This window comes from Rhipicephalus microplus, chromosome 6 (genome assembly GCF_043290135.1).
Source record: "Rhipicephalus microplus isolate Deutch F79 chromosome 6, USDA_Rmic, whole genome shotgun sequence".
Lineage (NCBI taxonomy): Eukaryota > Metazoa > Arthropoda > Arachnida > Ixodida > Ixodidae > Rhipicephalus > Rhipicephalus microplus.
This window is the reverse complement of record NC_134705.1, coordinates 117,597,202-117,669,290: the sequence shown is the minus strand read 5'-3', so window position 1 is coordinate 117,669,290 and position 72,089 is coordinate 117,597,202. Positions and strand designations below refer to the sequence as shown.

General features: G+C 43.7%; 1 protein-coding gene across 1 annotated transcript; it reads left to right on the top strand.

Annotated features, from left to right (window-relative positions):
• The first annotated feature begins 47,349 nt into the window (after positions 1–47,349).
• On the top strand, positions 47,350–63,956 carry LOC142765998 (uncharacterized). Its single transcript, XM_075867808.1, has 7 exons — positions 47,350–47,429; positions 50,772–50,922; positions 54,849–54,964; positions 56,272–56,383; positions 59,560–59,727; positions 60,712–60,828; positions 62,889–63,956. The coding sequence occupies exons 1-7, from the start codon at positions 47,350–47,352 to the stop codon at positions 63,057–63,059; spliced, it is 915 nt and encodes a 304-aa protein (XP_075723923.1). The 3' UTR covers positions 63,060–63,956.
• Positions 63,957–72,089: the final 8,133 nt, after the last annotated feature.

The window sequence follows — 72,089 nt, the reverse complement described above, 5'->3', positions numbered from 1 at the left end:
AACTAAAGTGCGTTGGAAGCCGACAAGCACTAATACCAGGCAAATCTATGTAATATTCATCATTTTATGTGGTGGCTGAACGATCGCAGCACCTGAGTCTCCTCCAGTTTATTTTAGAAAACTATATGGCTGTGACACGTACATGATGCACGCCAAAGCTACACGAAGTCGGTGAGGCGGCTCGAAAAAAGAATGTGCACAGGATTCTTGGACTAAACGCGGTGGCGTGTCGTCAGCTTTAAAACTGAATTCGCACCACGTTTAGTGTTTATATTCCTGTGGTGCAATCTTGTACGTGTTTTAAATATGGATGGAGGCGTCTGGCTAAATCCTCTCACCACAGTCTTTCTTACTACAGGAATGCATAATACGACATCACAGAATTGGAGCAGCCAGCTTAGAAAATTTGGTTACCGGAAATCTGAATATATGTTGGTAATACACTATTTGTGCCAAATAGCTACGAAGAAATTGTGTATTCATTGGGCCGTGCTGTAACTGTGCTCAATGCTGAGATTTACCATTTCGACTTATAAGCAATCGTATCAGTGCGCACGCAGTACGCAGACATACTCACTACACTGATGCCAGTTTCTTCAACGCTTGATGCGCCTCCTTACAGGAAGAGTTAAACGACACGATTACTTTTCTTCGACCCACACAGAAATCATGCAATTTATTTTAGTCAGGCGTCAGTGTAACAAAAATTGAAAAAAGGTTCATTCGTTTTTGAAATTTCGCGCACTTGGTGTAATGGTTGCCTTGGTACACAAGAAGATGTCTCTTTTTTGCGTGTTCAATCCACTGCCATTACTAGACGGCTGTAGCGTTCAACCTACCATGGTCGTTATTTGCATTTTAGCTTTTTCTTTGTATTAACATAGGAGGTCCCGCCTGTGGTTTACTACCAAGGGACCTCCTCCTGCATAATTACTCGCAATGTACATTCCTGACGCTAATAGACAAACATTGGTTGATAAAAAAAACTAGCCATGTAATATTGAAGGAAATACAGAGAACAGATGTTTTCTTATACACATTTAAGCAGAGATCTTACATGTAATTAAAGTACTGTTGTGATTGTCACGCTAATGTGCCGGGCTAACTATACATACACTAGCTGACAAACATTTTGTTCTATTGTGCAAGAATATTCCTGAAATAATTCAATATGCCAGGGAGACTACAAAGAATACACAGTCTAGGAACCGAATCATCAATGCAATAGATAAGAAAAAAATAGATTGTAATAACTTGAACTCCATTCTACCTCGCACGATGTCAATTTATTTATAGTACTTAATGTAAGAATTGCTGGCCGTATTGCATTTAACTTGCAAGTATTTTCATGTATGTGAAATGGTTCTAATCCGGTGCGCATTTCGTTTTTATCGGTAAGAAACAGCTCTGCTGGCGTATTTGTCTCATATTTCTCCCATTTCTACAGCATTTCCCGATTAGTCGTTGGTTGTATGCGTATTATCGTAGTGTTTATGTGTTAACGTGCTGCATCCTCCTGAGGTGCCTCATGAAGAGTGGGCGAAGTCCATAGAGAGACTATCTCCTCTTGCCCACAACCCTTTGTGGGCATTTTACGAAAGGCCCAAATAAATGAAATGAAAATATCAACATGCTGGTAATCAGCATAATAGTAAGCGCAATGCTTGGTGTGGAGAGAGTTTTCCGAAATCTGGCCGCATCATTTTACATAGCAATGCTCACGGAAGTCAAATGCATTATGAAGCAACTTTTACCATTCACCGCTGATAACTTTGCAACTAGGATTGATGAATAAGAGGTGACTTACGGGAGTTGAGCGATTTAGAAGTGGCTCGGGCACAATGAGTTCACCACCGCCATTTCCCCCACCGCCTCCGCCACCTCCACTGCCGCCTCCGCCGCCACCGCCCCCTCCACTGGAAGCGTCGAAGCCGCCATACTTGTTTTCATCCAGATTCACTGAAACAAAAGAGAATAAAAGAAATAGACAGATAGATAGATAGGTAGATAGATAAATAGATAGATGTAGATGGGGTGGACATTTCTTTGGTCAGACGGTAGTAAAAAACAATTTCGTGAAAAGTGCATAACGGATCTCTATAGATATCGACCTCCTTGGAAGCCTGGTTAACGGCGACAGCGAGGTACGTGAAATAGCGCACTGTCTGGTGATCCTGCTTGTTATATAGGGTTACGTTCGAGTGGGTTAACTGAGCCATGGAGATAGGCTGGCCACAGGGGTGGCGCCAAGTCTTCTAACTGAAGAGGCACCCACAAGTTCGAGTAAGATCGAAATGTGGCCACTCGTGTAATCATGTCTGAAGTTTTTTTTTTCAAAATTGAACGCAAATATAGGAGCATTGCGTGAACGCGTTTGGGTTCTACCAATATTTGCGTGTAGCCAACTTTGAATGGTGCATACATACAGCTCTCCGTTATTATGCAGGCTCAGGTGACTCGCCCACAGCACGTGACCGAGTTTTCTAACGTGGCAAATCAGGGTACGAGCGGCCACTTTCTTTGTGCCTTTTCTCTGTATGCATGTCACATGCATACATGGGGCATGACGGAGAGAGCTAAAATCTACCTACAGTCTCTCGAAAATTGCTCTTGCATTGATATATATATATATATATATATATATATATATATATATATATATATATATATATATATCATTACCACCTCAGCTCTACAAACAGAGCTTCGAAAACAAAGCATAAAGAAAAAAACACATTCACGATCATCGCTCAGGACGAAGATTACCAGGCCTACCAGGACGATTCCCGTGGTCAAAAGGCAGCAGGTCATAGCGAACCACACCTTGACATTACTACAAAGGTGGGAAAGAATTTTGAATTGGTCTTGCGCGGTAAAAAAGGCCTACAGCGTAACCATGAGGTGTATATTGATTGGCTTGTTTGAATAAGAGTAAACAATAATATGATGCTTTCGCGAGAAGTATACGAGGGCTTTGAATTTCAATGACGTATGCAATGCGACGTAACATAAGAGAGTGTAGCGACGAGAGGAGAGAGACGTGAGATGACGTCGAAGGCGGCCGACGGGGCCGTGCCGATCTCGCCACTTTATTGCACGCCTGAAGAGGAGCCGCGGTGGCTGTCCACGTCCGACGCGCCAGGTGCGTGAGCTCGTTCTAATTCTCGCGCAGCTCGAGCTAGCGCCAGCTGCGCGAGAGACGCGGCGCGGTGATGGAAAAAATGATGATGGTGATGATGGCGCTACAGGGCTCCCCCCCTAGCGCTTTGCGCGATTTGAAGGCATGTGAAAAAAAAAGAGAGTGACAAATGCTATATACATGAACGGCAATCCATAAAGTGTTCTTTGGCCAGTCCAGGTTGTCAACGTTTATGGGCCATCAGTAGGCAGCGGTCTCTGGCGGGCGACACTGGGAGTTGCGCAGAGGACGCCGGAGGAAGTGCCGGGTCGCTGCGGTAGCCGACAAGCGGGTCTCACGGTGACCTGGTCGGACAGGCCGAGAGTGGACCGTGTGTCGCGAGGTCATGACAGGATGGTGGGTGACAATGTTGGCGCTGGGTGCAGAGGACACTATACTGACGCCTGTCGAGATTAGAGGTCCCGACAGGGCCCCATGATGGTGGTGGTGGTGGTGGTGATGGCGGGCATGCGCCAGTATCTGCGGCTGGGTGAACGTCGGTATCTGCACCAGGGATTGGTGATGGTCTGTCTGGAACGCACCCAGTGTGGGCTGGGCCAGCATGGTCTGCGTGGGCAGCATGGCCTGCAGCTGTTGCAGCGTCAGTGGCTGTCCCGGGACTATGGCAAACGAGGGGGGCGACATCATGCGTGGCGGTGCCAGAAATATGGTGGGCCTCGGCCCCAGGTTCTGTGGAATGACAAGCGTCGGGGTGCCAGGCGGTCCTGGATGTCCCCCATGGGGCCTGGGCCCCGTCTGATGTCCCAGGGTCAGGCCCGTGGTATGGGGTGGCCGCAGGGCCAGCTGGACCCCGTGTATCTGTCCCAGAGAGCTATTGGTCTGCCCCAGTGTGCCTTGTATCAGAATCGGGCTGTGGCCCAGGCCCGGAATGTACTGGTTCAGCAGGAAAGTGCCGTGCGCAGGTCCAGCCGGAAACATGCCCGGCTGCGCTGCCGCGGGGTTCCCGATGAGCAGCGGACTCCCCGTGTTGAGCCCCATCGCGGCTCCGCGCTGCACCGTGGTCGCAGGCTGCGGCGCCGGTACAGGCGCGGGCCGCGGTGTGGCCTTGTGCTGGGCCGCCCGGGGAGACTGGGACCGGGTGGTCGCCGCTGCCGAAGGCGTCGTCATGTTCGCGCTGCCGCTCGACAGCTTGGGCAGGATCTGTGGCTGTTTCGGCTGGATGAGCCGGGGGGCACCAGAGGTGCAAGGACTGGGGCTGGCCGAAACCACCTGTGCGACGCCGGGTCTCGACGCAGGTGCCTGCTGCGGCGCCACGGGCAGAGGGGCGACGGTGGCAGTTGCTTTGGTGGTTGCCGGTGTCGACGCCGACGATGAGAGCAGGCTCTGGCTCCGCGAAGACACGGCGCTGGGGCCCGTCGTAGACCACGAAACAGAGACAGGGACAGGGGCGGGGAGCGGGGACGCCGAGGGTGGTCGGCTGCTGGCCAGGGAGGTGCGAGTGGAATGTGGCGAGGCACCCGGCAGGCCATTGCTGGCACCAGTGGCAGGTGGCGGAGCGGCAGGGGGCACCGTCGAGGAGCTGACCAGCAGCTGCGGCGAGGAAGAGGCCGAGACGTCTGAGCTGGTGGTCGCGGAAACGGCGAGGGCCACGGTGTCGTGTGCCGTCGCTTGCTCTGCGTGCGCTTGCGTGCGTACCTTGTTCTGCGACGCCGTGGAAACCTGCCTGGTGCGGGTAAACGGAAGCGGACGGTATGTGTTGCCGCTGCGGGCGAGCACCGCAGTGCAGAGGGCATCGTAAGGCTGCGGGCTGGTGCTTGAAGTGGCAGCGAGATGGCGCAACTCTACCGGTAGGGCGTCGAGAAGAATGGCGTGCATCAAGAGCAATAACCTATGTCCCACACGAGCCTTACTGTTTTAGGTACCAAAAGTTAGTATAGAGAGGTGCTTGCATGGCTGTACAAGACCGACCGACCGACCGACCGACCGACCGACCGACCGACATAAGAGAGCAATAACATAAGAGAGCAATAACTTATGTCTCACACGAGCCTTACTGTTTTAGGTACCAAAAGTTAGTATAGAGAGGCTAGCAAAGTTTGGATTGTGCTTGCATGGCTGTACAAGACCGACCGACCGACCGACCGACCGACCGACCGACCGACCGACCGACCGATCTATCTATCTATCTATCTATCTATCTATCTATCTATCTATCTATCTATCTATCTATCTATCTATCTATCTATCTATCTATCTATCTGTCTATCTATCTATCTATCTATCTATCTATCTATCTATCTATCTATCTATCTATCTATCTATCTATCTATCTATCTATCTATCTATCTATCTATCTATCTATCTATCTATCTATCTATCTACTTTTGTAATTCACTGCGCAATGCTCCATCTTCACGTTTTCGTTCGTTCCTTCCTTCCTTTCTTCCTCCATCCCTCCCTCTCTCCCTATCTATCTATCTATCTATCTATCTATCTATCTATCTATCTATCTATCTATCTATCTATCTATCTATCTATCTATCTATCTATCTATCTACTTTTGTAATTCACTGTGCAGTGCTTCATCTTCACGTTTTCCTTCCTTCACGACGGAAAGTAGACCGTCATATGTTTGCTTAGCAGTACAACACTTCAGTTACTATATCAGCAGTGACGGCGTTCATATTACAGTAGCAATGAAGCATCCCATGGTAATTGACTAGTCAACTCGACAGAAGGGCAGATCTTCCTATCAGAAAAGCCTGACCATCGACAAGCCCACGATCGAAAAAAAGCACGAGTTACGCGAATTCAGCACATGCATGTAACGAGTGCGTTACCCCCCCCCCCCCCCCCTCTAAAACGGTCACCAATGCCGTGTTTGTTGTGTGCCGTGCCGAAACATCCGAGTTACGCAAGCTTCACTTAATAAAATATGGAACCGTAACACTGCTTTCACACGGCAGTTTGTTCAAATGGCATTGTACTGCAGGCGATTAAAGCATTTGTTACAATTCTTCTATAGAATTATCATTTTACAGATTTATTCAGCAAAAAAAGCATGAGAAAAAAACAGCCGTGTTGCTAATAAGAAGGTGCAACGAACAGGTTTATGATAGCAGCGAACAGTCCTTAGTTGCACAGACATACACATGGTTATTAAGGCAAAAGCTCTCGACGACAGATCGAGCGCCAGAAGACAGGGAGATGAGAGAGATGACATCACAGTGCGCTATGTCGACAAAACAATGCATCATCTCTCTCATGTTCCTGTCTCTTAGCGCTCAATATGTCGTCTAGTTCCGCTTACTAAAACGCCCAATAATAGCAAGGCAAAAGCCTCAATCTTTTCATTATGGGGAGAAGAAGCCGGCCTACAGCGACCTGCACTATACCATATTGGTCGAGTCCGAGAAAACGTAGGAACCGCAAACGTTTTAAAAGACAAAAATAAATAAAATGAAATGAAGACCACTTTCTAACAATGGGCCACGAGTACTCAGATTTCTGGGAATATACCTAGGAAGTAAACAGTTAGAGCAAGGTTAATAACACTCGATGGTGATTGCCGTCAAGAACATGCACTAACTTGACGCTGAACTGAGCAACAATGACTAGACATGTCCGACTAAGTAAGGTATGAGGACGAAATGAAAAGGGCAGTGCTAGGACGACATAAAAGACAAGATGACACGACACAGCGCATGCCAGTCGTCTTCCCGTCTGTTGTATTGGTCCCAGCACTACCCTTGTTCATTTCGTTATGAATCCAAACCTACTCGCCCTTGTGTGATTTTGCATTCTATGAGGAAGGCTTGGCGCCCCTCTTGGAGGATTTGAGAGGATGGCCGTTATCCCTGCCTCCCTTCCCATGTCTGCGCTTCCCGAGTGCCCCGCTGTGTTTAGTTGCTTGAACGTACGACTAACGTTACAAAGATGATATTCTACTTGCGTTTTGCCTGTAAAGTGCCACATCGCTGCGACACAGCGTAATTGTTTAAAAAACACTGAATCATTCGGTTTGAATCAATGTATGATTACAAACTAAGACGTTTATATAAATTCGGTTTATTGAAAAATATTGATATGATGGCTAGAATGGCTAGGTTGGAAAAAGATTTTCCTGCTTATAATGTACGTCATCCGGAAGTGACTGATTGATATGGGGTGTTCAACGTCCCAAAACCACTTTATGATTATGAGAGACGCTGTAGTGGAGTGCTCCGTAAATTTCGACCACTTGGGTTCTTTAAAGTGCACCCAAATCTGAGCACACGGGAGTACAGCATTTTCGCCTCGATCGAAAATGCAGCCGCCGCAGCCGGGATTTGAACCCGCGACCTGCGGGTTAGCAGCCGAGTACGTTAGCCACTGAACCACCACGGCGAACCATCCTGAAGGGTGGTACATGTAAAAATGTAGAACGAAATGCAGAAATCAAATGTCAAACTCTCAACTGCCTACACTTTTAAACTGCTTAATTAGGGAGCATAACATTGACATATATAGCATATCACTAAAAGAGTGGCGATTAGTGTTTACATATTGATGCAACCTAGTGACTACATTTTTATTTCTGTATTGTATTCTTACATTGTTTCTTTTTTAATGCACATTGCGAAACACTTTTATTTCGGTTGTCCTTAGCCACACGTCTTCTGTGCTACGTTGTATACCAGGGGGTCAGGGCTACTCAAGCTGTTCTCTTGGCTTTTACCTGCGCTCCTAGTAACATTTGTCTGTTGCGGAATAAACTTCAATTTGAATTTCAAATTGAGTACGTATCAAGGAAAATAATGGGAGCAACCTTGAGAGATAGGAAGATAGCAGAGTGGGTCCGGGAACATACAAGGATTAAAAATACCATAGTTGAAATCAGTAAGAAGAAATGTACAAGGCCCAGACACGTAGCTCGTAGGAAGGATAACCACTGGTGATTAAGGGTAACTGACTGGATTCCAACACAAACCAAGTGCGTGAGAGGGAGAGTGAAATGTACTTGGACAGATGAGATAAAGAAGTTCACCGGCACAACGTGACAGCAGAGAGCACAAGACCGGGTAGATTGGAGTAACATGGGAGATGCCTTTGCCCTGCAGTGGGCGTTGTCAGACTGATGATGATAACAATATGCATAATAGAAACGCAAATGTAAAACGGGGAGTTGCTACCCACTAAAGCATGACCTTTGTAATTGTCAGTTATTCTATCAGGAAAATGTGGACCGTGAGAAAAAGAATGGTTGTCCGAAAATGCAGCTTGAATGTCGAGGGTGACGCTGCACAGCAGGTCCTCACTTCCCTGTTGTAAACACATCATATTTCGCTAAAGTCAAATACCTAGAAACACAGATAACACGTACATTCCCCTTGGTTCAGGCCGTTCGATCCTCCTCACTACCGGCACTTCAGCGGCCACCAATGCATTCCTGCAGAACACGCAGAACCAGTTATAACAGTTATTGGGCAGCGCAATAAGCTTGTTTATGAAAGAAACAAACCTTACACTCTTGCCAGAATATGAGTTTTATGAACAAACACATCAAAGACGAGTTTTGATCAGCTATTATGAGAGTGATGTTTAGAATAATTGTAAATATATTGGAGAAGCATGCAGCTCCTAAAGAAACTAATGGCGTCACAAATAAAATCGGTACACCGAAGACTTGGTGTGCATTACTCCAACACATCGCATGAGCAAAATTCGTATAACTTTCTTGAAAGGTGAAAGCATAGAAACAGTGATCCCACGTACATCTCACTTTGCCATGTCTGCTCTAAATTCTTGTCTAGCGGCGTTTTGTTGGGCTCCCATGGACTCCTGCAAAAAATTGTTACGGATTATAACAGGTAATTTGACACTTGGATAAATTGGAACATGCATCCATAAATCGGATAAAAAAATTTATTAATAAATCAATGAAAGCGTTCGTTTGTGAACATAGAAGCATGCAATAGGCTTTTCTGATAAAAGAGAGAACACCAATCACTGGCATGTGGGATATTTATCATAAGCCCAAAGGAGATTGCGGTGGGCCGTGATAAGGCGAAGTCATAATTGTTAGATAATAGGCGGACTTCTCGAGGCCCTAGTTACCACGTATTGACGAGCATTGCTTACTGCAAAAAAAAAACATTGCACACGAGAAAGGCACACAATTGAAACAAGCGCTTGTCCCTTTCCCGTTGAAGTAACCTACTGCGACAAGCAGCCGCAGCATGAGCGACACGCAAGCTGGTGATGGAACAACGTTTATTGATAGCCCCACTGCAGCATATATAGTGCAGGGTGAATGAATTAGGGAAAGAGAAACATGACGATATCTCTGATATGAGCGTTGTTAACAAAATGGTGTGCACGAACGTGCGCGCGCTCGGCTGGCTTGGATGGTCGACAGCAACGAACACAAAGAAAATATAACACCCATGTACTGTGTTTTTTTTTTCTTTCGCTAAGGAACTCTCATCAAGTGTTACATCATACACAGACGACTATGGATCATCACATTGTACTTACATCAATTACATCAGGCGACTATGGATCATTGCAATCGAACTAACGTCCGGCCCCAACAAAATCATTCTCTACCCTAAAGGAAAATTGCTCAATACTTGGATACTTCGCTTCTGAAAACGTAACGTTCTTATTTAAAACAAACAAGTGATACTGATGTAACACAGACAACACATACACTGTGCCAGGTGTTGGGGTGGCACTGCTACCCGGCGATGGTCCTTTATACACCCAAGGCCTGCAAACATAAAAATATGAAAATTCGTGCACTGCGGATGTAGTAAAATCGCGTAGACCATTTAACACGTCTTGCGCTAAAGCCACTCAGACATGCTGAACTCCTGGTTTGGTGCAGAGACATAATTTCTCAATCTGCGTAATCTTCTAGTGCTCGCTCAAAAAAGTGAATACAGAAGAAAAAGCATTCAGACAACGCAAACAGTAGGGAGGACATCTGTTTTAATAAGGGTGTAACAATTAAGTTATAAAATAAAACGAATTGAATCCTTCAAAAAAAAAAAAGAAAACACTTTCCCTTGGTAGTAATCAAACCCACAGACACCGACCTTTGAAAGGAAGAAAATGACGTTCACTTGGCTATAAACAGCAAAATCTGTTCTTTCAGTTTCTTATTTGGCCATGTGATACTGCGAGTTCGTTTTAGGCTACCCTGTACTGTCATTTCGGCCTCTGCCGCCGTCATCGTCATCGTAGCATTGATTTTAAATAATAATAATAATAATAATAATAATAATAATAATAATAATAATAATAATAATAATAATAATAATAATAATAATAATAATAATAATAATAATAATAATAATAATAACAATAATAATAATAATAATAATAATAATAATATTAATAATAATAATAATAATAATAATAATAATAATATTCAAGAGCTCGACCAAGTTCGTCTGATCAGGTATTATGATGAGGATGTCGATGTGGTCAATGACCAATTTAAGGCAAGGTGATAAAACACAAGCGTTTCGGGATACCTACGGCTTCTTTGTACTCGCGACGAGGAAGCCGTACGAGTGCCGAAATGTCGCAGCGAGTTTCCTTTTTGACTTGGTCAGTGACCGCATCTACATCCTAAATAATAAAAACTGGCTGCGTACTTGCATGCTTCTGTGCAAATGTCGTCGAAAGACTCTTCTGCCGGCCCCGCATATATGTTTTGCCGGGCCTCAGACAGCACCTCCTCCATGTTGAACCGGCCTCATCTGATTCGCATTGATAGAATAAAGGAGGCACTGCGTGGGATATGAACGCAATCTGGCAGTGGCATCGGGTAACATGAGCTTGTACAGAACCCAGGGTCACTGCCAGGTGGCTGCATCATATCGTCGGCAGAGCGCTTTTTCGTGCGTAGCGTCGCATTTTGTGCGTAGCAAAAGAAACTCTAAGGTGAGAATTACATGTCTGTGTATTTTCTAGTAAAGTAACACACGATCTAATACCTAAATACGGATGTCGTGCATCAGATATGCCAAATATTTACGTTTTGCTTGAGAATGCTCACAAATATAAACGCCGCCCCCAGTCCAAGATGGCTGGGCACTGAGCAAGATTGGCCGAGTGGCTTACTAATTTACAGTGCCAGATAAATAAAAAGGTCAAAATTTCTTTGTACAAGTATCCTATGAAACATGATCGTCTCTAAAGTTGTAGTAGTAGTAGTAGTAGTAGTAGTAGTAGTAGTAGTAGTAGTAGTAGTAGTAGTAGTAGTAGTAGTAGTAGTAGTAGTAGTAGTAGTAGTAGTAGTAGTAGTAGTAGTAGTAGTAGTAGTAGTAGTAGTAGTAGTAGTAGTAGTAGTAGTAGTAGTAGTAGTAGTAGTAGTAGTAGTAGTAGTAGTAGTAGTAGTAGTAGTAGTAGTAGTAGTAGTAGTAGTAGTAGTAGTAGTAGTAGTAGTAGTAGTAGTAGTAGTAGTAGTAGTAGTAGTAGTAGTAGTAGTAGTAGTAGTAGTAGTAGTAGTAGTAGTAGTAGTAGTAGTAGTAGTAGTAGTAGTAGTAGTAGTAGTAGTAGTAGTAGTAGTAGTAGTAGTAGTAGTAGTAGTGGTAGTAGTAGTGGTAGTGGTAGTAGTAGTAGTAGTAGTAGTAGTAGTAGTAGTAGTAGTAGTAACCATGCAGGTCACGTGGCTGGAGGGAAAATTCATGAAGTGAGAAAAAAGTAATGATGGTGATGACCTTTTTACAATAAAAAAATAAATAACATATTCATCACTGATTCGCCATCTTTTTGAAAGCACTAAATAACTCAAATTGAAACAGAGCAGGCAATTCGCAAATAAACTGTCAAATACGTGCTCAACTCATTGCCTTTCCCCAACGATTGGAAATAAATTTATTACAGTAGCAAGAGCCTGAGAAATAATTCGTGAGATTTGAACCAATTCAACATGGCTTATTGGATTATACACTCCCTGAAACACCTTCGAATATGCGTCTTTGATGTAAACGAAGCGACACGTGCGAAGGAAGCGACCCTCCTGTACCTTTCGTTTCGGCAGTATGCAATCCCCGGAAAAGGTTTCAGGTGGTTTTTCTTAAGTTTACTTATTGTTACTGCAGCAGCTATCCCTGTCAGTGTCAGCAGCTATCCCTGTCAGTGTCAGCTTATTCACCCCTGTTGCATCGCACATCTCCCAGAGGGCCTCGCTATCACAGTCTCAAAAGCAATGAACATGAAGGTCGGAAATAATACCTTCAGGTTGTTCTACAACCATTCTCTCTGTTCTATGAAATGAAGTCAATAAACATCTGTGATGACGACTCGATACGTGAGATAACGCTAATCAATGAACGACATGCTCCCGCAAAAAAAACAAAAAAAAAAACAGCCGACATCAGTTCATTCTTCCCCTTGTTAGCTTCCTAGATAGGCGAAGAGCCTTCGATCATAGAATCGATACCTTAAGAATTACAACATGGTAAAAAATCAGGTAAATCACGAAAAACCAGCAAATATTTTCGTGAATACTTATTAGTAAGCTTGTCAGGTAAGAAAGCGAATGCTTTGCAGCATTAAATGCTAGACAATGAATGTTAAGAGTTCCGCACGCGAATATGCGTACAGGTTTAAAAGTATCATTTTTATAGCGTGGGCACCTCCATACTGGCGCATCGATCGTGTGATATTTCTAAGCTAGTACTTGCCAACATTGAGAAAGTTAGTACATATTTGTCTATGGGAACGTAGAGAACATCATAGCGTAAAGCAGAAAGGCCGCAAAAAAGATTGGTGGCTCACTTTGGGTATGACGGTTGAGCGACAGCCCCTTGAAGAAAACATAATTACAAATTAGTTTATACTGACTAACAAAGAATCTTAGATGTCGCTAATGTGCGTTTAAACTATTCAATTCAATGTATCTTCAAACTGACAACCAATTCAAATATACATCTCAACCAGCTCAACAATTAGTGTTACTGATACATCGTCTTCTTCACCTTTTACAGCTGAAGCATTCAGTTGTGTTACATATGTTTCTTTGTAGTGTTTAGGTATAAGTTGCGCTGTCATGAAAAGAGTTTCAAATAATATTATTTTTAGGTTTTCTGAGCCTGATAACCACCGCCTACTTATCGTTCGCACGAACTACAGTAACTTCAATACCAAACTTGAAATTCCATTCGTGACATTATTGAATTGTCAGCCTCATGTTCTTGGTTCATTGCCTCTCTCGTCACACGTAAGAGACGATGTGGCTGTACTCATCACGTAAGAGATTACACACGAAAAGTCTTATAGTGTAAATATTTTTAAAAACTTATGTATGTTATTCAAAACTCGGCTATAGGACTTAGCGCTATTTTTTTTTCACTTGCAGAGCGAAAACGTGTGGCCAAAATAGTTTCACATGGCAGAAACTTGTGATTGCAGCGTTTGCCTTACCAACCCCTGGCGGTGCTGTGTCATCTGCGGGAAAGAGTCGATAAAAACGGGCAATGCATTGTAAATGTTGATTGGTTGGTTCCGCAACAGCTTAGCGGAACCCACACAGGGGGTAGGTCATGAATCGGACGGCGTCTTACTTGTTAAACTAATTGAGTTATTGAAGAAAAGACTTGCAATCATTAGGTATTACAGGGAATAATTTAAACTTGTAGGATTTCAAAGAACTCTAAAATGAATGGCATAATTAACACACACACACACACACACGCACACACACACACACACGCACATGCACACGCACAGGCACACACACACACACACACACACACACACACACACACACACACACACACACACACACACACACACACACACACACTTAGCATTCCATTCTTTTAGGCTCTCGTAAAAACGTGTAACAGCGTTTCAAACGCTGGTTCGAGCACGAAAACGGGCCAGTAAGCGAAGGAGTAGGATGAGGCGTCCTAATTGCTGTTCTCGCTTACACGACATGTGCGAGTGCCAAGCGATCATTTCAGCCTCATTCATCGCTCGCCAGGACGGCGTTCCTGTAAAAAAAAAAGAACACAATTGTTAGCGTGCACGAACAATGTGAGGGTATTACTTATGACTTCAGTGGAACACAAGAACATGAGCACAAAGACAGTTAGGACGAGACGAAAATCTCGTACTGAGGCAGTTCTATAGAACCCAGAATCACATTATTGTCTCTGTCCTGTTATCCCCCCCCCCCCCCCCACTATGTATTTGTCGTTTAGAAACTCACACTAGAAGAACATGGCTCTTTTGCAAGGCGAAAGTTTTTTGCCTCATCCAAGTTGAAAAGTGACTGTCAGCAGCATTCTCAGACCCGAAAAGTGACTGTCAGCAGCGACTGTCAGACCCGAGTGATGATGAAAGGGGATGAATTCGGCCTTGTTTGTGAGACTTAGCGCAAAGTCATGCAAGGAAGAAAAAGGAGGACACAACGCGTGCAGTCACTTCCAACAAAAACATTAACACACCAATAAAAGTTAGCGCACGTGGTGGGTGTCCTCCCTTCTCGCCCTTGTTCGGTATTCGCACTAAATATTGCCTGATGCAAAAAGTCAGTGCGACGTTATGACGTAACTATGTAAAGCTAGCAGGACGTCACAGGTCGCTAACGTTTTATTTTCACATTATCGTAACGCCGTCATGATGTCACAGAATGACGCCATCACATGGTTCCGTCAACTACTCAAAGGTCATCCAATTCACACACACCGAGGCACCAAACATGTACAGGAAAAACAAATGGAAATGATTAATGTGCGTGTTCGGTGTCTGGCTGTGTTTGTGTGTACATGTGTGAATGTGCCGTGTATTTGGGTTCTAATTATATTTTTTATGAACAGACAAACAGCAACGTGCAGAAAACTTTCAGGCAAAGCGGAGAGGAGAGGCAGGGGGTGAGAGTGGTGATGTGCTGAAGGAGAAGATTATCAAGATGTATTTGACCTTCCAGTCATCTTAGGCAATTGTTTGTCTTGAGTATCTTCAAGAATGATTTGAACAAACCACTACCACCTCGTTGACCTTTTTATCTCGGTGAATGTAAGTTATATTGTGAAAGAGAACACATTCATGTAACTAGACAGAACCCTATAAAAACAATGTTACATAAACGACTCAGACTTGGACGTGGTCGGTATTTCATTCAGAATGTACTTGAAGTCGCCGGTTCGTGCGCTCTTGAAGTTAAAAATATGGGCACAAGAACACTGCTTCATGCATATTTAGGTGACCTCAATAATCACAGGTGGAGAACAATAACTAACGTGACTGCCTCTATGGCATTCTGCTTGTGCTATGGTGGGTTGTGAAAAGGTAAAGTAAAGAGGCGCGCTTTGTTTATTATTATTAATGCACTCCTAAACTTTTTTTTCACTAACAGAGTGCTTTAAGTAACCAGTGCACCAAGACTTGTACCAACATAAAAAATATGCACATCGATTGGTTCTACATACGATATAGTTCATCTCTTATTCAATTTGATTTCGATTGTTACCTTGAGCACTCATTCTTCCCGCTGTCGTACCTGCAAGAAAAAGCAAACAAAAAGAAGTGCAACATGACTTACCATTCCACGTACCATGATGAAAATTGCCCAAGCACAATAGCAGGAAAAATACTGCTCCCATGCTATCGTTCCGGAACAAGAATGTGGTAGTTTCCCACCAGGGTCATGGAATACAAAGACCCATTGCTTGATCTTCGTATTTCGCACTCCCGCAACAATGATCTGTATCCCAACAACTATCTAGCCAAAATGTGTAATCGCTTAGTGAGGGCTGAACCTTTAAGCAAGCCTGCACTAGAAGCTCTAGCTGTATTGCGAGTGTCTGTAGACATCTCGAAAATGACATTGTTTAATGTGCTTCTACAAACCGTTACCTCTAATGTGTCAACTGGACGATCATTTATAGGTATTGTTTCGATTTAAATGCAGAGAAGAGAGCTTACTGTGCTCAGTGCTTCAGAATACCGAAGAGCCACAGTCGAAGCGACAGCTGCAATTGCGAAGCTTTTCTTCTTCTTGACCAGTTCTGGTTTATGCCCACTACAGTGACGAGCGACTGCGATGACAATGATGGTGACTATTCCCGGAATAATGGGTCAACCCACCACGGGGAATCGGCGATGACATGTGCGGCAGTAGACTACTTCGCTGAAGGAAGAAAAATGACGTGGAAGTCAACTTTCATTAACACATCTTGCAAATCAGCAGCGCGAAATTTTCCTGCGTCTAGTTGTTTCAGTTGATACTTTTGGCCATGGCGGCCACTTACAAAATGTGTGAAAGGCAAGGTGTCACCCTGTTATGGTTGTCGAGGACGTCATCAAAAAAGATTTGGAGCTTCGCCTAGAGGGTCCCTTCTGAATATTTTACGTATAATAGCATCGCGCAATTTATTGTGCCCTAAAGGTAAATATATTTCATTGAATTCACGTGGTCAATGCCACCTTTTTGAGTTGGCGAATGTACCACATCTGCTCGGAGGTATAGAAACTGACTAAAGATGCTGTTGTGTTCTGGGTTTTCGGTTTCGGTTTGGGAATGACATGCGAGGATGCCAGGGGGCGCCGCTCTGGCATCCAGGATTTCAAGGCGACTGTAAAATAAAAGCAGTGTGCGTTGGGTAACCGTGGAGTGCGGTTGTTGTTCTTCTCTTCGGCGCTTCGCGCCAACCCGCGGGTTCGGGCTGGTCGGCCGTCTTCTTCTTCTGCTTCGTCGGGACCAGCCAGCCCCCAACACAGCAGATTCCTTCGACTATGTGTCGACTTACGAGAACCGAACAAGGCGATCGTCGTAGACGGGTTTCCACTTCCTCACATTGAAGAACTGCTTCATCAGCTCTTCGGAGTGGTATGTTTCTCCAAGATGGACCTTGCGTCCGCTTATCACCAAGTTGAACTTTCTGAGTGCAGTAGAGACTTAACCACATTTGTATCGCACGAAGGCTTGTTTCGGTTTCGCCGCGTGTGTTTCGGGCTTGCATCTGCCTCTGCAGTGTTTCAGAAAATGATGTCAATTATTCTTAAGGGTTGTAATGGCGCCCTTTGTTACTTGGATGACATTTTGGTGTGGGGACGTACTCGCGAAGAGCACGATGCTAACTTGCATACTGTTCTCAACCACATCAGTGAATGTGGTATGAAACTTAATAACAAGTGCATTTTTTCTGTGAATGAGTTACCATTTCTGGACATAATGTTAGTTCCCGCGGCTTGACACCTGTTGAATCTAAAGTTCAGGCCATTGTCAATGCCCCACGGCCTACTGATGCCAAAACCTTGCAATCTTTTTTTAGGTCTTGTTGGTTAGTATGCCAAGTTTGTTCCTCACTATGCTGATGTTGTTGAACCACTGCGTACTCTACTTCGACAAGCACAGCCTTTTAACTGGTCAGCTGAAGCTGAGCAGAGCTTCATTCGAGTTAAGTCAATACTGGCCTCGAAGCCAGCTGTTAGTATTTTCAATGAGAAGCTTCCCATCGTCATCACGACGGATGCGTCCAATGTTGGACTGGGAGCAGTATTTCAACAGCTCAGAGGTGATCAGCTGATCACTATCGCTTTTGCATCTCGTACATTGACCCCTGCTGAACGCAGATATTCAGTAGGAGAGCGTGAAGCTCTCGCGTGTCTTTTTGCCTGTGAGAAATGGCATGTTTACTTGTGGGGCCGGCACTTCACATTACGCACAGATCACGAAGCACTAGTTGCTCTTCTTTCTGGAGGATCCGAAGGCTGCCACCCCATTCGCATTTCCCGTTGGTGTACCAAACTCATGTATTATAATTTCAGTGTTTAATATTGTAAAGGTTCTAATAACGTGGTTGCTGATGCACTGTCGCGCCTTACTCTTCAGATACCAGTTACTAAAGAGCATGATGAGGAAGTTGTTTCATTAGTTACTTCCTGCATTACTAAAGCTGAGCTTCAGGCAGCTACAGCTGCAGATTCCACTTTGTCTCAAGTTCTCAAATATTTCAGTAAGGTATGGCCTTCCAAATGTGCTCTTTCTTCTAAATTCTTGCCTTACTTCGCAGTCCGACAGGAACTGTCTTGTGTCGAGGACTTGCTTTTCCGTGATGAACGCGTGATTCCCCCTGCTTCTTTCCGTAACAAGCTAATACAGCTTGCCCAGGAGGCCCATTCAGGCATTGTCCGCACCAAACAGAATCTCTGAGACAGGTACTGGTGGCCAGCCTTAGACAAGCAGGTCGAGCATGCAGTTTAGAACTGCCATATATGTCAGGCAGCTGACAAGTCTGCCAAACTTGCATTTTCTCCGTTGCAGCCAGTCCAGTGGCCTGATCGGCCTTGGCAGAAACTCGACATGGACATCATCGGTCCTTTGCATAATGTTCCGCAAAATGCCCAGTTCATTGTTTCTCTCATCGACTACCATACCAAATGGCCAGAGCTTTGTTTCACACATACGGTTACTTCTGAGGTCATCATTGAATTTCTGTCTTCAATCTTCAGCCGGGAAGGTTTTCTTGATGCCATAGTTACGGACAATGGTCCACAGTTCCAGTCCCAACATTTCGAAGCTTTTCTTTCACAACGAGGAATTCAGCACTTGAGGTCTTAAGTTTTCTATCCACAATCAAATGGGCAAATCGAGCGCTTTAATCGTGTTCTGAAGGAACATATCCAGATCGCCCAATTAGAGCACCGTCTCCTCAAGCAAGTCTTGACTGAATGTTTAGCTTCCTGCAGGTTCACACCACAAGGCACCACTGGAGTGTCTCCTGCTCAACTTCTCCACAGTAGGCAACCGCGAGTTGCTCTCGACATAGTCTCTTTGCCTCGTAACATAGCAGTGTCTTCTCCTGATCAAATCCGTACCAGGGTTTTTTCTCATCAACAAGGAATGAAAAAGTATGTCGACACCCGTCGAGGTGCAAAGCAGTCTAAAATTCGCACTGGCGATCTAGTCAAGGTTCGTGTGCCAGGAAAGCGCCCCAAGTATCGGAGTCCTTACAAAGTCTTGGGCCAGGTTAGCCCCACTTCTTTTCGCTTAAGTGATGGTAACATCTGGAATGCTTCGCGCCTTGTTATTTTTCATACGGATTCGCCTTCAACACCTAAAAGTCTTCCCCATCACGTTCCAACTACGCCTTTCAACTATGCATGAGACTGTTACATGTGGACTCCATGTACAGGTATTTCTTCAAGGTGGGAGGAGTTACCAGTCGGTGTCGCTGGTTCAAGTACACCAAGTCATACGGTTCACTTCGAACCTTCAAATACGGCTGAGACCGTTGAACCGGACTCCGGTCCGCAAAATTCTTCCGAAGCTCATGCTGCGAGCTCTGATGAGACCGCGAGTTTTAACGCTTGTTCAGAGCCTTCACAATCTTCTACTGCTCTTGATGTGTCACATCAGAGCACAAGTGACCAAGGTGCAGAGACACCTGATTCTACACCCAAATGGGCCCGCCCTAAGCGGAAGCTGCTGAAGCCGCGTCGGTTCGAAGACTACGTGATGTAGAACCCTTGTTCATTACTGTTGTGAACATTATTGTTCTGTGAAAAGGTCCAATGCATTCAAATCAATATTGTACTGAGTTGTGTACATTTGTTTTCAGTGCATTTTCAGGACTTCCATTGTACATTTTTTCAGTGCATTTTCAGGACTCGTAGTGTGTGAGTTCGGTGTGCCGTGCTCTGAATTTTCATGTGTTCTAACGTACATACCTTGTAAAAAATGTTGGTGTCGATCATGTATAAATATTGTTACGAGTAACTTGCTTAATGAGCTATTTACAGCGCAGAGAACTCGACGAGCAAGATGGCGTCAGACCAGAATCCAACTGAAAAACCCACTTCGTCCTCCTCTTTCTTGCAGCCGTGTTTAGCGGCTGTTTTGTATCATAACCCCCGGCGGTAGAAGCACCGTCCCGGTGCTAAATTTACGCAGATGATGTCGAAGGGGGGTAATAGGGCTTTAGCCGAGCCACGTGAACGGTGTCGCTCGGAGCTGACGATGACTTTGTTGGATCGGTTGGAACAATCTCGTACGTGACGTCTGTCACTTGGCGAACGATACGGAATGGTCCAGTGTAGGGCGACAACAGTTTTTCCGACAGTCCCACACGCCGAGTAGGTGACCAGAGGAGCACGAGAGAACCAGGAGAAAAGTGCACGTCCCTATGCTGAGAATTGTAGAGCGATTGTTGGCGCGCCTGTGAAGCCTGTAGACGGTTACGGGCGACTTGGCGTGCGTGGTCGGCGCGGGCAATGGCTTCACCAGCATATTCAGTGGCCGCAGGTAGTAACGTGTCCAAAGGTAGAGTTGGGTCCCGGCCATATAGTAGATAGAAGGGCGAATATCCGGCAGTGTTGTGACGAGATGAGTTGTAGGCAAACGTCACATACGGCAAATGAATGTACCAATCATGGTGGTCTGGCGCAACGTATTTGGCAAGCATATCGATTAGGGTCCTGTTAAGGCGCTCCGTGAGGCCATTTGACTGGGGATGGTACGAAGTAGTAAATTTGTGCTTGGTATGGCAAGACCTCAGGATTTCATGAACGACAGCTGATAAGAACGTGCGGCCACGGTCGGTGAGAAGTTGACGGGGAGCACCGTGCACTAATAGTATGTCGTACAGCAGAAAGTTCGCAACGTCGGTAGCGCAGCTGGTCGGGAGTGCTCGTGTGATTGCGTACCGCGTCGCGTAGTCCGTGGCAACAGCAATCCATTTATTTCCGGCTGTGGAGAGTGGAAAAGGGCCCAACAGGTCGATACCAACTCAAAAGAAAGGCTCGTTGGGAACGTCGATCGGCTGAAGGTAGCCGGCTGGGAGGGCAGACGGCGTTTTGCGACGCTGACAGGGCTCACAAGCGGCGACATAGCGTCGAACCGAGCGGACAAGTCCAGACCAAAAAAAACCGACGTCGTACCCGATCGTATGTGCGAGAAACGCCCAAATGGCCCGTCATGGGAGCGTCATGAAGTTGATGCAGTACAGTGGAACGCAGGTGCGCTGGGATGACAGGAAGTAAGTCTGATCCGAAGGAATCAAGGTTGCGGCGATATAGGATCCCGTCTTTCACCAAAAACATTCGTAGGGACGGGTCGCGAGGCGTTGACTCCAGTTTGTCAATGATTGCTCGTAAAGAAGCATCCCGACGTTGCTCTTCGCCAATGTTTACCAGCTGCGACACGGAAAAAACGTCCGTGATAGCACCAGTATCGGTTGCTTCGTCAACAGGGTAGCGGGATAAACAATCCGCATCCTGATGTAATCGCCCTGTTTTGTACGTTACAGAGAACGTGTACTCTTGAAGGCGTAGAGCCCAACGAGCGAGACGTCCCGTGGGGTCCTTCAGGGAGGCTAGCCAGCAGAGCGCGTGATGATCCGTGACAACACGGAATGACCGCCAGTACAGGTATGGGCGAAACTAGGCGACTGCCCATACAAGGGTGAGGCACTCGCGCTCCGTGATGGAACAGTTGCGCTCGGCGAGAGATAGCAGTCCACTTGCGTAGGCTATAACACGGTCGGGTCCGCGTTGTTGCTGCAATAGCACAGCTCCTACGCCGTGTCCACTGGCGTCCGTGTGAACCTCGGTTGGAGCTAATGGGTCAAAGTGAGCCAAGATTGGTGGCGTTGTAAGCAGTGTCGTAAGTTGCGAAAACGATGACGCTTGATCGTGGCCCCATGTAAACGAGGCGTCTTTCTTCAAGAGGTCTGTGAGTGGGCGTGCAATGGTCGCAAAGTCCTTAACAAAGCGTCTGAAATATGATCACAACCCCACAAAACTGCGGACATCCTTTGTGGTCTTCGGAACGGGAAAGTTCGTGACTGCGCGAATTTTCTCTGGGTCTGGACGCACGCCTTGAGCATCGACAAGTTGATCGAGCACGGAAATTTGACGACGAGCGAAGCGGCACTTGGAGGCGTTAAGCTGGAGTCCGGCTCGACGAAAAACGTCCAAAATAGCTGACAAACGATCAAGATGCGAGTCGATTGTGGGCGAAAAGACGATAACATCGTCAAGGTAACACAAGCAGGTGGACCATTTCAGCCCTTGGAGCAATGAGTCCATCATTCTTTCAAATGTGGCTGGTGCATTGCAGAGTCCAAAGGGCATCACCTTAAACTGATAAAGACCATCAGGAGTGATGAATGCGGTCTTCTCGCGGTCCATCTCGTCGACGGCTATCTGCCAGTACCCTGATCGAAGGTCAATAGTTGAAAAATAAGTGGCACCGTACAGGCAGTCGAGGGCGTCGTCGATACGAGGTAAAGGATAAACGTCTTTTTTGGTAATTTTGTTAAGGTGACGGTAATCGACACAAAAGCGCCATGTTCCATCTTTCTTTTTAACAAGGACGACTGGGGAAGCCCAGGGGCTGCATGAAGGCTCGATAATGTTTTTCGCAAGCATTTTGCCGACTTCATGTTGTAATGTTGCACGCTCCGACGCCGACACACGGTAGGGGCGTCGGTGAATGGGGGTTGCATGGCCAGTATTTATGCGATGGGTGACAATGGTCGTTTGGCCCAAAGAGTTGCTGGCAAAGTCGAAAATGCTACGATAGCCCTCAAGAACGTGGCAAAGCGCTGCAGCTTGCTCAGACGTGAGGTCCGATGACACCATTCGCTCGATGTCGGCGCCCCAAAAACGTGATGGAGTGGAACCACTGACTGAGCTGCAGCAATCGTCAACTCTGAAGGGCTCGACATGGTCATCTTGGAGAGCAGTAATTTTGGTCAGGGAGATATCCTGTGGCAGAACTTGGGTGGTGAGTGAAAAGTTGACCAGTGGAAGGAAGGTGCGGTTTCTCTTAATCGTCAGAATCATATGCGGCACAGCAACCCCATGCGTAAGCATCACTGCAGGAATCGGGGCCACCATGTAATCACCTTCAGGTACTGGCGGCGTGGAGGATAAGTCGACATGTGTGACAGAGTTAGGAGGGAGGCGCGTGAAATCAATGCAGCAGAGGCTGGTTTGCGGTGGGCTGGTCGGGTCGGAAAAGAGGGGTAAATCGAGATGGAGAGAGCCAGCTGAACAGTCTATGAGGGCAGAGTGCGTGGCTAGAAAATCCATACCGAGTATGAGTTCATGAGGGCAATGTTCGATAACGGCGAAAAGAACAACAGTGCTTCTCTCCCCAATAGACACTCGCGCAGAGCACATGCCAAGAATTGCAGCAGTTCCTCCATCGGCGACTCGTACAGCTCGGTTGAGGGCGGGCGTGACAACTTTTCTAAGTCGGCGGCGAAGGTTACCACTCATAATGGACACATGCGCACCAGTATCTATCAATGCACTGACACGAGCAGTGTCGACAGTAACGTCCAAAAGGTTCCGGTTCGTTGTTAATGTTAATCGAGGATTTCTTACGAAGGTCGTCAACGCAGCTCCACCTCCAGAAGCTGCACGGCCTAGTTTTCTGGTCGGAGATGCTGCGAATTGGTCGGAGAGGCAGCGCGGCGTTGTGGGGGCGACCGGGACTGACGACGAGCAGGGGACGGTGACCGGTCGTAGCGAGGTCTGCTCAGAGGTGCTGTAGGAGCAGAAAATGTAGTCGGCGTTGATGGAGAAAGTGGTGGGGACGCCTGGCGAGCAGAAGTGATGTGATACTGATGTGCATAATGGGACAGTGGTGCCCAGCAGCTGCGGCAGTGACGAGCGATATGGCCAACGCGTCGACAGTTAAAACATATGGGCCTGTCATCAAGAGTACGCCATTCGGACGGATTGCGTTGTATGCGAGGTGCAGAAGGGGTACGATAAGAAGGCTCAGCAGAGTATACGGTAGGAACAGGATGTAGGCCGACATTCGATAGCTCTTGACGAACGACCGCTTGTATTAAAGAGATCGTGGTCGGGGAAGGCGCAGGCGTCGGTAATGGCGTGGCTACCGGTTGTGCTGCCTCGACCTCTCGACGAATGATGCGTGTAAGGTTGTCACATCGAGGGGCCTGGTGGAAGGCGTCGTCACACGAAGAAGTGGCCGCTGTGTTCGGAAGGCGCACGATGCTTTGGGCTACGCGGCGGGCTTTAGCTTGTTCGAGACGTCGGCATTCTTTAAGGATTGTGTCAATGCTCGAGACGTTGTTAAAAACCAGCAGGTTGAAAGCATCGTCAGCAATGCCTTTCAAGACGTAGTTAACCTTTTCGTCTTCCGACATGGACTGGTCGGCCTTGGAACAAAGGGCCGAGACGTCAAGAATGTAAGAGACGTACGATTCGGTAGAAGACAGGGCCCGTGTGGCAAGAGTCTTCTTCGCAGCGAGCTGACAACCAGATGAATCGCCAAACAGGTCACGTATCTTTTCTTTGAAGAGATCCCAGCTCGTTATGTCGGCTTCGTGGCTTTCAAACCATGTTCGGGAAGTGCCGTCCAGGTAGAAAAGCACGTTGGCGAGCATGAGCGTGGGATCCCATCGGTGAGTAGCACTGACGCGCTCGTACCCCTTCAGCCAAGTGTCGAGATCGATCGTACCATCACCGGAGAAAGTGCCGGGATCCCGGAAGTGCGGTAGTGTGACGTAGGTGGTGGCTTGGACTGATGAGGGCGGCGTAGAGGAAGTACCAGCAGTCGAAGCAGTCAAAAGGTCGCCGATGGTGCGACCGCTGCGCGTCTCCATCGAGGTACGGGGGTCGTTCACCTCCACCAATAATGTTACGAGTAACTTGCTTAATGAGCTATTTACATGCAGAGAACTCGACGAGCAAGATGGCGTCTTGTCTTGTCTTGTCTTGCCTCCCAGGAGATTTGGGCTCATACCCACATGGGGGATTGGCCACACTGTACCTCTTGATAGATCATTTTTTATAACGCTTGCTAAAAAAATAAAGAGAAATAAGATAGAAACAATAATAATGTTCTTTTGAAAAAACGTGAAAAAATTGCAGAAGAATACGACAAACCAGAATATATATAAACAAATTAACAAGAATGAGGAAGGGGAAGAAACAATTAGATATATCTGGCAGTACCACTAGCAGCGTATCCTTCCGGTTGCCTGAATGAATTTATGTAGCGCTGACAGATTAGCACTGTGGCCCACACCCAACTGACTGGCTCCAAACGATAATAGGGTGGATGTATTGACTGTGAATCCGAGCATACCAATCGGTCTTTCAAGAATTATTTGGCGCCGTGAGGCGAAGCGGCGGCATGTGAGAAGAAAGTGATCTATTGTTTCCGGTTCATTGCAAACTACACATAGGTTAGTTAATGAAAATCCTGATTTGTTGAGATAAAAATTTAACAGAGGAACTCTACAGCGAAAGCTTGTGAGGGTCACCTCACAATGACGGGAAAGGCATTTTGCGGTGTTCCATGTGAATTGCAAGTGCCGAAATTCTTCAGATTTTAGAAGCGACGTTTCGTTCATTTTTAAGATTAACAGGCGTTTGAATCGTTCGGCAGTAATAAAAGGAAACTGTGGAGCTACTAGCACCACCGGGAAATTTAAAGATGCCGAAGCGAGCGAATCAGCAATTTCATTTAGTTCAATTCCAGCATGCCCAGGGACCCAAATAAACCGAACTTCTGATAGGCTATGCGGTACGAGAGACCAAAATATCCTGAGAAGAGGAGACTTCTTTGCGGATGTTAGATGTGTACATACAGACAAAGCATCCGAAATAATAATAGCTTTTGATTGCTGATAATTTAGTTTTCGAAGAGCCAATGTAATAGCCAGAAATTCTGCGAGATAAATTGGTGGAAGTCAGGCAATCGGAGCGCAAAAAACCAATTAAGCTGATGAGAAAAAATACCTACTCCAGCCTTCTGAAGATTTTGCGTTGCGTCCGTCGAAATTACTACGTATTTAGGAAAATGACTTAATGGTCTTGAAGGAGGCCCTCCAGAACATGCTTTTGAAGTAACTTGGCATTTTTTGAAAAAAATATCATCGAAAATTAAGTCAGCTGGCATCGAGCATTGGGTTTGGGGAGTTAAATGCCGGAAGGAAACGTGAAGATTTCATAACAGAGACTCGAGGAAAATGACTTGGGGTCTTTGATAACGAGACCACGGTCGCTGAAAGAAAGAAACTGGATGTTTGATGAAAACTGTCTAAGAACAGAAGAGGGGTGCATCGTAAAGTTTTAAAAATGTTTGCAGAGTAAGCTGTCGAAATCTAGCATCAAGTGGAATGATTCTAGCTTCCAAATAAAGCACGCTATTCGCTACACACCTAGGTAGCCCGAGACACAGCCGCAGAGCTTGCCTTTCTAGCAATATAAGTGGTCTTAATTTGTACTCAGCACTTCCAGAAAACAGAACGCAGCCAAACTCCAGAATTGGGCGTACGTGAAGTTTGTATATCATAAGTAACGTATCCCTGCGCATTCCTGACTTCTTATTGCAAAACCGGCGGAGCAATCCTACGGCGCTTTCTGCTTTACGAGTGTTTGATTCTATTTGTTGCTGCCAATTTAAATTGTCCACGTAAACAATACCAAGATATTTTAGCGATGTTACTTGTGGAATCGGATCATTTCGATAATGCAGTGAAAGAAATACGGGAACGGATAGAGGGAATACAAGCAGAGCACATTTACTTACTATAAGTGAAAAAGACAGCCCGCCAAGCCATACCTCAAGCTCACTCAAATATGACTGCAAGATTTGATATATACTATTGATATCTCGAGATGACGAGAAAAAAGCAATATCATAGGCGTAGACATAAAGAGGAACATTTTTATGAAAGGGAATAGATGATAATAATATATTAAATAAAAGAGGTGACAGGACTGATCCTTGCGGAACACCTCTTGTTTGCTTATATGAGACAGAAGTAATTCCCTCGTGGCAACAAAAGAATTGTCTCTCAAAGAGAAACTCCTGAACCCGAGATATAATGTACTTGGGAACCTCACAGTCCACTAATCTTGAAATAATGTAATGTATTCCACACTATCGTAGGCTTTTGCGATATCTAACGTGACTAATGCAGAAAGCTCACCAGATACTTTTGCAAGGCGAATTCGGCTTTCCAAATCAACATGAGCCGACCATATAGAGCACCCCTGTCTAAATCCTACTTGCCTTGGTGAAAGAATGTCCTGACGAGCGATGAATTCACTGAGCCTTTTATGAAGAATTCTTTCAATTATTTTAACTAGGTTTGAAGTAAGCGAAATTGGCCGAATGTTATCCAGGACATATCCGAGGCTTGGATTTTTTCGCAGCAACACAACTTTAGCAACTTTCCATGCGCTTGGAATCCATGTGTGCTGTTAGGAGCAGTTAACAATATTCAAAAGCTCCTCGGGATGGGAATCAAATATCAATTTAATCATAGAGTTTGTAATCTGATCTTGACCGGGAGCTGCTTGCTTTACAGTTAGTATGACATCTGCCAGTTCAGCCATAGTGACTTCCCGAAAGTCCGAGTTTGCGCTTTTGAATGTCACAGGTCTCAAGCATGACGAAGCGAAACGCGCTTCAAGTCCTTTCGCGATGCCCTCTAACAAATCTGTTGTCTCTTTAGGAGACAGCACTACTGAATGCGATTATGCTGGTACCTTCGTCGATTTTTTGTTTCGTAGAAACCTGTACAGGGCAGATCTTTTATCGGGTTTTGATAAACGCGAATGTAAGTCAGAATTGTGTTTATCTTTAGCTATTGCAACTGTACGTTTAAACAGCGCTGCGTGGAATTTATAGTCAACCCAATTTTTCGGAGTATGGTTGTGGCGTAAACGTTTCCAAGCAGCCTTACGTCGCCTATACGCAAGCGTACAATCTTCATTCCACCAAGCTGAATTTGACGGTGTGCTGCCGTACTTAACAGAAAACTCTGCCGGCTGGATAGAGTCACTTAGAGACGCTACAACTGAAGCAGCTCGTTGCTGTCCGACGCGTTCTCTCAATGACGAGAGCGCGGAGTTTAAAACAGTTTTATTAATTTTATAGTTGGTGAACCGTTGTTGCCGGATAGCAGAGGTAAGTTGTGGTAGCATTATTTCATAGGTAATTGGTACATGATCACTACTCGTCCCATTATCAAACGTTTCCCACGATGAAATCATAAACTGGCCACAAGAAAATGTTAGGTCTAATGTTGATGAGCTTATCCCGCGTAGAAAGGTAACTTGTCCAGAGTTATGGCAGCGAAAATTATTATCCTGCAACCAATTCCACAATCTTTTGCCACAGCTATCTGTTTTAAGCCCCCAAGAAGTGTGATGCGAGTTAAAATCCCCAGCCAATAAAATTGAATTTGACGAAGAATTCTTGATAACACAATCTAGGTGATCTGTGCGTCTTACTCCATTTGGAAAGTACGCATTAATCACTGTAATCTTGTTGGAGTTAGGTAACAAACAATCTATTCCTAACAATTCACAATCCGGACAAAGACCAGCATCCAACTGAAAAACCCACTTCGACCTCCTCTTTCTTGCAGCCGTGTTTAGCGGCTGTTTTGTATCAATATAAACAGTGTACAGGTGAACTTTTTTCGAGGAGGGGATGGTTGTTGTGTTCTGGGTTTTCGGTTTCGGTTTCGGAATGACATGCGAGGATGCCAGGGGTCGCCGCTCTGGCATCCAGGATTTCAAAGCGACTGTAAAATAAAAACAGTGTGCGTTGGGTAACCGTGGAGTGCGGTTGTTCGTCTTCTCTTCGGCGCTTCGCGCCAACCCGCGTGTTCGGGCTGGTCGGCGTCCCCGCCGGCCGCGTACGTCTCCGTAGGCCGTCTTTTTTTGCTTCGTCAGGACCAGCCAGCCCCCAACACAGCAGATGCATAGTTGATTTTCCGTATTATATAAATGAAGAGCCATCAATGTTTTCTGTGCACAATGAAAAAAAAATCAAAGGGCTTCCTTTACCACCACAGAGTGCATGCACAGCTAAATGACGAGCTCTCCAAGAATATTCCAATAATATGAGCCGCAATTTTATCAGGCACGCCTTAGTAAAACACACCGATTTTTTTTTGTCATGACCGTACAACTAAATGTAACGACCTGCGTGCTTTTTGCTTAACGCCTTCATTGAAATACGGTCAGCCTGGTTGATAATTGAACCCGCTTCCACTTCCTTAGCAAAGAAACACATCTGCTGCTTTGATGAGACCCAGAGGTTTTTATCAAGAACACTAGCAACGATTGCGTTAAATGCTTGTGGCCACAGTGGAAGCCTGAACGGCGTTCTGCACACAATAAAGAAAAAAATGATGTAGATTATGGCCTAAATGCATGGCTCATACCCACTCTTGGGGATTGAATAAGAAACGAGTATTTAGATAGAGGAGATCACTTATTGCTTGAAAATCTAATGAATTATAAAAGAAAGTTGGAAAAAAATTTAAGTTTAGTAATTGAGAGATGTGCAATCAAAACAGTCTTGATTTGGCTAGCAATATTTCTACAGCAGGACAGATATCCCGGTCTCAATTACAAAAAGGCAGTTATTTCACGTGTGGCTTTGTGGACTTTATGGCCAAAGTCCTCTACGCGTCTGTGAACAACTTCTTTCTCCTAAAATAGCCCCGCCGCCGTGGTCTAGTGGCTAAGGTACTCGGCTGCTGACCCGCAGATCGCGGGTTCAAATCCCGGCTGCGGCGGCTGCATTTCCGATGGAGGCGGAAATATTGTAGGCCCGTGTACTCAGATTTGGGTGCACGTTAAAGAACCCCAGGTGGTCGAAATTTCCGGAGCCCTCCACTACGGCGTCTCTCATAGTCATATGGTGGTTTTGGGACGTTAAACCCCACAAATCTTTCTCCTAAAAGAATGTTCGCGCACTCGCCAGCTAAGTGTCGGCAATAGCAACGTGAAGCCACTGCAGTATCTTTACCTCTATGTTGCAATGAATTGCATAGCGCTACACTGAAGAAATAAATGCTAGGAGTGTGTGAAGAGCGCAGCGCTGACACAGCGGAATGTGGAAGAGCGGAATTTCCAGTAACTGTAGCCAACTATTCTGGGGCTGCTAATAGAAGTACGCTGGATGAAGAATCTGATTTTTGTTTACTAGTTTTCCGATGAACATGACAATGTGGCGCCTTGAAATACTAGCACCGCATCTTTAAGACCCATCGAGGGGGGCATTATACGAGCACTTCGTAAGTGGCTGCCATATGTCAACAGTACTAAGAAAGGAACGAACTCATTGTTCATTGGTCCGGTGATTTACACGTGGAAGTTTCATTACTACATCATTGGCTTTCAATAATAAAAAAAACAACATTGTCCCGTCATTGTAGTGGGTATCAACAATAAGTGGTCGTGAAGAAGAAAACCTTGTCACCGGCAGCGGCTGCGTCTACGACGGCTCTTTGAATATTTCAGGCGCTGAGAGGTAAGGTGTATCGCGCCGCATTCCAGCGTCAACAAGAAGTCACCAGCAATGGGGTACGACAAAGCACTTGACTGTTTGGAGCCTGTTAAAGCGTGTCAATGTCCGAATTACCTGCTGACCCCCTGACAGCCAGCAATACGGTTACAGGCTCCAGTGAAGGTTCGCATGCAGTGAAACGTGTCAAGCACTGTAGAGGTGGCAATCAAGATAACCACCCAAATAGGAATAAGTGTTGCAGGAGTGTGCATTTGTAGCGTCATATACGGGGTGTTCGCACTCCACAGTTGTGTGTCGCATGACCTCTATCTAGTTTGAGAAAGATATGGTGGGAAGAAAAGATGAAATCTTGTTTCTTCAAGCTATGCAGGGCACAAAACGTCACGTAGCGCTCATTTATCCCCTCTTTTTTTTTTGCAGGTACACCAGCGGACTGACTACATGTATGCCATTGGTAACTGTCGAGATCATATCTGTTACGAATAGGTCAGCTTCGGACATGAACCGAGCCCTGTGCAAAAGCGGTCGGCATTTCTTTTTTTTTATTTTCATGGATGGCCTGGTCTATCTCTTTACAAACCACTCTGTTGACGAGATTGTTATTAGAAGCGAAGTCTTAGGTCACTGAAAATTAATCCAACGTAACTACCCGTCTGTTCAGAGCGACAGAGACAGCAGGAATAGCGCTGAGGCAAGCGATTCTCTAGTAGATCTGTTTTTTTTAAATGGTTCTTTAAAGCGCCCTTCACTAGACTCCGAAATACAAAAAAAAATCAAGGAAACAAGCGTGTTGTTCTGCCCTGGCATTTTTCGTCCTTCTGGCGCACTTCCTGACACTAGAGCAGTGGTTCACTTGACGTAGCTTCGGTGCGTACTCTTCATTCGTCTATATACGCGAAACACCAACTGTGAATTGTTTCCTAGAATCCCTCGCTATGCAGTCGTCCACTTGTTTTCTTTGTCTTGCTTGACTATCGTGCATGGCTCACTGATTTTCTGTCTTCGTCTGCACATTCAAGCGCGAAGCCTGATAGGGTGCACACTTTATGTACAGAAAGAAGGACGCGGTGGGGGGGGGGGGGAGTCCAAAGTTCCAATGTCGCACTGCCCTAGGCCTACATAGGATAGTGCCTAGGGCAATATCCTTCTGACCACCTCTACTTCTAAGAAATAATTTGAAAGGAAGAGATATCGCCAGTAGCTAAGTTTGCGGAGATGACAAACAAACCACTTTTTCGCTTTCGAACTCGGGGTGGTGGGGAGCTTTTTAGGTGCGACTAAACCTACCCCAGCGAGCACTTTGTGCTTCGTTTTAATTGAAAAGCGAGATGCCTTTGAACCAGTGTTTCCAAGTATCCTCTGGTGAAAAGTACGAGTTGCTTTCGCGCTAGCGGTTTTGTATTCCTATAATTGCGTCATACGTGCATGTCAGCCATGCACGCTGAGAAATTATTCTGCATTGCTTTCAGAAACATCTGCGTGGCAAGGGAGGACGGAGGCCGAACCAGTCGGGTGACACTCCCACACAATCTGTAAGTGAGAACAAATAAGTCCAAGTTATAAACTTTTAAACTTGAAACTTACAAACACACTGTTTTATTAACACTACCCATTCGCGTTCTCGCTACAATATAAAGTTTTGTGTACTTGTGTGTTTTCGACAGATGATAAACCACCCCGTGAGAATGGTAAGACCACGTGTCTTCAATGGAAGATGCACGAAATGTACAAATATTTTGGCTACGCGTCTTTATTTTCGTGACTAGAGAAAAAGGTGGTGCTGCTGGAAATGCAAATAAGAAAAGCGTATTGCGTCTTGCATAACAATATGTACATATGTAGAAATATAATAATAATAATAATAATAATAATAATACATATATTATTCGTATAGAATGTATATATATATACATTCATATATATTATGTACTATTCATTATTCCCTCATTCTCTTTCATTGTGAAACAAGTTGGCGGGAGAAGTGGTTAATCCTGACACAACAAAATCGTTCGCCCATATCTTCAATAATCTCCCTCTTGATTTTTTAAATGCTGCTATATCTTATGTTCCTCGTTGGTGCTGAGAATTGTTGTACTCTTGTAATACTATATGTTTATTACATTCCTCATTCATGTTGCAAATTTTCGTTACTTTTGTAGCTTTATTGATTTCTTTTATTCTCACTGACAGTTATGCACCCACTCCTGCTTGAGCCCGGAAAGGGCCTGCAGTATTTGTAAATAAGTAAATAAAATTGATATTATACAAGTAATCAGAAGTTGAAACTACGCCAACCCACACCATTGATACAGTTCACATCGGGTGTTTCCTAAATTGTCTCCAAATCTTTTGTCTACATCAAAATATGTTACTTTCTTCATATTTAAGAATGCCGCATGCCTCGGATCCCTCTTGGAGTGCAACAAGTGAAAATACTCGATTCCGCATTTTTCACTAACAAGTTTGACGATGCCTGCGAAAGTGGCCTGCGGTACCTTGCTACATTACAGCTGATAACATTGATCAAGTAGCGATTTAGCGAGACCTGAAGCGATTCATTAGGGACCTTCATCACACATCTTTAAATAAAGTTTAATTGCGTGAAATCGTAATTATGAGAGCAATAGGAGAATAAATGCTAATAGTAGTGTGGCAACGCCTTCTTGAACTTCCTGCACGTGGTTGCCATGATATCCGCTAATCTGGTGATGTCGTCTGGTGTTTATTTATTTCATCTATTTTTCATTGCAATAGTGTTTCACTTCAGTAATTAATATGAGCGTATTACTTCATTGAGCGAGACTTTTACCAAGCAAAGTTTATGACGTTAGAAGTTCGTTGAAGGTGCTCTGAAGTTTACAAGTGACATCGACTAAATGGTGCTGTAGTTGTTCTTTCGAATAGTAAAAATGTAACTTGTATACTCATGCGTAGCCAACCAGACCACCACCCCATGAAGTGATGTTAAAAATGTTCGGGTTTCTCTTGTTCTGTTTTCTTTTAGCTCCTCCTTATGAACCTTCATCCCCCAAGTAAGCTTTTTAATGTCTTCTTGCTTGCCACAAAGTTTTTCTTGTGCACATTGAAAGTCTACAGAAGCACTTGGGAAATCTAGACTTCAAAGATCGCACCAAATGTGCATCATCCTGGAGGCTATCGCGCAATAACAATTGTTGAGACAAATGTACATACAAATTCTAAAGCGAACTTCTCTTCGTGCTGATTACTTCTCACCTATATATGTCACATTGACGGCACTATCTGACCCGACGAAGCTACGCATATTTTAACCTTTAAAGCATCGCTGGTACTTCGTACGCTCCTTGCTTGGTTCATGCTCAAATGAGATTTCCTAAAATACTTATGCTAAGACAGAATTCTGCTTGTCTTGCAAGTGAGTTGATGAGAAAAGCCGCTAATGAAGTCTCACTCTTTGCGTACTACTATTTCAAGCATTGAGTGATCAGGGATACTGATTGATTTTTTAGAAATAGAATGATGGCTATACAATGACGCCAGCTACCAGCAATGTCTCCTGCGTACATGTTCAATACTTTCGATATGGAGATGCTAACGTTAACTGAGAACGGTGCCTCGAAGCAGAGCAAGTGTAGGGCTGACAAACAATGACTATGAATGCTACTACGGTTAAGAAAATGAGCCTGCAAGGGCAACGTCACCGGTGCTTATTGGGGTATCATGTTGGAGAACTGAGAGGCCCCAGAGTGACCAGCAGACATCACTTAATTCACATAGAAGAGGTTGATACATAGGAAGTTCAGTGTATATAAGTTTAATCACATTTAATCTGACTGGTACATCGCGAATAATTTTTCAAGCTTTTGTGAGTCAAATAGCTATGAAATGTCAGAGACGATAAGACAATAAGGTGCAGATTCACATAAATTTTACTTTTTGTTTTCAAAACTGCTGTTTCAGTGCAGCATTGCTTTCGATGGCCATGCAGCTCTCCTATCGCGAAGTAACAAAATAGCGGAAAAAATTAACCATCAACAGACAATGAAACGACAATCTGTTTGAAAGAGCCAGCAAGCACAGAATCAATCGTCAACTGCCTACTGCACGCTATTATGTTGCGTTAAAGATCACTGAATGTACCATCACATGAATTCCTCGATAATATTTTGCAGCCAAATTGTCCGTTCAAGACGTGAGAATGGCAGACCAAGGGCATGCTGTATGATTTCACCACGTTACTGCCGCATGCAAACTAGTAATATTATTAACATTATCGCAGGCCTTTATCAACGCATAAGAGATCAAGGGCTGCGAGCAGTGTCTACCAAACACCAGGAGCAATGTACGTATTCTTTGACGTGAATTCTGACCTCTGTATGTTTGCTTTGAGAATGCTGTGACTCTTTGCAAGCAAAACAATGCAGTATTGCGCAACTTGCTTTCAGTTTTCAGTGGTGTTTATTAGGGTATCATGCTGGGGAACTTAGAGGCCCAAGAGTGACCTGCAGACATCACTTCGTTCACGTCGCTACGTTAATACGTAGGAGCTTTAGTGTATACAAGTTCAATTAAGGAACATTTAATCTTACTGGAACATCATGAACAATTTTTCGTGCTCTTATTGTCTAATTGTCTCTGATATTTGACTCGCGGGAGTCGAATATCAGGGACTATAAAGCAATAAGGCACATCTTGACAACAATTTTTCTTTTTTGTTTAAAGAATTGCCGTTTCAGTGCAGCATTGCTTGCGATGGCCATGCAGGTGTTCTGGTACGAAGTATAGCTGTATAGCTGTTAAAGAGAACCATTAGTAGACAGTGAAATAACATTCTATTGAGAGGAACAGCAAGTACAGAATTAATCCTTAACTGCTTACGGCACTCTATTCTGTTTCGCGAAACGGACAATAAAGTCAAATAACAATTTTCGTCAGAGTGAAAGCTCAATGTATAAACACATCTAAAACGACTATATTACCAACAGCAGTACTTACTGAGAAATTAAGGTAAATGCACAAAAAGACATGCATCGCAGTAGGAAATTCTCAAAATGATACCGATGACGTCAGACGAACCACCTACAACTAATCATTCGTTCTAGGTGCACTAAATAAAGAACCGTCCGGACATGATGAGGCGCAAAAAAAATGCTGTTTGTTCGTTTCTGTTTGATTCATAGAAAAAAACACCGGATGTTACTATTTATATATAGAATGGCACGAGTGGTTCAAAAATTCAATTTTCGCATGGTTAAACTTAGAGTCACTGCACAATAAAGGTAGCATATACAGTAACTGTTGTTATACTGGGCAGGTCGTCACAGCTAGCGGGGTGCAGTTGAAGCAAAACACGTCCGCCATCTAGGAGCCAATGGCAGAAAATTGATCAATGGCCGTTGTTTCTGCTGTGGCTCCCGCTGCTTCCGTTCTGTTTACTATTGTCGGTGACCACGCAGTAAAGCCGGGCAACACTGTGCACCGCAACAGTGACGTGAGCTGGTCCGCTTTTTAAGACGGGCAATTTGAAGTGCGCTAACCCAGTGCAGGCCACTAAAACGCCATTTCATTTCAAAATAAGTCATTCCATGGCACCAAAGTAATACTACAAGGTTTCTGGACCGCTATTTCAATAATCAACGTCGACCTAATAGTTGCCGTTAGTGTCCCTTTAAAGGTCACTGAAAGCATTTTCACATCAATTTCTCGATAATACTTCGCTGCCCAATTGTCGGTTCGAGACGCGAAAACGGCAGACCAAGTACGTGTTGTGTGATCTCATTACACTACTGCCGCACGTTAACTAGTATTATTACTACTACTTTACCGCAGGCCTTTATTGATGCCTAAGAGATCACGAGCGGCGAGCAGTGTCTACCAAACACCAGGAGCATGGTACGTGTTCTGTCATGTGGATTGTGACTCTTTTATATATATATATATATATATATATATATATATATATATATATATATATATATATATATATATATATATATATATATATATATATATATATATATATATATATAATATATATATATATATATATATATATATATATATATATATATATATATATATATATATGTTGACTTTGAGAGTGCTGTGATTCTTTACAAGCGAAGCAATGCAGTATTGCGCAACTTTCTTCGACATTTTTAAATTTTTTTGTTCAACCTACGTTAGTTTTATTGCTACATAGCTCCACGTTCGCCTGGTGCAACTGCAAATTTTAACAACCTTGCTCTTGTAGTACATATCACACGCTGAGTTTCACTCCCCCTTTAGGCTATTCCTAAATCCTTTTCATACCAGTGAGTGATATCCGAGCTTTTAAGAGGGAAGCATGCTGTGTCTTTTTTGTGTTCAAAAATAGAACTTCTCATATATTTGTGTTTAAAAACATGTTGAGTCGTCTTTATGGGTGCAAGCTTTCTTGTATCCTCCCAGTACATTACTACACATGTTTATTATTTTTTTTTTGCAGGATACCACGGGTGTCCATTAAACCACCGGCGGAGAGGAACATAGAGGAGATAATGCAAAATGAAATGTACGTGTTGATTAGTATTTAGTATACAGAAAATTAAATGAACATATCTAACATTTTACTACCAAAGTCAAGAAATAAAGCGCACCATGTCTCTAACGGTGCTACAAATCAAATACGCGGCAACTTTCTCTAAAGTTGCCACGTATTTCTCTTGTAGCCACATTCGGTTTTGAGGAAGTTCGATCATTTGTTTCCAAACGTTTACGAGGATTTACGTGCGTTTTGTCGTAGTGGTGAGCACAGCCTTGTTTTATATCTGAATATAATTTACTGATGACGTTTTTGCACTTTGGCAAGTATATAATGCTTCCGGTTTGTGTAACAAGCTTACGCTATTGAACGTTGATTGCTAATATTGGATGCACGAATCACTTCGCAGGATTGCACTGGAGGCCAACAGAGTACCGGAAGTGAGACGTGTTGACGACGAATTACCGAGAGAAATGTACGTGCCATGTCAAGTCAGTGTTTCTACGTATTGTTTTTTTTTTTGGGAAAGCTCGCTAGTGTTTTCCAAGCGAAGTATGAGAGCACTGAACAACGGGTATCTGGAGTGCCATTTTGTAATGTTTCTGATGACGGTGGTGTATTACGTGTTTCCCTATATTGAAATAATTACAAATATTTGTAAATGTGCGTTTGCAGGTGCCAAAACTGGCTTGTTGGCTATATGCATGTAGATTACGTACAATCATCTTAAACCACGGCAACGAAATACCTACTCCTCTTTATTAAACAACTAGCTTATTGCATATTTTTGCGTAAACAGTGTAGTGCGTGTGTGCGACTGTATGTATTATGCGTTTATCATTGTATATCTCATGGTCATCACCCGCTACTTGGAGTAGCATGTCACGTGAAGTGCCAGACAAACTTCTCCAGCTCTCCGTCAAAATATTTATATCTCTCTCTTTTTGCTTGCGCAAGTCTACGAGTTCCGTAACTTGCGCATGTTATGCTCATTTAGCGAAAACGGCGGGGACTAGATTGAAGATTTTGTAAAAACAGTGTACATTTAAAAAGTGTCATTTTTCAGCTCTTCAGTGCTGTTTGAACAAACTGCCGAATCAGTGCAGTTTTATGTTTTTGGTAAGAAGAATGTATTTTCCAACCAAAAGTACTTTGATAATTTCGTTCATTACTTTCACAGAAAAGTGCTCATCAGCGCAGTTTAAAGAGAGCCAAAATTAAGAATTGCCTGATAGATTAAAGTCTATATTCAAGTCATCAACGCTTTGATCACCACTTGCTTGTTTGAGTTTAGCATATCATGATGGAGCTCGGATAAAACGTCTGAGCTTGTTTCGTTTGTTTAACAATACATGTGTTTAAAAGTTGTGATTTACCCAATATTTCAATAAACAGTACTCCTACAATAGTTGCACACGGGTATGGTTGTTGAATGTTTGTTCTAAAATAATACTTGGTCACTGACATACGAGCTTATGGCCTTTTGGTAATCTCAGAAGGCACAACATATATGACGAATCTGGTCACGCGTTGCCAAAACAAAAGATGAAAGTTCTCGCGCACTTGAACTAACTCCCTATGCTTTAGTCAATATCATAAATGCCTAAAGATTATTCGACGTTTTGAGCCAGTAGCTTGACCAAACTAATATTGTACCATACAATATACTGTACTCGGCGACAGCTTTTCTTGACATTGGAGCGAAGGCTACGGAGGCGGGGCCTCCGTACATTTGTGTTACTACGCAAGTAGTCCGGCAGCTTGCAGCCGATTTCGGTTCCAGTTTCGGTTTTCGCTTGCTCGCTGCGCTAGTGTGTTTATTATAGCGAAATGTATGCATGAAAAATGGGAACGTGAGAGTTGAACTTTGATGAGAGTGCATACATGCAGCTAGTTACTGTGCTGTTTATATACTGGTACATATAAAATTTTCCGTTGTTCAGAACGTTTTCCCAGCATTATTCAGCCTTTATAACAGTGAAGTTTAGGTTCCGTGTTCAGCCCAGTATATACGCGTACGCGCCACAGGTGATCGAATGTTAACGTTTACGGTATTGAGCCCTGGTGCAGGCGAAATGGAAGGCCGGCTGCGGCACGATCCGGCCACGGGCCTGTCTTATTTCAGTTTTGCTGTATTCGGTTTAGGCCCTCAAAGGCTGTCAGCAATGATCGGCGCAGACTGCGCCTCCGTGTTCGAGAAGCCTCACAATTGTTGTAGATCGTTGTTAAGATTGCGCGCAAGACGCGAACAGTGAAGCTTATTTCAGAGCTTGCGCGGCCACCAGTGATAAGGCTGGAAAGTTCGATGCGTGATGTATAAAAGACGGCGCGTCCCAACGATGAGCAGCTTCTCCATGGCCGATGCTGTGCTCGCCGCTGCAAGAGCAAGCAGCAGACGCAGCTGTTGTGCGGAAAACGTGGGGCCGTCCAAGAAATAAAAAAGAAAAAAAAACTAGGGCGCACGATAACTTCTTTTCCATGAACAGCGTCCCATACTTGTTCTATCCTTATAATGAAGAAAGTTTTATTTATTCGGGCCAAGTAGCTATTAGAATCAGAAAATAAAATAGGTACTATTTCCTGGCGCGCGCGCATGCAGGCGGTTCGGCTCTATAGCTTCCACAGTGCTGTCAAGAAAAGCTGTCGCCGAGTATAGTAACTACATATGACGTGTACATATGTAGCTAATGTTTTCGTAACAATTGAACACTGAAATGCTATAAGCCATAATGTTCGCTTTTTGTCGAGTGACTTGATGTCTGAAACTTGACACTTGGTGTCTCCCGCACTAATACCATAGCCAGAAATGAGCGGCCGTATGTAGTAATACTGAAAGAGAAAGCAAATAATTGACCGCATATCTTCATGCTTTGCTGCAAATGCTGACGAAAGATGACGCAAATGCCATCTGTAGGCACTGCGTAAGAAATGAGCGCCATCTGGCATAAATGTCGGGAAAAGAAAGTTTGTGTAGAACGCAGAGTCACTGGTAGGTGGCATTACCATGTTCTCGCAGCCAAGTGTAGAAAACACCCGCTTTTCGTTCACTGCGTTGCATTGTCAGCGCAGTGTCAAAGACGCCGCAATCTTATGAACAACGCATATATGCATATGCTATGAGCGAAACACTTACGGATAAATGTTGCGCCTACTATATGCATATTATTTGCTTTTTGTTCGACATTGTTGACAAGTATGAACGCAGCGAACAGATTAACGTGGTTGGGTGCTGAGCAAGGGCTTGAACTTTTACTGCGTGACTTACTCGTGCAACGGACAGACAGACAGACAGACAGACAGACAGACAGACAGAAAGACAGACACACAGACAGACAGACAAACAGACAGACAGAAATTTATGCGATAATCTATGGTCTTTAAGTATAGAGAGCTCCGTAAAGTATCACGTTGTGACAGTGACAGTTACTGTTAACACGCAATACCAGTCCTAATTTACGTTTATTCTCATTCCATTAGCGGCAGCAAGGTGTGGGTTGTCATGACTAGCAGCTGTCTGGCCATCGCATTCATCTTAGTATTCCTGGTCCTCTTCGTCTTCGGGAACGATGGTGACTATGTTTTCTTTGTTCTTGCTATCGAAAACCACGTACCTTAGAATAATACTATCACTAATAAAGAAAAGCTTGAAAAAATTCAGAGATTGGCAGCTCGCTTTATTTATAAACGTTTTAGACGTCGCGACTCCCCTTCAGCTATGTTGGAGCTCGCACACCTAGAGCCATTGGCCAACCGACGTAAAAGTGCCCGCCTAAACTTTCTACACCAGCTATATTTTAATAAATTGGGAATCCAGTCGCAAGATTACATAGCTAATAACCCTAGTCGAGCGTCTCGTCACAAACATAGCCGAAGTATTACACCGTTCTTTGCCCGTACAGACCAATACAAATATTCATTTTTTCCCAGAACTGTTTCCGATTGGAATGTTTTGCCAGAGTGTTCACCCTTGCTGTCATCCAATGTATAATGATTGTATACTTACCTGTTGATTATGTACCCTCCCATTCATGTGTCGATCTTGCATCCATACGCATGTCTGCTGGATATGTACATCCCTCTCCTGCTTGGACCTTTCAAGGTTCGCAGTATTGTCCAAATAAAATAAATAAATAAATTCTAAAGCTTAGAACCAGGCCGTTATATGGCTATTGCTACCAGCGCCGCCACGGTGGTCTAGTGGCTAAGGTACTCAGCTGGTGATCCGCAGGTCGCAGGATCAAATCCCGGCAACGGCGGCTGCATTTCAGATGGAGGTGGAAATGTTGTAGGCCCGTGTGCTCAGATTTGGGTGTACGCTAAAGAACCCCAGGTGGTCGAAATTTTCGGAGTCCTCCTCTACGGCGTCTCCCGTGGTCATATGGGGGTTTTGGGACGTTAAACCCCATATCTCATCAAATCAATCAATGACTATTGTTACCATTCCGCGGTGATCGATGCTTTACTAGAAAAGAGGACTCATGCGACCGGTGCAACAGCAGCACTCTTTAAAAAAATTTAGATATTTGTATTAAATAAGAAAGAAATATCCGCCGTAAATGGTATTCTTCTCTTCATCCACTATACACAACTACTGCACTTTGGAGCCCTTTGGTGCCTGTAGATTGTGATTTTTCAGTGAATTCCACAACGCCAACACTGCTCCAGTACATGACGGTGCCTCAAATTGAGATCTGTCTATCTATCTATCTATCTATCTATCTATCTATCTATCTATCTATCTATCTATCTATCTATCTATCTATCTATCTATCTATCTATCTATCTATCTATCTATCTATCTATCTATCTATCTGTCTGTCTATCTGTCTGTCTATCTGTCTGTCTATCTATCTATCTATCTATCTATCTATCTATCTATCTATCTATCTATCTATCTATCTATCTATCTATCTATCTATCTATCTGTCTATCTATCTATCTATCTATCTATCTATCTATCTATCTATCTATCTATCTATCTATCTATCTATCTATCTACGAAATATGTTTTGTTCCAGCGGAAATAAGCGATGAAGACGGTTATGGTGGCTCTAGCGCTCTCAGCGGAGGCAGTAGTGGTGGAGGGGGCGGTGGAGGTGGAGGCTCTCCCATTCCTGAACTATTTGTGCCTGAGGCACTTGAAAGTCACCCAACTGCCGTAAGTATTCACATGTTCACCAAGCTGATCCCATTTTTAGGCATCGGTAAAACACCAAAGTGCGTCATGTTTTTGAAGAGGTGGTTAAGCTTTTATTGTGCGTTGTTTCAATACAAGGGCGAAGGAATGATTGCTGCAGAAACAAATTAAAATGTTACGCAATTAACGGCAAGCAGGTCGGAACTTTCAGCGCACACCTCCAGTAGAAAGCATGCACAAAATGAGCATACACAACGTGAGCGCGGACTAACGACTGTTTCAGCTCGACACTTAAAGCACGCTGTTCAAACAAAAAGGAAGACGCACAAAATGAACGCTCAAATCTACGCAGTAGAAGCGAGAACAGTCACAGTCCTAACTTCTTTGTTTGTGAGCAACGGGCTTCTTTCGTAACCGTGGCCGCGGCAGTGAGCGAAATCACTTCGTACTCTTCCGACTCATGAGTCTGATGAGTGTGAAGGATAGGATAGACGACGGAGCTGGCGATTCCGGGAGCATGCCGATAACTGCTGATGGGGAATGAGAGACAGAAGACTTAGATGGACAAAGCACGCAGTGATGGACCGGTGTTTTCTACTGGAACTTGCCAATCACAGCCAAATGTCAATGAGACACAGAAGACTCGAATCGGACACAGAAGCCCACAGTCCGTTTTGAGTTAACGCGCTCGCTGCAAATTTTTATGGTTCAACAAGGCGCAGGAAAAGTCTCCCACCGACACTACCTTGAAGGTTGAAATCCAGTGCCTATATATACGGGGTGGCCAGTGAACGGTTGTGCAGCGTGAACCGTCCCCTTTGTTTTTAAATCAAGGAACTCGCTAGCAGACACTGTCTGTGTCGGCGTTGCGTGGTGAGAGGAAAAGCGTACGATAGGAGAAAGACGGGGATGGGTCTACTATGCGTATTGGCGGTGTAAACGCTGCTGGGAGGGATGCCTAGAGGAGAGTGAACGGTGGGCGAGGAGAAGCAGCGTGCGTCGGCCTTGCGAGGCGAGAGAGTGGAAGCGAGGGAGAGGAGAAAAGGGCGCTCATGCGCTGTAAGGATAGTCACGCTGCACACCGGATTAAGTTCGACCACATGACTCTTCGCATCTAGAATCCACACGATCAGTAGAGGCATCGGGGATGCGACGAAGACACCAAGGGCAAGGTCTGGCAGGTGAACGGGACTCGCTAGTCGGCTGAAAGACATGGCTAGTTGAAATAAAGATGACAACCACTCGCGAGCGAACAAAATATGCACGTGGTGCCAGGTAATGTCAAATATTTCCTTTGCTGCCAGAAAATATCACCGCACTATTGGCAAGCGTGAAAGACCGCTTTATAATTCAAGAAGCGTACGGTGGAGAGCTAGTCGCTTAGACACTAAAAATATAAATTACTACATTCAAGAGACATGAAGAAAGGTGCTTCCAGATACTGTTAGTCTGTGCTGGTCTCATCCCCATCTGTTTTCTTGTGTCCCGTTTGCAGGCGCAGTATTATGTTCTGCGCTTCATAAGTTGGTTCAGCCCCTGCCCCAAACTTCTAAGAAAAAATGAAAGGGGAGGGTGAGACTGGCTAAAAGGTCCCCTTGTGCTTTACCCTCATCACTCCCGTTGCATGCGTGGATAGATCCGATGTTTACAAGGCACATAAATTGGTGATGTGACTTCCAAGTTAGCAATAATTTTACACAGAACACCAAACTCCCAGGTCCTCCAAAAAAGTTTATCTATTACTAAGCATTTTTAAGGGAACAAGGTAAAATAACTTCGGAATGACATTTTAGTGGTATTTTTTTTTCACTTCGTTCTCAGGCAGTGCCGGTAGCTGTATCTCTTGTTGTCTCTTATTCTAATCATTCCTAAGCAAAATAAATTATTCAAGGACCCTTGGGAGAGCAAGTGAAATTGTGCTGCGGTTTTGTTTTCAACGACACTCTAAGAAAAAGTATGAATTATACTCGGAAAAGTTCTGCTACAGAACAATAATCGTCGTCAGACTTGCTCGCATTTCTTTTCTTGAAAACCCAGCCCTGGACACTTTGCTGTCGGGAAGGCTATGCCACACTTGTAACGTGCGCGCCGTTCGTGACCGCAAACACAGGAACCATGGTGATAGCGCGAGGAAAGTACTTGAAGTAGATGACGAATACTGTTGTCTTGCAGAGACACTCCATGGTCAAATCACATGGGTCGCGAAACATGGACCGAAAAGTGTGGGAAACCTATTGCAACAGGCATCAACGCCCGCGAATGGTTGTTGCGCGACTAGGTGAGGAAGGGACAATCAAAAGTAAATACTCAATTTAATTTTTTTAAAATAGCCATAATTGTATATATGATAAAGTTAACTAGCTATAAACTTACCTTACGATGTGTCTCACCCTTGCATAAATAGTTGATTTTCTCGATTTTTCGTCGAGTGTCAGAAGTGGGGATTAAGGGGCTTATCCAGGCGATTGGCTATCAGAGCTTGCGTTTTGTTCGGCGTGTTCTTTGGTTCAGAACGGTGCCAGGTCAACGAGGCATCGCTCACTTTTTCGTGGTTGTTTCATGTGTTCCTTCAGTACTTTACTTATATTTTATGTGCTCTTTACTGGTGTAACATTCAAAAGCTGAACTAGCTCACAGAATGTGTAAATGGCCACTCCTGTGACAGCCGACTGCTTTCACTGGTGCACGGCCGGCATGCATTCGGCTTCAGTGATGGTGAACGTGTTGTGCTCTCCGCTTTGGTGGCGTTGAAGCAACGAGACGCTGTACTGTACGGCTGACAAAGCTATATTTTCAAAGCTGCTGTTTCGCTGCAGTTGTTTTCGGCGATTGGGCATCGTGAGGTTTCGAACTAATGTGCTATTGCGCTCGTAAAAAGTTGTCTCACACTTACCTCGGCGAAGCTTTTTGGGCATGTAAGTACATCATTTGGATAATAGAACAGCTTTGCTTGCTCAAGCTTTGTGTTTTTTCTCTTCTCCCGCACGCATTTAGCCAGCCACAAGACAGAATAAAAGCGCGTATTAAGAATGACAACTGAAAGGTCGGCATTTAAGGAAAAAATCCATTTCGTGCAATGTAGGGCAAATGTGTGAGGTCGCAAACGCTTCCGGTTGTGACGTCGTATTTTATTCTTCATTTCTTGTTTGCAGTTAGTTGGCTCCTCCTCACGTAGGTTGCAACGGTGGCACCAGCTGCTGACTACTGAATCCATGCGCTTTTATACATATAACTTGGACACTCCCCAAACACTGAACTTTTTTAGAGTGATAAAAAGATCACTATCAGGGGGTCGTGCAGGTAAAGATAAGTTTCAGACGGCAGACAACTGTACAGCATTGCGTGCTCAATGTCTTAATTTACCGATGAAATTTTCCAGGTTCTGCCGATGCGTGCTCGTACTACCCAGCGCAACGAAAGCCACGCAACCGAGACGACCAAAGGCGAAGTGACCTGGCTCACCCAAGCCACCACGCCAGCACCTACTACTTGTAAGGAAAGCCCGAACTTATGTCGCGAATGACATTTTGTACGCAGAATTCCGACGTAGGCTGATCCTGCAGTAGTAACTTCGGCTATCCAGTGTTATTCTTTGCCTTCGAGGTTGTTAGTCTGCGCCGGTACCGTCTACATCTTTCTGGTTGTGTCCTGTTTGTTGGCGAAGTTTTATGTTTTGCGATTTATGAGTCGGTTGAACACCTGCCCGAACTTCTGAGAAAAAATGAAGGGCGAGGGTGAAAGTGGCTAAACAGTCCCCTCGCGTCCTCCCCCCATCACTCCCGATAGATGCGTGAATATATATATGGTTTCTAACAACATGTACTTGGGAATAATTTACCTAGATGGCTTTGGTGATTTTCACAACAAATCCATGAAGTGAATCACGACGAGTGGGGCGAAGCATCCGTCCATTCATCCTTGTGTCCAGCCATCCATGCTTCCGTCCGTCCACCCGTTCGTGCGTCCGCGCCTCTGTCCGCGCGTCCGTCAGTCTGTTGTCCATGTACGCTTCTGTGCGTCCTTCTGTCTGTACGTCCATCCATCGAGAATCACAGCACATTCACAGAGGGAGTTATGATGAGTATATATATATATATATATATATATATATATATATATATATATATATATATATATATATATATATATATATATATATATATATATATATATATATATATGTCTTTCTGTTTGTCCGCGGTAACGGTGATTTCCCTAACGGCACCAAACAATACCTCAAACGGCCAACCCCATCCGCAGTGCCTGCCAATATTTCTCAAGCATCAGCATTCACACTTGTGCAATTGCACACTTGTGCAACTATTGCGCATATATAAAGCACCATTACACCACCTTGATGCTCTGTATGTGTGCTTTCTTACTAGAGAAGGCACACATAAGTAATTCCAATGACCATAGTGTTTATCACGCTGCGCTGACAGTGCAACGCGATGCTGAAAAAGACAAGTGTTTCCAACGCTTCGTTAACACGACACATATCTGTGTATGCAGCATAGACAGGCGTGTCGATTCTGATTGAAAAAAGAAAGCGATGTGGCACATGGGACCTATGCATTGGAGCATTTGTAGAGTGCAGATTGTGTTATTCTTACTCGCTTATGGAGTGCAACCGAACACGAATAAATGATGTGGCTCGATATTTATCGGTGAGAATGGCGATTCCTTTTCCGCACAGAGGCGATAAGGTGTAAATGCGGCACGACTATCATGGCGATCAACACACTGCGCACATCAAATGGCGTAGCTTGGCGTGGGAATTCGGACACCCCCGCAGTGGGTGCAAAATTGCATCGGCCTGCCTTCTGAAGGCGACATGGCTAAATTTGACAGCGTGTGCTGCGCGCGCTCGTTTTTTTTTCTATCTACCAGACTGTTAGTTTAATTGCTGGTTGATTATTCCTAAAATTTTGCTTTTTCATGCTTCTGAAAGCTTGTGTACTTTCGTAACTTTCATGTTAAAAAGATACCCTTCCGTGTCGATCAATAGCAACTTCAAAGAGATCGTCCTGATGCCGTACAAGAGTACTGATCCCTGTAGAAGTTATCAGGACGGTAGCTCATCTTGGCTTCAAATAATTTATATAACAGAACTCTTTTTGAGCACGTTCCACGAAATACTGTTCCAACGTGTGCTTTGTGCAGCCACAACCACGCCGCAACCTCTTCTGTGCTCGGTCTCCGAGACGGCCACGCTGGTTTCCCTGTACCCGGACGACAACCTGTGTGACATCGTCATGTACACGCACGTTCGCGCGAGCAAGAACCAAATTTTGGCGGTTGACGACATGGACAGCTACACGACGTTCACCACTGTGTGTGGAGTAAAATACTCGAAGACCACCTGTGGAATTTCATTCGACGCTCGGTGAGTGCAGTTTGTGAACAGACAGGAATACACAAGATTTGTTCGACATGGCCGGATTTTAACATGAAAGTGACCGTGTCCATACCGGCTCCGCTTAGAAGGTTCCATCACGCATATGACTTTTTAAATGTATACTAACAGATCGCCAAGAAAAAATTAAGAAGAAAAGATTCTGTCACACGGAGTCGGACCGGAAACCTCTCAATTCAAGCGGGCGGCTCTAGCCATTATGCCAAGGAGTGTGCGTTGTCGATGAAGCTAACTGCAAGTCATTCATATATATATATATATATATATATATATATATATATATATATATATATATATATATATATATATATATAAAATTCATATATATATATATATATAAATATATATATATATATATATATATATATATAAATTTATATATATATATATATATATATATATATATATACAGTCGAAAAAAGGAAGACGACAAACGTACGAAACGCAGTTTTTACTAACGTTTCGGCAGGTGGGCCTGCCTTCGTCGGAGTAAATGATGAGAGGCCGCGCAGGGCCTATTTGGGCGGCTGGCTCCAGTATCACGAGCATGCGTAATTTTTCGATTTTCATGCTAAGTTGCAGATCAAGAATACAAGTGAATCGATAGATGTGATTGTATGAAATACACGTGACATTTCACAATAGTCATATGGCATATCTTACATACATGGTAAATTGTGTGCATCGAAGCAGGTTTATAAGACAGCACTAAAAAATAAAAAATAAAATAAAATTGGATGAATAGAAACACGCGCTGCGCAGATTCATACAGGGTACCAAAGGACACATAATTCTTGCATGAGAACACAAATCTCTAAGGATAATCTATGAAATGAGCAAAATAAGAAGTGAATAAACAGAAAATTGAAAAGGCAAAGTTGATAAAAAATATATATAATAACTCAATACAAGAATTTTCAAAGGTATGCATGACATAGAAAGGAGACAATGTGTACGCAATAATACGAAAATAGCTGAACAAGCACGGCAGACATCCACCAGTCATTGTTAAGTGTATTAACGAACTAAGGCAACATGCTAGTAAGTGTTCCCGGGCTTTCGTTCATTCCGTTTGAGAGAGTTTGGAATTTATGAATAAGGAATGACTCTCTAATTTCGCGATCATGGTGTGTCTTGAAACCAGATTCAATTATTGTGGCTTGGATGTTACTGAAGGAATGACCTGTGTCGGTGACATGTCTTGAAATTGGTAAGTGAGGAAGGGCATGTACATGAGCTCTATGATTGTTGAATCGGTACCTAAAAGCAGTTTCAGTCTGACCGAGATACTGTAGATGACAAATTGAGCACTCCAGCAGATAAATGGCGTTCTGTGTGTCACAATCGAAATTGCCTCTGATATTTATTTTGAAATCAGTCGCTGTGCTGGTGACACAGGTTGTCGTAGTCATGTGAGCGCACACTTTGCAGCGAGGTTTTTTACAAGGATGGCAACCAACCAGTTGAGTGTTGTCATCACATTTGGTTTTAGACGAAGTTAACAAATCGCGTAGATTGCAACTTAGCATGAAAATCGAAAAATTACGCATGCTCGTGATACTGGAGCCAGCCGCCCAAATAGGCCCTGCGCGGCCTCTCATCATTTACTCCGACGAAGGCAGGCCCACCTGCCGAAACGTTAGTAAAAACTGCGTTTCGTACGTTTGTCGTCTTCCTTTTTTCGACTGCATTTCCTACCGGAACCATTGGATTTATCTCTCGCCTATATATATATATATATATATATATATATATACATATATATATAAATATATATATATATAAATATATATATATATACATATATATGTTTATTTATTTATTTATTTATTTATTTATTAGGCACTACTTAGGCGTATGCCCTAAAGTGATCGATGTGTCATTCGCGCGTCAACAGAGAGCACCGTAGTGCGAGGAGCAAGCAAAGTCGTGTGCGCGAGAAGCCCGGGGAATCTTGCATAGCACCTCTGCTTGCGGTTTCTGTGTTTCCATGGCAACCTTGGCCCTGGCTGCCAAGTGCGACCAAGGTTGCTCGCACAACAGCGGAGGTGGCGTACTCTTGTCGTTCTGCTTCCCCGCGAATCTGCAGCTTCGCGGGAGAGTGTGTAAGCGATTCATAATGGAGCGAACTGCTCTGAGACAACAGAGCGCGCAAACTCTCTCGCCGTCGACCAGTGAAAGTATTAAAGCAGCTTGAGTTGGTAAAGCCAACGCCTCTTCTATTTTTTCAATGCCAGATGCGCTCAATTCAGCCTTTCACCACCATCTACTCTAGCCCTTTCCTGCTCTCGCATATCACTTAGCCTCCGCGTTTGCTTTGCGGTCGTGGAAGGAGCCATCCAACATTGGCCCCTCGAGACGGAAATCATATGAAGTAATTTGTTGGTAAAGCTGCGTACAGATTTGTAGCGGAAGGAGTTGGGGGGGGGGGGGGGGCGTGTTGCATTCTTTGTGTTCACAGTGTAGCGTGTCACCGTTCGTGGCGCTGTGCGGGCAACCATTGGAGAAGCATCACTGCGACGCTGCTGCAGGTGCTGACTGTAAGAGCACTGTGAGGTGGTGGCGGGGTTGCTTCGAGCCACGAGGAAGGAGCACGAAGGAAGAAATCTGACAGACACGTGATATTCGAGAGGAAAACACGTCTATCGCACCTCCGTGGGAAAGCCCTCAGACGCAGGTGTGACTCAAGCAGCGCTACCCATCGCATCACAACCACTGCCTCAAACTAAGGCGGACTGATGGCTATACCGTTGAGGAGCACACGTTTAGACTCGCTCTCTGTATTTCGTGCCAAATGGTTGTACCCCCGTGATCTCCGACGACAGCACAGCTCTGGCCGACTGGGCTCGCCCTACGCCATCTCCTGACGGACAAGAGCTCTCGCCGAGTGGTGCCCCGTCCTCAGACTCCTGCGACGGCCCATCTTTCTTATTTTCTCCTTACTTCCCTCTCTCGCAGGCCCTGCGCCTCACTCTTTCCTGCCTTTCTCTCTATCTCTATACCTTTTATTCCTATCATTCTAATCCCTCCTTCACCCCCACCCCTCGTGAGCTACTGTTGAGGGGCCCTCCCCCCGAGAGACAGTTACGGGCTTCACTTTTCCCTTCTTTTCATTTAAAATCATCTCTCCCCCCACACTAGCACTGAAGCAAATGAAAGAGTCGATGCTAAAGCTTGGATGATGAATACCTAGAACTGGGGAAACGTATGGCAGTGGGTACAAAAAAAAACACAAAAACATGCTATTGCATGTCGCACTTATGCGTGGTGATTCGCAGAGGTTTTGCAGTGGTTCCTTGTGTCTTTTCGCAGCTTTGTCAAGGCCTCGCAATTCACGAGTGACATATCAGAGGAGCTCGCTCTCTTACGGCGGCAGAACGTCGTGCATTTAGGCATCCTCAACATGTACGACTACGACAACAGAGTCCTGGAGGCGTCCCTCTACGTGGAGCCTGCTCTCGATGTAAGACGCATTTAAAAGCACCGACTTGCCGGCTGCCTTCACTACTTCGTAGTGCTTAGGGATAGTTATTAAGAGAAAGCAATTAAGATGATCAAATACAGACACTCAAATAAAAAGCACAGCATAAATGCTTTATGGTATTTCGAAATAAGAAACATATAAATGGATAAATTGTATTAATACAAACAGAACACTATTTGCGCAGTTTGGTAATTGTTGATTCCTTTTTGTGTTAACGCTGGTCATTGCATCACCCGAGATTAATTGCTAGACTGTTTGTTATCGACAGATCAACCCTATTCGTTCGACGGTGGCAGAGGCAACGCCCAATGAGGAATCAGGAAATATATGGCATGATGTGTTACAGAGCATGCGGTTATAAGGACCCGATACCACTCCAAGTTTAAAGAAAAGATAGTGTATTCTTTCTTGCTTTTACACCGGCAGTTGCTTTTTCTCGCTATTTATTTCTACATAAAACATGCCCGCAATGCCAGCACTATGTGTTGAGCCTATCAGGATAAGGCTTTCGGCAATACCCTATTATCTTTGTTTTCAAAGTAAAAAAAAAATGCCCGAAACGAGGTGAAACGAGCTTATCACGAGTGATAGTCATGCGAAAAAAGGCAGTACGGCTGCAAAGCAATTAACAACCTTATACCCTCGTATGCGAACCTGTTGATAATACTAATATTAAAACTTAAGTTTACGCCCTAAAACTAATGATGTGATGATGAGCGACGCTGTAGTGGAGAGCTCCGGAATTTCGACCATCTCGTGATCTTTAATGCGCACTTAATACAATGCACACTACATGGGCCTCTACCATTTCGCCTTCATCAAATTGAGACCACCCTGGCCGAGATCGAACCGGTCACCTCCGGCTTAGCTGGTGATCAGCCCAACCACTGATCCAACGTGGCGGATGTATATGCAGCAATCGAGAACCTATTATGACGTCACGCAAACAGACTGCTGGCTTCGTGAATCGCGTCTAAAGAAAGAGAAAGCCAGAAGAGAAAGGCGCACCCATTCTTCGTATTTTAGTATGCTAATGTTAGCTTTAAGATTTTGGGAAATGTGAAAATGAACTTTATTTAGCATGATTTTCAAAGGCACACTATAGAGGAAAGAGAAAATTAGCGTATTTGGAAACTATAATTCCGCATTCCCGAAAATGTCACTTATACCGTTAGACGACACTTCGTTAGTGAGCAAGCCCGCGAAAAGAAAATGCGGCTGGAGACGCCACCTTGAGATTCCCTCACTAAACAACTTGACGTATGTGTATACAGGAGATTTTTATGCAGTCTACGAGATCCTACGTAGTTCCTAATAGGTAAAATTCAAGTGCTTCCTCATCTGTGGGTGCCATAGATTTAGCATACGATGTTTCATAAAACTTCATCTAGCCAATGTCACGCAAATACGATACATTTTGTTATCAGTGACGTCACGTGCGGAGATTTGGGCACAAAATATCAGTATGAAACTTCAACATTGATTTTATCCTTATTTAATGAACCTATGATGCAAAAATTAGACAGTAGAGTGTTCAGAGTGCACTTCATCATTCTAAAATAATTCATATTTCCACTTTTTTGTCCCCTTGAGCATAGAGTTTCCTATATATACACTAGAGTGAACTCTGGCGCTAGTGTCTAAGGGAGTTTCAACGCACGGCGCTTCGCCGAGCATAGTACAAGGACTTGTCCAGTCTTCGTACTTCTGGCTCCGTGTGTGTTTGTGAGGCGTGGAGCTGCTTTCTCACGAAACAAAAATAAGTAACTGTTCAGTGGTTGCGCTTCACCACCTTATACTTTTAGGCTTACCGTTTCAAATCAACTAACGAAATTGAAAAGGGTTCGTTCTTTCTTTCGAAACAAAACCTAAACACAGAAATTAACGAAGCCACAATTGCCATTTGTCCCCCGCAAGTACGAAGACTAGGCAAATTTGTTTACTACCAATCATTCCCATTGTAGCTGAACGGTAGCAGTGCCAGAGTCCCTTCTAGTTAATTTTAAAAAACTGTGTCCCTATGAGCTTGTTGGCTGGAACAAGGCCCCAATATCAAGAGGGCTTTATTTTGAAACGCTTTATATCATCCCTGTTCAAACAGTTCACGTTTACAGGTGTCGTCTCTGTCAGTCACAGTTCCAAGAAAAGCCACTTACGACGGTTTGAGCCGACGTGAGCTGTACGGGAATTACGAGACGTAATGCGGTGGTGATGTGCCTCACTATGGTAGACTACAAGGCTCCATGAACTGTTGCGGGGTAAAGGTTCTGGCACATAAACGGAGTACTGGGCATCGAAAACACCCCGTGTAAACATTATTCCGCCTCAGATCTGCGCTTTCATTCGTAACGCTTTGTCGAGTAAATTTTAATATCACAGGTTGTACATCCCAAACCATGATTAGGAGACGTCGTTGTGGAGGTCTCCGGAAATATTAGGCCATCTGGCGGGATTTAACGTGCATTAACATTGCACAGTACAGGGGCCTATATCATTTCGCCTCCACCTAAACGCGATCATTACGGCCGGGAGCAAGACTACGACCTCCGGGTCAGCAGCGAAGCACCATAGCCACTATTCCACTGAGGCGGATGTCGAGTAAATTTCGAGCTTAGAAAATGCTTATTAGACCAATAATTGAATACGCGAAAATTGTCTGGGATCCATTCACGATGACAAACATATCAAATATTAAAAAAACTTCAGTGTTTAGCAGTACGGTTTATATCTAATAAATATCGATGGACAGATTCCCCATCTCAACTGTGTGCACTAGCAGAGGAGGAGGAGGAGGAATAAATGAGGAAGGACAGGGAGGTTATGCACTAGCAAAGCTACCCACAATTGAAGCTAGGACAAAACACGAAACACTTAAGTATCTTCACCTCAATATTGATAACCGTGTTTATGTAAGGTATGCTGAATATTTCAGTATTTTTCGTACTAAAACTTCTAGGCATCGCCATTCAATACTTATTCCTGCACCTGCTGTTTCCACCAATTGTTTTAGGTATAGATTTTTTCCAAGAGCTATCAATAGACGGAATTCGTTGAGCGATGAAGCATTTCAAGCTCATCTATAGATATGTTTTTAAAACACCTATAGCACATATCCTCGTTCATAATTAATGATGCCTTTTTTGTCTCTGCATGGTCTAGTGCATTCAATGATTAAGTTCTTGGTCGCGCTATTGGTTGCGTTTTTTTTGATGGCTTCATTGTTGTCCTTTAATTTGTTACTTCTGATTATATTTGTTAGCTATGTTCTGTTCTTAGAAGGTTCGCTATTTTTTCATGTACTTTTTTTTTCACTCCTGTAACATCCCTATGTAAGAGCTGACAGTAGTCGTAAATAAATAAATAAATAAATAAATAAATAAATAAATAAATAAATAAATAAATAAATAAATAAATAAATAAATAAATAAACAAATAAATAATTAGGTAAATAAATAAATAAATAAATAAATAAATAAATAAATAAATAAACAATAAAATTTTACCTGTCCTTCCTTGCGTGCTGAGCGATCAAGCAGTGAGCAGCTCGACAATTTCAAGAAAACTATACTATAACATAGATGTCGGAATGTTTACAAGAGAGACTGATGTGATTGCCGCAACACATGCCTTAGTTTTCACTGAAACGTTCAAGAGCGCGAGTGCAAAGAAATATTTAGTTTTTCGGTATCTGTGGTAGTGCGTAATTGTACGAATTGAGATGGAAGAAAGTCATTCTTTTAACAACTAAACAAAAACGAAAATGAGAAGTGCACTCGACCATGTTTACATCTTGTGGTTGTCTGCGTTTCTCGCGCGGTTAGTCACGATGAATAAGCGCCAATTGACCCATTGTTTTGTCCCACTTTCAAATAACCGTTTTCTCTGTATTCATTTTTGTTTACCAGAGAATAACGAGGCTGAAGGCACCAACGTCACGAGTTATTTATGGAATCGGCTTCTTCTTCTACAACAAAAAGATCTCCTGGAACAGACTGCAGGTTCTGATCCTCGCGTCGAATGCGTAAGTTTTAGCAAAGCTTGAATTTAGGCTAGTTTGTGTACGTCATTGTAATGTTGCGCTAAGGGGGAAGGTACGAAGATGTCATGAAACAAGAGGACAGGACAGGTGGTGCATGCGCAAACTTTCAACTCTTGTAAGTTGAAACTCACAAATCTCAACTTACCTGTTTAAACTATCAAGTCAGTTGAAAGTTTGCTTACCATTTGTCCCGTGCTATTGTTTCGTACTTCTTTGTACCTTTCGTTCGTCGCAACCACAATACACTACGTAAGTTCTACATCACGGACATCATCAGCTGATCAATTCAAATAACCAATGCCTCAAGAATGGTGTTAATGCTTCCCTGTTCAGTTTTAATAAGGCGCAAGTGCAGAGAAAGTCAAAGCACGGATAAAACAACAGGCGAATGAACAACTGCATGGATGGCTGAATAGGTGAACTGAATTTCATAGATGTCTTTCTCCATAGTCGTAACAAAATGAGGAAACCGGAATGACATGCCCGAACTATGAGATGAAGATGACATTCCACTGCAATCATATCTCCAAAATGCAGATGTGTTTGTAGCGAAATGATAACATCAGGGTTAGGCACTGAACATGATGGCATAATACATATTCTGCAATAATCGTCATGGAAAGATAAAATATCAGCATACATACAATAAATTTATTGTGACTAACACTGCGGAATAACTTGACGAGCTACGCAGACTGTGCCGTCTTAAAATAACTACATGTTTTGTTTGTCCTACTATCTCAATTCCTATTTTACTTTGGATTTATTGAGCTGGAGAGCAGGATTGTAGATTCTTCGATAAATATTTTTTTTACTTATTCATACAACATTTTAAATTGCTTGATGATTATCGTACACTGAAATCTCGAGCATTACAGGTTTCTCAAATGCAAAAAAGTAGCGCTATGGCTCCTCTCCTTCATTAATCTAGATATTTTCCTCAGAACGCACCCGTCGAATTGGTCTCTCCGTAGCTGTCTTTTCCCTACAGATACATCGGTCGCGTAATTTGTTTTCCATTCAGCTGCAGTTAAGTAGCTGTCTCATCGAGACCGTTCCTCTCATTATTGTGTTTGGTATACGCATTGCCTTGGTGAGTAATTTTTCTACCCACTGGCTTAAATTTCTTCGCTCGTCCTTATATACCACGGCCCTCCGCAAGAGAGTTAAGCAGGGGGCTAACTAATCTCCATAACTCATAGCTCAGGCCCCTTGTAGAACAAGTTATTGTGAAAGGAACGTGTGAAGCCATCTTTTTGGTCTATTTTGTTAACCTATTTTGCATGCAGGAAGGACATCATCGTTGTCATCACCTGCGTGTTGAGTGTGCCCAGCGCCAGTGCGTGCATCGCTCTGCCACCGACGACCTTTAGGAGCATCAGTGACTACCCGCCCAGATTCGTGAGTGTGGACTGTCACATAATGGACCCTTTCGTGCTAAAGAGAAATACGTTTTTGACAAAACTTTGACATAGTCACATATTACTGCACTAATTGGCGTAACGTCTTCGATTCAGCAAGGCTTGAACTCGGGAAAGCTGGTGCAACATTTGAATGAAGTGGCCCTGATTGAACCGCAGGAAGGCCTACAGACAAAGAGAGCAAGCTAACTGTTTGGACAAACTTGCAACAGTTCATTTTGGTGAAAGGACGTCTAACGTTTTTTTACTGAAATTTTACTGGAACTTTAGGAGCATATTGTAGGCCTCTTCTATGTCTCCTTGGCGCATTGTGCCTTTTGCTCGGCGCAGTTGCATCAAAATATTCACCAGCAACTTTGGCTACTCTTTCGAAGAACTAAAGGCAGCCGTGTTAAAGTATCTCTACGGGCCATTATCAATAACAGTAACTGAGGTGTAACTATATAACTGTAATTTATACAAGAATATTTTACAGAAATACTTAAGGCTGCTACAGACATGCGTGCTAATCTTATTACCATTTTCTTAGTGAACCGCCCACCTGGCGTGCGTAAGAGGATATACCTGTAGCTACGGATACAATGATTAGCCAGCTGTGACAGCTAAGCACTATATTGACTGTTGTGATACATAACACATTAGACGAAGCATTCATGCTGTTCACTCACAACACTGTATTTGGAGCGCGCATATACAACTCACAGGGTCTCTTATGCATTGTGCTAAGACGACTCGTTGCAAAAGCTGCCTACTTTTTCTCCTCTCTCGATGTACTGTTCCCATCTCGCCCCTCTCCAAAAGCTTACTGCCCGTAAGGCGGTTTTGTACTGCTTCCAGGTTAAACGCAACTTAGTAATCCCTCGAAACATTCACACATTCACACTCACTTACACACACACACCACACACAGCGATTAAGTGCTGTGTGCTGCGTGTTATTCTTCAGTGGAAGCGAGTGTAAATGTGTGAGAGGTTTGAGGGATTCCTGTATATCGCTAAATCTACTTACAATATGACGAGTTATCAACCAGCCAAACCGCAAGATTGAACTCTGCCTTTCTGTATCCCCCTTGTTTTTTCGTTTCTTTTTTTTTGTACTGCTTCCACAATGAGCTCACTACTAGCCGAGGGACAGTGGCGTGCTATGTTGGCACCATGTGATGTCATCGCGATGCCACGATAACAAGCTTCGGCTATCTTTGGCGCTCTGATGACGTCACGATGACGCCATGTGTTAACGGCATCATGTAATGGTATTTCACATCACTCGTGTCGACGGCGACGCCACCAGACGCCAACGCCGATGGTCAGTTTTCGTGTCTGAAGAGCATCTAAGGCTTTCGCATTAATATGCACCCCAAGTATGGCACCTACAAGGCAAGTCCTCCGGGCAGGACGATAGCTCCATTTAGGTTACAGGCACAAATGCTGAGCGCGAGACAGCCTGTCCTGAAGCACGTGTTTATCCACCGTGCACAGTACCGCAAGTGTAAACAGATGCTTAGAGTGCCAGTTGTAGGGGCTAATGAGGCGTAGGTAACAAGATCACTTTATTCATCGCCTAACGTAACTCCCTGAATGCCGATGCTTGTAATGTTAAGAATCAGCCGCTATCCAGAAAACTCTTCTTAGAAAGGCAACGCTGAGGGTATTGCAGTGTTCGTGTCTAACGAACATAGTAAATGCTGAAAAGAATGTGAGACCTAATGAGAGTGGGTACTTTCCAGTTCTTTGCTTTCTAGGGGAACAGCTAGAAAAGAATGCAATTAATTGGCCGTACTAGCAATTATATTTCATATATATGTCATAAATGTTCATGATTTTTGGTGGCTGTGTTGACAAATGCTCCCGAGAATTGCGGAATACGATGATAAAATATTTGGTGATGTTTCTTTAACGCGTTTTTTGAGCACCCAAGGGCTTGATGGGTTAAATTAAGTAATGTTCTTGGTTTTCCGGGTGACACACAATGTCATTAATAAACAAGAATTTAAATTCGTAGTGGGCGCTGCTCACCCTTTGGAATTTATTCAGTTCATTGCAAAAACAAAAAATACACTTGAATGCATTCTAGCTCAGTGTCATTTCTGTTACTGCTACGTTTACAAAGTGCCAGATGTGTTAAATTCTACTTCTAGAGGTGTTCTAGTCACCAGGCATTCTACAACGTCTGTCGTTTCTGAATCCCATAAGCGCAATGTTAGTTGTGTGTTAGCCCTTCATAGAAGTGTGGCAGCTTGGGCTAGTTGGTATGACATGACAAAAGTTCAGCGCGGGAACGGAACGACGACACAGAGACAATAAGGACACGTGTCCTTCGTGACCTTCTTGTCTCTGTGTCGTCCTTCTGTTCTCGCGCTATAACTATCGTTAGTCCTTCAGCTCTGAAAATTTCGGGAGCAAGATAGCTCGGATGTAAACTCAATAAGGTATGCTATCAATATCTTGGCGCCGCCTACGGTCCGAGTTAGTAACTTCACAAAGAACTATGCCGTTAAAGTGTTTCGGGAAATGCACATATTCAAGACCGTTTACTTAATGTGGAAGGCTCATCAAACACGCACAGAGCCATGCAAACTGCCATTCGTCTGTTAGTATTTAAAAATCACAGTAATCCGTATCAGCACAATCAATCGTTTATTCAGTCATTCTGTCATAAAAGACTTGAAAACTTAATTCAGATGAGAAAGATTCCAAAGCTTGATAATGAAAAATAATTATTTTTAATTTTCACGCTTGCACAAGGAGACCTTGCTCTTTTTATTCATAGAAACTGTGCAATACAATTCGGTTTGCTCATACATGTATCAATATTACGCCCGAATGAACCAGTGCAGCTTCAGAGGAAGCAGCCTGCCTCTATGAGGGGCAAGCTTAATTATTCTGAACAAATTGAAGATCACAGTTATCCATCATCATGGTAATTGCGTATTTTTGGTCGCGCACTTGGTTCTTTGAAATTTCTAATTTGTGGCAGCAGGTAAACAACTCGCAGAGTTCCCCACTGAGTGAAAAAAAAAACTGACGAAGCTGACTAGTTTCACAACACTCGCCGAATTCCTGTTAACGACTGCCATTGCCCGCACGACGTTGTTTGTTCACTACGTTGTGGCGGAGTTCTCATTTTTCTCGCATTTTTCATCTCCAACTGGTACAGGACTACGTGGTGCAAATGGCTAACGACAGTTTCAAGCCCCCGAGCCAAGTTTTGGCCTTCGCCTTCCAGATGGGCACCCTCATCTACAACATGACTTATCCCCACCGGCGGCCCACCGACGCAGTATACGAGAACTGTAGCGGCTTCATTATCGGCGACAGTTCACAGGTTAGCCGAGTTCTATGAACTGTGTTGTGTCAGAGGATATCAAAAGGACGCGTGGTGGACAGAATTATTCAGAACCCTCCACTACGGCGCCTATACTAGCCTAAAGTTGTTTGGGTCATTGGAACCCATAAAGAAACACAATTGAAGAGTTTCAATATTTATTTCATTAAGACCACCAGTATGCCATTCTCTCTTAATAAGAATAAATTTTTTTTAGGTTTAGTTGTGGGCAACCTTCAAGTTACCTTTACCCAAAAGATAGAGCGCTTTATTGAGCTATTCCGAGTGCCGTCACGAAAAAAAATGAACCCCCCCCCCCCCCCCCTGAGAACAACTGTTACAATCTGACCTCCAACAAGCATGAAATCTGACCACAACCTGTTGTACAAAAACGCGTACGCTGATGAATACCAAAACAGGTTATAAAAACACTCTTTGCGAGTTCTTTCAAACGTTTATTCACAATATCACTGCAGCTACTACTTCTAGATCGCTCAAGTTTTGTTTGTCATTTCGCAATAGCGATGTTCCTTTAAGATACTAGCCATCGTAAACTGTGCCCACACTCTCTCTAACTAGCGCGCCGAGCGAGTTCCTCAGCGATAGTGGCGGTCTCCTTTGAGAATGGCATGACGTTGTGTTAGGCATACCAGCGTGACGTCACGTCATGGCCGCATACGCTATCCGAAACGCAAGATTTGTCTAACGTAGCGACAGCAAATAATGACGTTCGTACAAACCAGCCCACTGCTTGCTGGGCGTGGTTCTGTGCGGTCGGGTGAACGCTTGCCAAAATGCATAAAATGATTTTGAAATTTCGCAGCGTAATTTTCAATAATTACCCCAATTTAAATGCTTATAATTTCGAGCTTGTCTCCCTAGCCGGCACCTGCTTCGTGCTTTCATCTACTTCCGATTACGGTGGAGCCGGACATCTTTGTACTAGTAAATGAATCTTTTTTTTTTATAATTTCTTGCCCCTAGACCTGCGCAGCTGAGGAAGAGATTCTGACAGCTGAAAAGGCCGCCGGTAGCGTCGCTAATGTTCAACGGAGGACGCTGTTCTACACCTATGACACCGTTGAAACGATGAGGGAAAAGGTATATATTTTCACTCATATTCTTCTGCGATAAAAACTAGAAGCAGACAAAAATGTAGATGCGTCACAGTTCCTACTGCCAAATTACTTTATGACAGAATTTTATTCGTGTAATAAATAATTCCGACACATCGTCATATCTGTACTTTGTTTATAGGTGAAAAGGTATGTGGATACATGATGAGTTAGTAGAAGTGCAATAAAGACAACTTAGAAATATATGAAAACGTACTTGAAATCAACGCTGGAATATTTTAGTCTCATCGAAAAAGATACAACTGTGTCCGTATACCCATGGCACGCTTTGCTTCTTTTGGGACCAACAAACGCCAACCACTACATCTTTTGTGGTGGCACGCAAAGCAGATAATAAAAAAAAATAGTAACCAATATGCTTACCGGTGCGTGAGACTGTCGACGTTCTCAAGCTCGATGAGAACTTCCATCCGAGCGGGTTGTAACTGTTTGACATTATCGGCGCTTCGAATCTTGTTAGAAATGATGTGGGTTATGTGGCGCAATTGACTTCAGGATATTTTCATAGGATGCTTCTGGTATTCGGTAAACACGTCCAGAAATAGAGAACGAACCACATTAAAAAGAATATTGAAAGATTAAAAAGAACAGCAAAATTTAAGTTTAAAGCTTGTACTCAAGATTCGGCGCACTCGATATTCCCGAGAAGCAGCGAAAATACAGAGGTACCACTCACACCAGCCCTGCAAGCCGTGTAGTGGGGCACCCTTGATTTATCTACGATCTATGCATTTTAAGAAATGATTTATCCAGTGATTCTATTGGTATGCAATAGGTTAGAATGGGCGTACCTATTTTGAATGAAGGAACGCACATAACATCCACGCTCTGCAGGTATGAGCAAGCAAACTTTGTGCGTGGTATCAAAGACGACCGCTAAGAGCTCATATGAATCAAGTTCATTAGATACTACGAGATTTTCACTGCTCTGACACAAAGGATATCTTAAAAAGAATCGCTTTCAACATTTGTATCCGTTACTTGTGTATTTCGTATATATGCACTAAATACTGGCTAATTTGATAAGTACATTTTTTGTTTCAATATTGAATGCACGTTGCCTTGGCTTTGTTTTTTTGTATTCTGGCAGCTATTATATAGTCATATACCGAGGAATACTTTTACGCTCGTATAACAATAATTGTGCATTTTTAAGCAGCTTGTGCGGCTATGCATAGCGTGCGTATTCAGTAACAATAAAATTTGTTGAGGTTTATAGTCCCGAAACCACGATATGATTATGAGAAACGCTGTAGTAGAGGGCTCCGGAAATTTCTACCACCTGGGGTTCTTTCAAGTGCACAATATCAAACACACGGGCCTTAACTCTTTTCGCCTCCCCGGAAACACTGTCGCCATGATCGGTATTCGAACCCGTGACCTGGGGTTCAACACTATAGCCACTAGGCCACCGTGGTGGATGGTGGATTCAGCAGTTACAGCTTCCAGGATGGTTGTACCCGATTCTTTTCAGTAAAATGTTGGAGCTTTGCAGAGAAACACGCAGGTAGTGTTTAAACTTAAATTCATGCCGAAATTATTGAAATTCTGATAAGCTGAATGTTTAGCGCTGCTGAAATGAGGCACTAAGTAGTTGTAGCTGCACGCACGAAAATATAAGCTTGGGTTTCAGAAAGTTGGAATAATGAATTTGAACTCGACCTATTTCTGACTGCGACATGTCTAAGCATAATTGATTTGAAAGAATATATGTCGGGATGACTTGTACTCTCGTTATGTTTTAGATACGAGCGTACGTGCACGACTTTTATTGCCTGAGAGGCTGCTTCACGCAGTTTATTTCTTGCCGTTGTTACGCATTCTGTCTCCGAGAAAATATTGATTCCTCGTAGTAATCGCATTTATATGGTTAATTGTTGAAATTCGGAAGTTGTTGATGGTACGCTAGTTCATCTCAAGCTGCCCGTGACACCTTTATTTCCAGAGGACCGCGAGCTCTAGAGAAAAAATTAAGTTGAGTTTTAGTTGTAACAAAACCTATACTGCAATAGTATTTTTTTTCAGGCGGAGTTCGTCATGACTACAAACAGAAAGAGGGCCAACTTCACGTGGTTCCTGTTCAATGTGCACTTGACGGACATCTCCAAGAAGTGTCGCCCCAACGGTCCTTTCGAGCGGCTCAGAGAATTTAGAAAGTTCCACTACGACATTAGCCGGCGTCGGCAGACAGTATGAAACTCTCAATGCACGGCCACGTTCATTCGAACACCGAAGCTGGGCGTCTGTTGGGCTATTCCAAATATCACCGCAATGAACTTAGTTTTCTAACGTTAAGAGTGCCAACCCGTGATTGTCATATATTTTATACCGCCGAGGCGAAATAGTCTATAGATGTTTTGCACATTACTGCAATGCGTTCATAATGTGCTTGATTATAACATTACGCTTCACTGATTTATAGGTTTTATAAAATGAAGTAACGTTGCAGACCTCTTGCAGCGTGTGTTTGTCTTTGTGCAGTTTTTCAGCGATGTGGATATGTGGATTTCAGGTCGGACACCACAAAACGGGAGACCCAACCCGGCTTTCAAAAGCATCAGTGGATTACAGCTGTTGAGACAAGTTGTGTGGAATGTTCAGTGAATTTGACATTCTTTCATTTCCCTACTGCCATCCCCCATGGATACATCTTTCCCGGGGAGAAAGAAACGAATAAGACAGTGACGTCCCAAAAATTTGTAGTCTTGCCTAATAAATATATTGAGTACTCAGACTATTCTACTTTTTGCAACAGAAATTATGATGTATGCTAAATTGTTTAATGGCAGTATTCTACAGAGAAACATTGTTGTTGACGGCACATGTTTTTAATTTTTTTCATTTGCAGATACTTCATTCCCCTCCTCAGGCCAATGCAGGAGTGAATACATTGGATAGTTTGGCATAATTTGAAGATTAAAAGAATAAGCAATTAACAATTACGCATTTGGACAGTCATATCAATGTGCACTACATATATGTTTTTGTTATGCGATAAGGTGGCCATCAAAATATTTTCATTGTAAGTCACTCAGATTCCATAGAATCATGCCATTTTCTTATTAAATTGAGCGTAAAGCATAGTTTCGTTTATTTCAGCTTTGTTGATAATTTATGATTCATTATACTCTGCAGTCGTTTACAATCAGCCCGCAGTACAAATTGGCGGCTCGGCAGAAATATGAATACCATTATTATACACTAAAACAATAGGATGCCTGGGAACTGAGTTATGCGGTACACTGGAATACACTGATAACTCTTCCGAGGCACACATTTATGCTATACGCCTTGTCTTATGTTTCTTAAGCAGCATGCAGCGAACGTTAGCACCTCCCTCTCATTACGCATAGCTAATAATTGTTCTTAAATTCTGATGAGAAACGACGTCAAATGCTTCAAAGAAAAAAAAAATGGCATAGGTGTGGCCTTTTGTATTCATCACCAATTCCCGCTGCTGAATAATGGCAGATAAACCAGATCTAAATCGATGTCTGAATGATTTCCGAAATACACGTTTACCTCACCCACACAATTGAACAGGCATTAATGCATGCGTGTCCGAAGCTATGGAAGCTAAAGTGCAGGGTCTGCAAAGCAGTACTGAATCTAGCAAAAATGATACTATTGCCATGGGAACTACACAGACATTCTCGACGGATGCTTGAAGTTGGTGTCACCATCGCTGTCATGTTCTGTATAAATTGCAAATTTATGATAAACCTCGCGCAGCATATCTTCCACCCGTGGGTAAGAACGCGTGAGCAGGTGCGATGATGGCAACTGTACAGCAAAGATCAAAAGAGCCGGCTCGGAAGGTGAATGCGATAACATCACCCGCCGTGTTTTAGATCTGCCATCGAGTGCTTTTCGAGCGGAGACGAAACGACTCACCCGTCTTGAACGAGCATAAAAGGATTCGTTCAACAACTCTCCTTAGAACATTATCACTCAGTAAAAAATTGTCTAGAATCACACCTCCGGACAATCGCTACATATATATAGTACTGTGCAAGAAGCCACGACTTCGCTGGTGCAAACACTTTCTTATGCACAAATTTGTTTTAGTGACACAATAAAGCACATGACACCTGCTGTAATTTTTTCTCTCATTGCTTGGTACAGGCAGCTTCGAAGAGGCACTATAGTAGAGCACGCAGTTTAACATAAACGTTATAAAGCATACCTTGAAACAAGCTTCAAAAACGTGGCCAATAACTGTCTGTACGTTAGAAAGTCATCGGAAATCGTAACATGCATCTCTATTAACACAAATAATTATAGTAGATCAATTACGTAGTCACGTACTTTTGAAACATGTCGCGCATGTAGCGTTTCATAACATGCGTTTTTATTTTGCATGGTTTTAGAATAAAAAGATGCACAGGTGAGGAAAACAAATTTACTTTCAACAATGACCGAGGGCCTTGAAAATTTAGCAAAACAAAAGAATGGTAAATGCACATAGAGGTGATCGCGTTTATCCCTATACAGCCAGGCAGAATAGAAGCTTCGACAATCTCACACACAAATTGAGGCGTGCAGTTCTCCCCAGCAAGCATTACGGGCTAGGCCTTACTCACCATCCGCGTATGACAGCTATGCTTACAGTTTTTCGAGAGGAACGCACTTGCATTCAGGTTCGTGATTCGTGAAAATGTCACTCCTAAAACGAGGATGCGGAACGACCGGCATCCGCACTTACTTACTAGGGGACGTTTGCGTAAGTAAAGTAGACCTCCACGGACCCTTCGCCCAACGCCTCCTCCATTTCGAGCAGGCCTTGCTTTGCCTATCGTGAAACACAGAACTCTACGGTACTTGCGAGTGCGTGCACTCATCAGCGTTTTTGCCTCATACAATCTGCACTAGCTTGAACTATGCAGCTGACGTCTTAATAATCAGCGTTCTTGTGGGACACGGAAGCGCACAAAGACATCGATGAGTGTCTTTTGCGTGCGATCGCAGATGCCGTGGAGATGCATCACATCACGTTGGAATGTATACGGTACACACCGAAGGACAGGAAGGGGACAACAACAGAGAGGTGTGGGAGGCAATGCTGTCTATCCCGGCCCTTGAGGAGCAGCGAAGTCTAGACAGGATGGCTTAAATGAAAGTGAGAGCCAGCGGTGCCTTGGAATAGGGGCCCGACCAAACAGCGTTGTTCTGTTTTAGCCAAAACGAGGTCTTTTCCACAAATTAATTTGAAGTATTCTTCCAAGTTCCTCCAAGGGATGTCTATGTAGGTCCACTTGAGCTGATGCGAGTTTAGTTAGCGTCTGTGGCTGCTTATGATGCCGCATTGTCGTTTAATAGCGACCTTTCCATGACCCCTTTAACATGTCTTGAAGTAGCTTATTCGCAGTGGCGTTCATGCATACTTTCCGTGAATTACGACTTTCACAGAGCGCGGATAAGGTGAGGGGAAATCAGCATGGCACGCGCGACCTGCACATCTGCATTCCCCGTGCTGAACTGACACAGGAACAGCCACGCGGACGGACACACCAGCGGCTCGGCCAGGCTAGCCAAGCCCTGGAAGCTCATCGCTAGTTTCGGTTTCAAGGAACATGCCCGCTCCTAGCAGTCGCAATGCATTCTAAGATCCGGTTCAACGGAGTGAAGTTGATGTGAATGTTCGCATTTATTGGCTTTCACAAGTTTTTACGAATAAAAAAATTATACTCCTGTAAGGCACTTCTCTTTTGTTTATATGCCTGTTTTATTCCTTATTTTGTAAATTTTTAGGCAAGGCGAAGCGCGGGAAGAGATCGGCTTGCGTTCATAGCGCGTGTCTCCGCTCCTGCTCGCCCCTCGCTCAGCGACGTGAAAAGTTGAATCGCGCTCAGTTATATCGCTCAGTTGGCGCGTCAGCTACAAGAAAGATAAAGACATCAAGGTGTGGTGGGCAGAGAATGGAAGCCGCAGTGAGCTATACGCCGAACAAGTCCACCAGACAGTCGTCAAAGATGGCTTAGTCGAGCAACGCATGTTTCCAGTGACTCGGCGGTGTGCTAACCCGAGGGTTTCAAGTTACGTGAAGGTTCTTCAGCGTTTCCTAAAGGCAACGGGTGAGCAGAAACGTTTGTATCAATTATTTGAGCAGGTATTCGTTTTGAACGTGTACATATGATTAAACTCAGTTCTCTGCAAGCCGGCCTGGACTGACAGAAAGGCAGTGTGGCTTGACTAGAGAACAAACAAAATACTGTCAGGAAAATGCGTTTACTGAAATGATTGAATTGATGAAATCATGTAGCCGGGTTGACTCGGCTACATGATTTTAGTTTCTTTTTATTTCGGCGAGTAGTTCAAATGATGTTAAGTAATTGTAGGTTGCTTCCTCGCCATGAAATTCTTGTAGCAGCGGATTGAAAATTTGTTACTCTTTAATTCTAATAGTGTCACTCAAGAACACGTGATGGACTATTTGCTCCTAAAGATTATTACAAAGAATGTCATTGCGCCGAAGTTTTGACAAGCGAGCTTTTCTTCCTCAAGGCAACGCCGTTGCCCGGACGAAGACAAGTAATCTTGCCGAAACACTGTTTCCAGCGACGTTCTTCCTCGAAAAACTTCTGATCGCTTCAAGCCTCCCCGTGCCTTTGAACTTCCGTCGTGTTTTGTACTGAAGTTCCGTAAAAAAAAAAAAAAAACTATGAGAACTGCCATAACAAACGTGATTGAGTCAAATACGACGTGCCCTAGTCGCATTGGGGGTAATTTTTGCTTTATTTCGGATAGTTTGGGCTAAAAGTTTACTCATTTTGTCCGTATTATAAGATGAACCTCTTTTATAGATTAACACTTTAGCTCTACGTGTATATCTGTTTTTTATACACAACGTGCAATGAAAAAGTTCATTTCATTTTGGCTGATTGAGTTTTGTTTACTGAAAAATCGGTTCTAAACTTTGACCTCTTCAGAAAAGACGAAAAAAAAAACGAAATTAAAAAATAACGATTAGGAAAATTTCAAGAATGTCCGCATCGCCCGAGCGGTGAGGAGACCTAAAAGAAGGCACGAGAGCATTCCGCTTGCATGCGAAGTGGGAAAGGAGGGTTTCCGCGGCATCCCTCCTGCTCTCGATTTTTCGTCCTTTTTCTCTATTTCAGGATGTTATCAGGGATGTCATGAAAGACATTATTTGTTCCTGAGTTATTTCTAGTAGAACGCCCGGCAACCATCAGTGGTAAAAGCGGCGCTGTCGCTGCCGAGAATGAATACATTGGAGGTATAAGTAGAGACTTTCCGCCCCCTGGATAAAGGCCTAAGCTTAGGTATCCCCCTCCCCCTTCCTTTTATAGAGGCGAGAATACTGGAGGCATGCTTTGACTTTGGTGCACACTATTAAGCCGATTGTGTTTCCGATTTCTGAAGTCCTGAAGAACAGAGTGTCTTATAACAGAACGGGTGTTTCAGCCCTAATTAGGCTGTCTTTGTGTATTTAGTTGCAGCAGTGAGCGCGACAGCGCACTCCGAGGTTGCACTTATATACGTTGCTTTGGCTGCTGCAGGAAGGAGTAAGCTATGCATTGTTGCCGTGAGAAGGGTTACTAGGTGAGTTCGTCGTTTTAGCTAATAAGAATGAACAGATTCAAGAAATCACTGCTGTGAAGACAGCTAATACCGATACGAAAGGTGGCCGCCAACGCAATGAAGGTCTTTGTATTGGCACTCACTCTTTCCGGTTACATTCGTAAAAAAGTTTCCAACGCTTAACACCCTCGGTAATTACTGCTCATACATGCAATGGTATTCTGAATGTTTGGGCTACACTGTCATTTTTTTTTCCTTAACGACGTATTCTATGATATACTCATCAGAAAACTTTTCAATATATCTCGGGCAAGCTGTACAGTTTTTAACAATTGATTTAAAGTTGGCTGCTGCAATAAATTCTCAGCGGAGTTTCGACCAGTACTGAAGAGTGATTTTTTAAGGGTCAGAAGGTGCCTGAATGGCATACTACAGAAGAACACGTGGTCAACACTCGTCCGGACGGCCGATGATGTATAGCTGCGCGTAGGAATGAATACGGGTGCGCCCCACAGTTTAGACAAACCTATCGCAAAGAATCATTACTATACACCTCGGCGCATAATGCCCAGAATTGGTGTATCAGCGTTCTGCTATCGCCTTCCTGTAAATAAAACCTTGGAATGTAATTGGGAAACTTGATGTTTTTTTGTTTTTTGTGTTGCAGTTTTCTTAGCGTTTTTCGTGTCAGTGTTTTTTGAACTTTCGCTCCGCCTTTTCTTAATCACGAACTTGTATACCAGCCGTAGCAGGGACTCCCGTGTGTTCATCTGTGTTTCTATCTCCATCCTCACTTCTCTCATTCCTTTCTTCTCTACTTCTCTGCCTCCCCTTCTCCAGCGCAGGGTAGCCAACCAGATATTTGTTTTCCGGTTAACCTCCCTGCATTTCCGCATCACATCTCTTTCTCTTTCTTTATCCATAGCAGAACACCTAACTTGTCTTGGGAGGTTCTCAGTATATGCGCGCTCTTCGCAAACTATTCTTCTCTCACGCTTGTCCCTTAATTTTTACAGCTCTTTTCTGAAGAAAATTATTACCCTAACGTTTAACGCCACGCCAATGTCAGGCGTTTTCATGTTGGGGGTTCCCGTGCTGATTAGAAGAAGAAGAAACCCAACGAACGTTTTTCAACATAAAGCCCACGTTAACAGATATTCAAAAAAAAGAAAAACAGGTCGAGGAGTAATTTTCAATTCTGGATAAATCTGTGACATACCAAATTAATCGGGTTTGGCGAAACCAGCTGTCTGGTCGGCACCAAAATCAAGTTGTAGCTATTAGTGTCTACTTTGTTGTTGATTCTTTTTTCTCACAATCTAAATCTTAAGTTTCTTTCTTTTTTTTTAACATACTGTCTTCACTATACAACTCCCCCAACCCCTCCTTTTTTTTCGTTGTAAACAATAAGGCAGTTATCTTCCATGTGAGACTACGGTATATGTTCTCTTGGCCAATCCCCCAGAGTGGGTACGAGCCATGAATTAGAGGATACAAGCAAACAAACAAATCGGCGCACGTTCGTTCGAAGCAGCCGAAAAGCAAGCTCTCCCGTTCCATCCTTTCTGGTTTTGAAGAGAATCGATAACAGTAAGTCAGAACCAGTACGCATTCTTTAAGGACGACTCGGAAAACTTAGTGCGCAGTCTGAATCTGTTTGCTATTCCCTTTAACGTGGATGAAGCACTGAAGCAGTGGCACGAGGGTAAAGGCACAGTTTTTTCCCCTGAAGATTACACGCCAATGCCACTGAAGAAAAGTGTGCTCCTTGCATTCTCTTTTCTGCAGCCTATCAACATCTCGTTAATGTACAGTAATGAGCTCATTCCGCAGGCGAATTCCCTTAAATATTTGGGCATCATATATACTGACACATTAAATTGGAGAAGTCTCATTGATGATGTGTACTCCAAGGCAACACGGGCCATGGGGTGGCTACGGAAGCTTGCAAACCGTAAAGCGGGTTTAAGAAGAGATGTGCTAATAATGATATATAAACTTTATGTGCGGCCCATCATGGAATTCGGTTGTGTATTATTTTCTGGCAGCGCAGCCTATAAAATGAGACTCCTAATACTGCTGGAAAGAGAAGCGTTGCGTTTGTGTCTGGGTCTACCAAAGTTTGTTGCAAATAACGTGTTGTATATGGAAGCTCGCCTACCTTCTCTGCTAAATAGGTTTAAAATTCTTACTGTGCAAGCATTGTTAAAGATATACAGTTCGCACTAAAGACTCTCATTTTACGTTTTCATTCAAGAACCGACTTTATTTTTCGAAACCCATTGGTCGCGAGTACACACCCTGCAAATAATATTTGCACAAGTGCTACTAAACCAACTGAATGTAAAAAGTAGACATATTGGTCCAATACACAACCTAAAGTCAATGCTTAGCATACAATTCGATGATATATTTCCTCATAACGCGAAACAATTGGCATATAGGTATTTAAATGACCAGTTAGCAGATTATCTAGCCCACCAAGAGATAAGCAATATCATAGCGACTGATGCATCTGTGTCAAAAGAAAAGGCTGGTGTTGGCATCTTCTCTCCTTCTTTGGACTGGTCCTTTTCAATTCGACTCCCAGATTATACCCCGGTATTCATGGCAGAATTATTGGCCATTGTTCTTGCCCTACGCAAATTACCCTCAAGCGAATCATTAGCAGTTATCATTACAGATTCATTATCAGTTTGTAATGCACTTTCTGCGGCAGTAAATTCAGAGCTCATGAATACGTTTCGGCATTTAGTACCGAAAAACGTAAAAAAACTGCATTTGCTATTGGTACCAGGCCACCGCGGATTATAGTTGAACGAAATGGCGGACTCTTTAGCAGCAGTATCCCTGGGTGGGCCCACCATCCCAGTTTTACCAGATACGGCTTACGTAACCGCGCTAAGGTTCCGAAATGCTTGCCTGCAATGGAGAAAAGATAATTTGGATAAATTCAAAGATTTCGAGCATTTGAGCTATTGCTGGAATAAACAGTGGTGTGTATCTCGCCAGTTAGAGGTCACTTATACCTGATTGCGCTGTGCAGTTCCACAACTAAATTATTACCTTAATAAAGCTCAGCTTAAGGCGTCACCGCTATGCATTTGGTGCAACGAAATTGAAACAATTGAACATTTCTTTTTATTTTGTCATCGTTATTCTTATCAGAGAAAAAGAATTTTAGTAGCCCCATTACAAAAGCTAGGAATACAAGTAAATTTACCAGTAATTTTATCATTTGGCGGAACTTCATTTGGTTACTGCCACAGGGATGTATGCTCCGCTGTGTATGATTACATCAACGCAACTAAAAGATTACCATGCTAGTGAACCACTACCTTTTCAGATCTTTAGTTTATAATTCGTAGTTATGTCTTTCAAAAACAAAAGATGGTTTGACCGCTTGCTCAGCACACATTTTTGTTTTTTGGTAGTATTATTTTAAGCTTCTTTTTCAGATTGGCTTGATTTTCAGTTTAGTTTCATTTAAGTATCCTGCCGCCCGGTTCTTGGCCCATCCCCCTTTGTGGGTAAGCGCCATCCATCAGAGGTCATCAGCATCAGCATCAGCAAATCGGCGCACGTTCGTTCGAAGCAGCCGGAAAGCAAGCTCTCCCGTTCCATCCTTTCTGGTTTTGAAGAGAATCGATAACAGTAAGTCAGAACCAGTACGCATTCCTTAAG

Coding starts and splice junctions, on each gene's coding strand:
- LOC142765998 (XM_075867808.1), top strand. CDS start 47,350: ATGGACAGCTACACGACGTTCACCACTGTGTGTGGAGTAAAATACTCG. Junction 47,430..50,771: donor GGAATTTCATTCGACGCTCG/GTGAGTGCAGTT, acceptor GTCTTTTCGCAG/CTTTGTCAAGGCCTCGCAAT. Junction 50,923..54,848: donor ACGTGGAGCCTGCTCTCGAT/GTAAGACGCATT, acceptor TTTGTTTACCAG/AGAATAACGAGGCTGAAGGC.